The sequence below is a fragment of the Chelonia mydas genome, chromosome 2 (assembly GCF_015237465.2).
Source record: "Chelonia mydas isolate rCheMyd1 chromosome 2, rCheMyd1.pri.v2, whole genome shotgun sequence".
Taxonomy (NCBI): domain Eukaryota; kingdom Metazoa; phylum Chordata; order Testudines; family Cheloniidae; genus Chelonia; species Chelonia mydas.
The window spans coordinates 61,412,947-61,477,137 of NC_057850.1; the positions used below are offsets into that span (position 1 = coordinate 61,412,947).

Below are 64,191 nucleotides of genomic sequence, written 5' to 3' on the forward strand. Positions count from 1 at the left end.
CCCACCTACATGAATCAGGATTGGTGCCTAAGAAAATATGACTCATTATTACTATCCCTTTTTGTGAAATTAAAAAAACCCACACCAAATCTTAATGGTCTCCCATGAAAAACATTAAGTTTTTAAACCACAGCTGGTGATTGGAGACTACTGCTTTGAATGGCAACAAGTGTTTTAGAAATGGAATATTAAATAAATATATGAACAATAATCTGTCACATTGGCTGGTCAAATATTGAGCTGTTGTAAGGCTCCTCAACTGCCCTTGGTTCTACTAGGAGCCAGAATGCTGCTGCTGAGCTAGGCTGTAGCCAACCCAGCTTTCACTGACTGACAAGTTCCTTACCCTACTGGGGAGCAATTTCCCTGCTTTGGCTGAGGCTGCATAGACAGGGTGTGGTTTGTAGGCAAGGTAGAGGCAGCTCACCTGGAGCAGCTGCTAGCTTTGTTGAGAGGAACAGACTGTCCTTGCAGTGCTTCTGTATGTGTTCAGGAAGCAGGTGTTTGTTGTGGGGGGAGAGAAACTGAAAGGTGAGTTAGTTTGTATTGCTGCACCTTAGCTGCTCTTCATTGTTCTCTGGTTCCTGTCTGTGCCCTGGAAGGTCCCATGTGAGTATGTGCATTGCTCATAGTTAATGTGATGATTCTCTGATTTATTCATTCCTGAGTTCTGTGTTTTCTTGTATTATTTTAGTAGCTACATCCATCCATATCTCTAAGCACCTGAGTTATGCTCTGTCAGTTCCATGAATTCTTCAAAATACAATCTCTTTGCAGGGACAGCTGACTTCTACAAGTCCAAGCTTCTCTGATTTGTTTAGTCTGTTTCTGTGCACTTAACAAGGACCCATTCCTTGCACACCTCAAACTCCCATTTATGCCAAGCTGACTCGGGCTTAACGGGAGACAGCAGGAGAAACCAGGGCATCCAGCCCTACTGTGCTGGGTAGTGTGGAAGGGTTGCTCTAATGTTAATTCTTCCTTCCAGTGGGGTCCCATGGAAGCACCTCTTTTAAATTTGACTCAGCTACAGGTTCTATAGATCTGCTCCTGGAGGCTACTGATACCTTTACATATACAGGTAAGTGAGAATTTGGCTTGGTATTGAGTGCATTTGGGTTTAATGACAGGTTTCAGAGTAGCAGCCGTGTTAGTCTGTATCGGCAAAAAGAAAAGGAGTACTTGTGGCACCTTAGAGACTACAAATTTATTTGAGTATAAGCTTTCGTGAGCTACAGCTCACTTCATCGGATTAATTCGATGAAGCTCACGAAAGCTTATGCTCAAATAAATTTGTAGTCTCTAAGGTGCCACAAGTACTCCTGTTCTTTTTGGGTTTAATGTGAATCATGTCCATTGTGCCATGACTATCAGTTCAGGCATCTACTGATGCCTCACTGAAATTATATACAGGCTTGGTAAGAGATGAATGTTATTTTTTATTAATTTTGATATATGAAAATGCTTACTTCAAGTATCTTCTAAAAACAATTGTACTCTTATTGATTTCTGCTTCTGGCAGGAAACAAAGCAAAAAACCAGAGCTGCCTCAAATATCTAATGACCATGGTTCATTATAGTGTGATAAATAAGGGGACCAATCCTGTGTTCTTTGACTTCAAAGAGAGCAGAATCTGGCCCCAAATCATATAACTGAGCGAATTTCATAGCATTGCTTACAAGATAGACCCAACAGCAAACATGCTACAGGTGCCTCTCCCCTTTCTCTCTCTCTCACTCTCTCTCTCTGTTTTTAAATGTTAATGATGGACTTTATATTTAAATTAACCAGCAGGGGCTGCTTCGGCCTTACCTGCCTTACACCTTGTATACCCCTGTTCAAAGTGTGTGTAAAATGCTGCCAAGTAAGAAAGATTAAAAAAGGTTCGCAAAAAGAAAAGGAGGACTTGTGGCACCTTAGAGACTAACCAATTTATTTGAGCATAAGCTTTCGTGAGCTACAGCTCACTTCATCGGATGCATATTGAGAATCACTTATAGTCCCTTGGCACTGTAGGTGGCAGGTGCAGCTTGGTCTTAAGTCGTAATGCTGCTCTGCATTGTGCTTTCTGACCAACCTGGAACGTGGTTTGGAGGAATTGCAGAAGTGGGTAGATCAATATGCAACAAGACTCACGCCCCAACTGTTCTTAGACTTGTGCTTTCCCCCACTCGGCACTGTTGCTGTGAAATGTTATTTTTAGGTGTGTGTGTAGGGGGCAACTATTGAAAGGTTTGTTTATTTATTTTTAAAGTGTAGCAGGATGAATCAATGGATGGAGAACAGGACTGAGCATTGGGTTGCCTGGATTTCTGTTGCTTGCTTGTTGTTCTTGCTTGCACAGTGGAGATAATGATTCCTAACTACTTTTGGTAAAGTGATCTGAGATCTCCTTATATATCACTTTTGATCAAACTAAGTCTATATTGCTATTTTTGTACCTCCACACAAAGCCTGGCTTAGTATTGGCAATCTTTAGTATTAAGCCATGAGACAAGTCCTAAAATATCATGAGATTGGCTTGAAATTTTTTTATAATAATCTCTGGGTTCTGTTTTTGAACCATTAGGCCCATGATTTCAGTCTCCACAACTATAAGGGCTAAAAAATTATTTAACACTTCCCTCCCCCCCCCCGAAGTTCTCATGTGATAACATGATTCCAAGAGCTGGGGCTTTAAGAAAAACACCAAATCTTACAGGAGTCAGGGTAAAGCTGTGAGAGTTGACAACACTGCTGGCTAATATGTTTCTTTAATTCTTAGAAATTCCAGAAATAAAAGTATAGTTGCATATTAGTGTTTTATAAATGACATTAATCTGAAAGAAAGCTTTGTCACAAACTTGAATATCCTTGACATAACATAAAAGGACTCAATAATGTTCTTAAGAATGCTTCATGCTGGGTGGTGAAAGATGTGTGAGGTCTGACAAAGATTAAATACTCCCACTTTAAACTCTTAATTATTTATCAGTAATAAATTATGAAATAGAATGGTGACATCATGATTCTAAATGGGAAACATTTCCATGTGGCCTTTTTTAAGCCGGTATTTTTCAAACTGCAATTTGTGGAGAACTTTATGTTGGGTTGTGGAGAGTTTTCTGGTCACTAGAGCTGGTCAAAAAATAAGTGAGGTTTTTGTGAAAAATTCTGAAACTTTGCAGGTTTTGTTGTGAAGTGTTAGAAATGGGCCCAATTTACTTTTAATGACTGTTTGATTCATGCTTTTTTCAAAAATTGTGATTTTTCTTTTTCATGAAAAATTTTGAGGGTTGACAATTTCAAAAAGAACCCAGCAACAACAAAACAAAAACAATTTTTGAAAGGCCATTTTTTGACCAAAAATCTCCAAACTTCTTCTTGGAAATTTTTGACCAGCTCTACCTGTCACATATTATCTTTTCTTGTTTCCAGCTGCAACATTGCCTTAAAGAGAGTTAAGAACACATGACTCCTTTCCTAGCGTTACTCTGCAATGTACATAAATTGCTGTAGTTTCTACACACGTATAGTTACGTATCACATGTGAGTCAGTATTCCATGCAATTGCAAATGGAAAAAGAGGTATTCCATGGAAAAAAATTCCCTTTAAGGTGTCGATCACACTGTGGAAATGTTTGACTCTCTACACAAGTTTTTTACAACTTTCATTTAATTCTTCACAACTGTAGTTAATTATTCTTCCCAGTTTGGCTATAGTCTAATACACAGAATAAGTAACTCATCCAAGACCACAGACAGAATTGGTGACAGTCAGCATTATTACTCTGTAATACCTGGCTCCCAGTCTTGTACTCCAACCTCTGAACTGTATCAGTCTTACCAGTTTGCTTGTACTAGTGTTTATTGTGGGGAAAGTTTTTGTAACAAAGCACCAGGAGGTAAGAGGGATCTCTGCAGAAGAGCTACGTGATCTGACTAAACCCTTAAATAGTACTGTTCTGTCATCCGCTGTGAGATGTGAGACAAGGCAGGTGAGATAATATCTTTTACTGGACCAACTTCTGTTGGTGAGAGGAACAAGCTTCTGAGCTACACAGAGCTCGTCTTCAGGTCTGTGTAGCTCAGAAGCTTGTTCCTCTCACCAACAGAAGTTGGTCCAGTAAAAGATATTACCCCACCCGCCTCTCTAATATCCTGGGACCAACATGGCTACAACAACACTGCATATATCTTAAGTGTTGTTTCCTTCTAAGTTCTAGTCCTTGTTTGTATTTTTTCTTTTTGTTGAAGTGAATCAATAAGCTTTTTTGTTTTAACTGTAGGGGACATGCTGCAACATGGCTTCCACTAGGAACAAAAGTTCATTTTGACAAAAATGCTCAAGTCATTAGGATTTGGGTAGAGAAATAAACAAGCATAGTGGAAAGGGATGAAATTTTCTCACAAAGGGCACTGGTCTGCAGTGCAGCTTTCTGCTGCTGCCGTCCCAGCTTGGGACTTGACTAATGGTGCCTGCTTTTCTTCCACCCTCTGTCTCTGCACCCTCTTGCACAAGAGGACACTGATCTCTTTAGAAATGGATCCTATTGCTTCTTCCTTGGTCAGCCACTGGCCCAATACGTTAACGATTGGCAAACTTGCAAATAGTATCAAAGTGTCGTCTTCTCCACCACACACATGCACAAGTGATACAGTAATTTTTATGTCACATCCCCACTGCCCTCCCGACCAAATGACTTGGCTTTACCCCAGATACTATGCTCATTTGCAATGATGTGTCTGTGTGCACAGTCATAGGCAACTATTTGTTTAGGGATGGCCTTAAAAAATAAAATAGCTGTCGAATATCGCTTCAGTGAGTAGTTTTGTCTGATAACGAAATTTGTCCATTTTTAATAAAGTGAGAAGAACTTCTGTTTCAAACTTTCTTTTATTAATGCAATTCCTAATTATCTGGGGACAGGGGCTACTTCTCTTCTCTCTCTCTTCCCCCCTTCCCCCCGAAGACCCCAGTTGGCTAGGCTTATAGTGTGGAATAAGAATTTTAAGAGAGATTGCTGTCGTGAAAGTGAGAGTTACACTTATTAAATTGTAATGGTTGTAGGAACTGGGTGACTCAGGGGTTAAGTAATGGAGCGTTTCATTTCTCTGTTGCCAATGAAAGCCAGTTCATGTGAGATGTCGAGAGTGCACTACCATCAGAATGGTGATTTGGCCTTTGTGCGGTGAGTTGTTGGTGTTAGTTTAATTCCCAGTGGACTAGTGTCCACATCACTGTTAGCTCCCTTCTTGCCTGTCTTGGAAGCAAGGACTGAATGAAAGTATCAGTTGAACAGCCTCTTTGCCTTGAATGGGTTTGAGAGACACTTGAAGGGCAGTATGAGGAAGGCTTGACTGTATCTGTTCATTGGATAAATAGATGGCTTCACAGTCTCGGTAGCTGTCAACTGGGAACCTTTCCCAGCACTAAAATTAACATTTTTAATTTAATTAAAAATGTTAATAAAACTCTGGTTCAGGAGGCAGAACTGATTCATGTTAAACATATTCTTAAGCAACTACTGAGGTTTTAAAGCCTATTAAAATCAGTGAATTATTTTCTTCGTTCTTTTTTTGTTTTAAGGATGATGGTGTGTGTATATATTGGAGGCAGAGCTGTTGGAATCCCAGCTAAGGGCCCAGTCCTGCAGCCCTTTCTTGGGCAAGTAGTCCCATTGAAATTGGTGATACATTTTGCTTGAGTTAGTGTTATTCAGTTGAGTAAGAGTTGCAGGGCTGTGAGAATTTTGAAGGAAACTTCTTTATTTTTATATCTATTTCCCATATTTGAAATGAAAATGGCATTTCTGGGCTAAATTATGGAAAATCAACCCCTTTTTCTGTTTCACCATTTAAAACACTGGTCCATGCTCTACTCATCTACTCTCTGGCATTCCCAAGAGACACATGACCCCTCTCCAGACCATCCAAAATGCACCTTTTAAAATGTTCTTCCCTGATCATCACTGTAACCATGTTATTCTTCCTTTCCTTCCATCCCCACTGAGTCCCTCCCCTGGCTACATATCACCTAGTGCTTCATTAATGTGTTTTGGGCACAACCTGTGTGTTGCTCAACACTTTCTCTCCCTCAGCTGTGGTCAATTCAGTGGGAGCTGAGTACTGCCTATACTTCACCACATTATGAAGAGACTTTTCTGTGCAGGTGTTGAGCAAATATTGTGTGCTCTGGCTCTCTGAACTTTCAACATCCTCCAGGACAGAGCCCAATGTTCCTATTGAAACTTACCTAAAATCAATATTTAAGTGAAAAGCTTTTCCCACTGAAATGATTAGGTATCAGTTTTTGCCTGTTACAATTCACTTCATGAAAATGGGAGCCTCTCTAATAAGTTTCAGCTTTTTAATATTAATATTCAAAAAAGAGCAAATCCTGTTTGTGTTTGAGGCAAATCAAACATAATGATTTGGATACAAACCAAAACAAAAAAAATTCCTTAAAGCAATTTCTTTTGCTTATAAATTTTAGTCTTTAAATTTATAATGGGCCCACTAATGCTCTGAGGTGATATTGGAAAAAAATGTTCAATGACAGAAAATTTGTGTTCTTTACTCTTGAAACAGCTCCCCATCCAATAAATGGCAAATAGAAGATGTGGTGTTTAACAGAGACGGGTGCCTTGGCACAACACTGCTGCTAGAAACAGCATGGTCAAGTGACGGCCACCTCGCTGATGGTGGCCCAGAGAATGTAGTCCTGCCAACCTGATGCTGAAGCTGCAAGTCTTTGGACATGATTCTGATCTCAGTTACACTGGTGCAAAATGGAAGCTACTTGTAAAGATATGTTGGTAAACTATATAGTAGAGGACAATAAGCCCAAATCCCACCAACAATAGCACAGCTGTGTAGTGTAGCGAAAAAATGGAAGTGTGCAGTGCTACCTGCTGCCACCAGAAGGCCCCTTGTAGATTTGGATCTGCTCCAAGCCTTGGAGATTGGCACTCACCTTGTCACTGGAAGTTCCTGTTGGGGCCGCATGTTGCAGAGGGAAGAGGTGCTGGGAATATAGAGTTATGCAGGGTTAATTGAGAACTACCTAACAGAGGCAGAGTAAAAGGCTATCTGTACATTCTCCCTGCAACTTCGAACCCTTGAAGTCCATGGGCTACAGCCAGTAGAGGGAATATAACCTGCTGTGAGGTTAATTCTGAGTATAGGTCTCTTTGCTCCTGCTTCTAGAGGGGGTTTCTAAGATGGAAGGAGAAGGATAGGGCTTCCATTATTGCTAGTGGTGACTGAAGGTGAGAGAGTTGGGTTTTGAGCCTGGGGATGAGTTTTCTGAGACCAGAGGTGCATGAGTGATTTGGAAGAGATGTTCTGAGCGTTGATGTGTCAGGGTGTAGAGCCAGGGGGAGGTGGCAGTTTTGAGTTGTTAAGAGGTTAGGCAGCAAGTGGAGTTTCTTGGCATAAAGGATAGGAGAGTATGCATGGTTGTCCATGTGTATGCACAGTGGCGTATTAAGTAGATTGATTAGATTGTGGAACTGAGAGCTAGTGGACCTGAGTCTGACTTTGCCATTGACTTATTATATGATCCTTGGATAATTCACTTAACCTCCCTGTGCCTCTGTTTTCCCATCTGTAAAATGTGGTTGATAATACTTTTAAAAGTCCTTAGATAAAAGGTGCATAGTATTATTATGCCCACACTAATATGGATTTTATTTAGATATTCCAGAACAAAATAATTAAATAGCTAATTTGAAAGTCTTTTCATAAATCTGAATACCACTGACATATTAAGAATGAGGTGATTTTCTGAGGATTCATCACATTAGCTGAAGAAAGATGTCTACTGTCTGATATGGGAATTAGTTTAGAGGCATAGTAATACTAAGTAATTCTGGTGTAGTTATTGAACAGAAAGGTAAAGCATTTATATTTGTATTCTCCTAATGTATTTTCTCTAGAATGTGAAAAGTACATTCGTGTTGTGGCTTTGGAGATGTAGGTGACTCAAATATGATTTTTGTTGGTCAAAGTTGATGAGCTAAGAGAATGGGATTTGTCATCGAGGAAAGTAAAAAGATTTGCCACTGTAAGAGTTATTGTCATGAATGTAAAATGGAATAATATCAGGGACATGAATGAGATGTCCTTGGTCGGTTTCCTCTTCTTTCTCAGATTAAACAGAGTGAAGAGAAAAACACTTCCCTTTTAAAATATCTTGCATTAATTTTAGTATAACCTGTATTAAATCTACACAGTAGTTGTTAATTTTCAACTACACTTCTCCACTTGATTCTGCTATTACCAGTGTATCACAGAGCAACCCTTTTGGATTTAAGGGGAAAAGTGCAAAGCATGCCTTTCGTGAATATGCTATTTAGGAATCACATAGAAAAACAACTCTAGGATTGATTCTAAAGGAAAGATGAATTGTGATTCCAATTTCAGTGTTTAGATATAAACCTATACATTTTAATGTGTACATTGTGTTTCAGTCAATATGATAATGTAGAGCCATAACAATTATATAAGTAGAATTAACACATTTTGAATGGTATTTGGATGTATGGCTGTTGACCTGTATGCTGATACTTTCATTGCTGCCATATACATGCAATCTACTTATGGTTAAGGTTGCAAGGCAAGTAATTGCCAGAATGGAGTGCTAAGCAAGCAGTCCCTGTATCAAAGAATCTGACCTTGTGAAGATAATGAGACAAGGAGAATTCAGAACAGATGAAAGCCAAGAGCACCTACTTTATCTACTGACAGCCAGGGAACACCTTCATGCTCAATCAGTTCCTGCTAATGAGACAAGATGGGGCAAGATGGTAAAACAGCAGTAACGGGCAAACTTTTTTTTCAGCTTAATGATCTATAACTTAGTTAGATAAAAATTGTCTTTTAAACCAGGCAGTAACATAAGTATGAACAGAGAAACACAAAGAGTGTACCTAAGATATTCTGGTTTTGTTTTGTTTTAAGAGGATTAATGGTGTAGATTCTTATGAGCAGATTATGAAGATCCATCATATTTTCTAGATTACATCTTCTGACCATGATTCTTGCTTAGGCAGTTTTTAACGTGTTTGCAATGTAGCCAGTAAATTATTCAAGTCACTTTGTTTAAGAAATTTTGTCACCTACCATTTTAAAACTATCCAGGAATTATAACACGTACAGGTCAGTTTCAGGCAGTCATATCCTTATTCTTTCTATTCTATATTAAAAGTTACTGCATTCATAAAATTATATAAAAATGTTACATTTATTCTGCAGATGGCACAGGTACATGGATTAGTGCTATTAAACCTCTGTCCACAGTGTTAAATCTGTGCCCAAAACCTCAGACTAACTGCATGTTTTGTCCAAAATGGCAGCTAGTGAAGGTGTCTGTAGGTGGTGGGTTGTGTTACCAGGTAGGGAAACTCCATGTCCAAGTCTTTCTTACGGCCGGTGCCTCAGAGCACAGTTTATTGTTATAACAAAGAACACATCAACCAACTCACCTGAGAAATGCTGGTTACAATCCCCAGAGGCTTTTTCCTGCTTCAGTCAGCAAGGAGGAAAGAGGACACCAGCTTCCCTGAGAAGCTCCTGGACCCAGCTTCCTTTTCCCTATGTAATGCACCCAATAATGTGATAGGCAGGGACCCCCTAAACCGTTTCCAGGTTGCTGCTTTATCCTATCATAGTGACCCTTGTATAGCTATCATTGGTCTTCAGAGCCAACACCCAAATAATACTTCAGAGCCAACAGGCAGCTAATCCCTCTGGGCAAAAATTCTGTTCTCTGTTTCAGTTTCTTCACCAGTGTAAGTAACCCCATAGATTTGAAGGGCAGAAGGAGCCACTGTAATCAAATTGCCTATCCTACGACTGAGCTAGAGCATATCTTTTTAGATATCTTTTTTTATTTAATGACTGATTGCTAGAGCCTACATGGGCTTGGTTCTTTCTTAACTGGAGGGGGAAATGGTGGTTTCTCCCAAATGTAACCTATTTCTGGTGCCAAAATAAAGTCACTTGCAGTAGATTTGTGCAGATCTGTGATCCATGCTCTCCTTTCTTGCATGGCTTAATGAGCAATGAAATTGGCAATGTTGATACTTATAATTGGTCATGGAGATTAACTTAACACCTTACTGAGATATATGGGCCGATCATACCTCTTGAAGCTATCATTCTAGAAAAAAAGAATTGAATTTTTTCAATTCAGCCAGTTGAAAAACTTTTGAATTTTGAAAGTTTTGGGTGGGAAAGTAGACAGATTTTATGAATATTTTTGGGGAAAAATTAAATCCTGTTTTTTTTTTAATCAGCTTTATTCCAGATTCACTAAACATTGCTGCATTGGTTAAAATATTCAAAGTTTTCTTTGTGTCTCTAACAGCAAGAGACTTATTTAAAATTAAAGGTGAGTGTGATGCATTGCCCTCTTTAAGATGCCACCTGATGTGCTGAGATACCACTGAGCCCGCCTGTTCTGCCAGCATGGGACTCGTTTTTGCGTGTCTTGCTGAACGCGGCTCTTAAGTTTCCTCCAGCATGCACACAGGCAGGGCCACACCTAACCTTTCTTCTAGGACACATTTTCCTATGCGTTCTAGAGTGAGTTCTGTTTTTTGCTTAACTGCGACTTCCTGGCATCCAGCAACCTGGACAGACTCCCTATCATCAGGCAAAACACTTCCATCCCCTGAGAGGATAGCCACCGGACAGGAGCTGCTTTTAGCCACCCGCCCCCTTTGGTAGCAAACTGCTTTGCAGGGCTGTAGAGGAATTAAAAAGACACTCTCTCCCATTTCCTCAGCAGTTTCTGTAGCTTTGCTCCTTCCCCCTGGGGCTTCAGCACAAGATTTCTTCTTGTTGCTGAGAGACCCCATGGACAACCCTAGCCACATTTAAAAAAGTCATTCCCCAGAAGAATTTGTGTTCTGAGGGACAGCTGCTACAGTCAACTCAGCTTGCAAATCCCCAGCTTCCATGTGCACTTTAGCCAAAGGCACAAAGATTTTGTGACCCCCTACTAACAAAAGCTCTGCCATCTGTCCTGTCAGTATGTCTTTCTCCTGAACTAGGTCTCTCCTGACCACAGAAATTTCTGCACCAATATCTCTCCAGTCAGGGAGCTCCTTGCCATTTATTCTGACAGCCTTCATGTGCTTACTGCCTGGTTGTGCAGTGGCAACTTTACAAATCCTGTGTGATATATGGCAACTGCCTGAGGTGCCTCTGTTCTTTGGGTAGAAGCATTTCCATGCTTCCATGCCTGTTCCCACTCAGCACAGGGCATTTATTCCTCAGGTGCTCAGTGGAATTACAATAATAGCACCTTCTGGGCTCTTCTGCTTTTACAGGAGATTTGGGATGAGAACTGGAGGAGTGAATTTGGGGAGGTGAGTGTCCTGGCTCCCATCTGCTCTCCTTCTTCCCCGGGGTAAAAGAGGGACCTTGCTTCCCACCAAAATGTAACTCCTCTGCCAGTGATTTATTCCTAGTAGGTTCTTGGGATTGGTCAAATTTATCTGCAAAAGCTGCAAGTTTATTAACTGTTTCCATCTCTTTATCCCATAAACACTGTTTTACATCATCACTAGACATATTCAGGAACTGTTCCTGAGCAACCAAATCACACATTCCTTCAAAGCTTGTAATACCTTTCCTCCTCACCCGCTTATCCAGTAAATCTCTCATTTGGTTCACATAAGCCACATTACTTAACCCAGCCCCATGCTTAAGGCTTCTAAAATTTATGCTATAAGTTTCAGGTGTAATATGAAACTGTTTCAAAAACAGTCCTTAAATTTACCATAATTGGAAGCATCACCCATTGGCATCTTACTGAATATGTCCAGAGCTTTCCCAGTCAATTTTGCAACCACTGTGGCCATTTTTTATCGTCGGGAATCACATGGAGCATGTACAGCCTCCCAAAGATGATGAAGTATTCAGCAATGTCCCCAGATTCGCTATATGGTGGACACAACTGCCCCCACTTGTGGATTTTTGGACAGGTGGGGCCCCCTGGTGTGGGGTTTTGGTTCCACTTCCCTATTAAGGCCAGTTCATGTTGTCTCACTTTTTCTCTCTCCTCCATTTCTTTGGCTTGTAGCTTCAGAGAAGCTTTTTGTCTGGCTGCTTCTTCTTTGGTTTGTAGCTCCATAGTTTACTTCTGGGCTTCCATGGCTCTCTCATGGGCTGCTTTTTGTCTGGCTTCTTCTGCTTTCTGTTCTTTTGTCTGCAGTTGTCTTAACTCCACCTGTCTCTGGTGCATTTTTTCATTTTCCTCTATCTGCAACCTGTAGAGCTCCAACTTCTTGGTAGCTTCACTTTCACTCATTTTCCTACTTTTCTTGTCCCTACTTTCCTTGCCCAGAATAAGCAAACAGAAAATAACAAATGAGTAACCACTCTGTTTTCTAGCCAACCCACTTAAAACACACTCAAAATCACCACCAGTGTCTAAGGGCAGTAAGCTGTGCACGTTATCCTGCTCGACTATGCCACTGTGACTGTTGCCTCCTTTAAGATGCCACCTGATGTGCTGAGATACCACTGAGCCCACCTGTTCTGCCAGCATGGGCCCCCTTTTCACGTGTCTTGCTGAACCAGGCCATTAAGCCTCCTCCAGCACGCACACAGATAGGGCCACACTCAACTGCAGAATGACACAGACACTGAGATCAGCTCTGGGAAGACTCAGCTTAAGGGACTTGTCCCAGCACTCAGGTGTCCACCTCCCTTGGAGTGCAGACCCAAAGATATATTATGAAATCTGCCTCCTTCCTCAAGGTGGAGGAAGGTATGGACAGCCCCTAGCGCCACCCCCCCCATTATGATTTGCACAAACTGGGTTATATCATAAACAAGAAATACATTTATTAAGTATAAAAGGTAGATTTTAAGTAGTTAAAGGGATACCAAACAGAACAAAGCAGATTACTGAGCAAATAAAACAAAACACACAAACTAAGTTTGATTCACTAAAGAAACAGGTTACAAAATGTAATTTATCACCCTAAATGTTGAATTAGGCAGGGTGCAGAGTTTCTGTAGCTCAGAGTTCCAGCTATTTCTTCTTACAGACTGGGCCCCTGTCTCAGTCTGGACTCTCCCCTGCCTTTCCCTTCAGGTTAGTTCCTTTGTCCCTTCAGGTTCTTTCATCAGTCCTTCTTGGGTAGGTCATGGAGGAGAGAGTACTGTTTTGCCTTCCTCCCCACCCTTAAATAAGATTTACATAAGGTGGGAATTCCTTGTTTCCCAAACTTGACCCCCCTTTCCTTTTAGTGGAAAGTTACATGAAGTCCAAGATAACGTTTAGTGTCAGGTGACAAGACCACCTGACCTAGTAGTGCCACAAAAACAAAAGGAGTACTTGTGGCACCTTAGAGACTAACAAATTTATTTGAGCATAAGCTTTCGTGAGCTACAGCTCACTTCATCGGATGCATTCAGTGGAAAATACAGTGGGAAGATTTATATACACAGAGAACATGAAACAATGGGTGTTACCATACACACTGTAAGGAGAGTGATCACTTAAGATGAGCTAATACCAGCAGGAGAGCGGGGAGGGGGAGGGGGAGAAAACCTTTTGTAGTGATAATCAAGGTGGGCCATTTCCAGCAGTTGACCAGAATGTCTGAGGAACGGGGGGGAGGGGGAATGAACAGGGGGAAATAGTTTTACTTTGTGTAATGACCCATCCACTCCTAGTCTCTATTCAAGCCTAAGTTAGTTGTATCTAGTTTGCAAATTAATTCCAATTCAGCAGTCCCTTGTATTTGCTTCAGGTTGGGGGGCTGTCTGTAAGCAAGGACTGGCCTGTCTCCCAAGATCTGTGAGAGTGATGGGTCGTCCTTCAGGATAGGTTGTAGATCCTTGATGATGCGTTGGAGAGCTTTTAGTTGGGGGCTGAAAGTGATGGCTAGTGGCGTTCTGTTATTTTCTTTGTTGGGCCTGTCCTGTAGTAGGTGACTTCTGGGTACTCTTCTGGCTCTGTCAATCTGTTTCTTCACTTCAGCAGGTGGGTATTGTAGTTGTAAGAATGCTTGATAGAGACAAACACCTACAAGATCTCTGTCTGAGGGGTGGAGCAAATGCGGTTGTATCGTAGAGCTTGGCTGTAGACAATGGATCTTGTGGTGTGGTCTGGATGAAAGCTGGAGGCATGTAGGTAGGAATAGCGGTCAGTAGGTTTCCGGTATAGGGTGGTGTTTATGTGACCATCGCTTATTAGCACCATAGGGTCCAGAAGTGGATCTCTTGTGTGGACTGGTCCAGGCTGAGGTAGATGGTGGAATGGAAATTGTTGAAATCATGGTGGAATTCCTCAAGCGCTTCTTTTCCATGGGTCCAGATGATGAAGATGTCATTAATGTAGCACGAGTAGAGTAGGGGCATTCGAGGATGAGAGCTGAGGAAGCGTTGTTCTAAGTCAGCCATAAAAATGTTGGCATATTGTGGGGCCATGCGGGTACCCATAGCAGTGCTGCTGATTTGAAGGTATACAAATAGTTATGGGTGAGGACAAAGTCACAAAGTTCAGCCACCAGGTTTGCCGTGACATTATCGGGGATACTCAAATACTCACCAGCAACCACACACCACACAACAGAACCATTAACCCAGGAACCTATCCTTGCAACAAAGCCCGCTGCCAACTGTGTCCACATATCTATTCAGGGGACACCATCAAAGGGCTAATCACATCAGTCACACTATCAGAGGCTCGTTCACCTGCACATCCACCAATGTGATATATGCCATCATGTGCCAGCAACGCCCCTCTGCCATGTACATTGGTCAAACTGGACAGTCTCTACGTAAAAGAATAAATGGACACAAATCAGACGTCAAGAATTATAACATTCAAAAACCAGTCGGAGAACACTTCAATCTCTCTGGTCACTCGATTACAGACCTAAAAGTGGCAATTCTTCAACAAAAAAACTTCAGAAACAGACTCCAATGAGAGACTGCTGAATTGGAATTAATTTGCAAACTGGATACAATTAATTTAGGCTTGAATAGAGACTGGGAGTGGATGTGTCATTACACAAAGTAAAACTATTTCCCCATGTTTATTCCCCCCACCCTCCACCCCCCACTGTTCCTCAGGCATTCTTGTCAACTGCTGGAAATGGTCCACCTTGATTATCACTACAAAAGGTTCCCCGCCCCCCTGCTCTCCTGCTAGTAGTAGCTCATCTTAAGTGATCACTCTCCTTACACTGTGTATGGTAACACCCATTGTTTCATGTTCTCTGTGTATATAAATCTCCCCACTGTATTTTCCACTGAATGCATCCGATGAAGTGAGCTGTAGCTCACGAAAGCTTATGCTCAAATAAATTGGTTAGTCTCTAAGGTGCCCCAAGTACTCCTTTTCTTTTTGCGAATACAGACTAACACGGCTGTTACTCTGAAAGTAGTGTCACAGTTACCTCCCAGGACGCCTCCCAGGAGGGAAAGAGATGGGTATCTTCACATCAGATCTGATGGCCTGTCGTCTGGTGAGTGTCTTCCCAAAACACACCCAATTATAATTGTTACATAGTCCATATCTCTAACTTTAGATACAGAAATTATACATGCATACCAATTGGATAATCACATTCAGTAAATCATCTCAGTTATGTCCTATCCATATCATAAGCATATTTTCATAAAGAATATGGAGTGTAATGTCATAGTGAAATTCTGGAGAACAATATGACTGTTAGAGAGAGGTGCTGGTACACCATACTGCATTATAATGGCCCAGTGTGATTCCTGTTTACAGATTATAAGCAAGTCTCCTCTTAAAGTTTGGTTTGACAAATGAAACAGATTGCACTCCCTAAGTCTCATTATAAGGCATGTTTTTCAGACTGTGAATTGTTCTTGTAGTTTTTTTTCCAAATCTTCTGCAGTTTTTGGCATATTTTCTGAAGTGCAGACCCCAGAACTGGTTACAGTATTCCTGTAATGGTCTCCTCAATGCTATATACCTAGGTGTTATCACCTCCTTACTCCTATATGTTATTTTGCATTTACTCATCCAAGCATTGTGTTAGGTGTGTGTGTGGTTTTTCTTTTGCCACAGCATTGGATTGGGAGCTCCTCTTCAGTTGGTTACATACAATGACCTTAAGTTTACAGTCCCCCATCCTGTAAATTCAGCCTACATTCTTTGTTCCTAGATGTATTAAAAGGGTATTGTTTAATTGTACTCCCTCTACCAGAAAATCCGGATCAGTCTGTATTAGTGACTTGCCCTCACAATATTTGCAGATGACACAAAGGTAAGTGGGGCAGTACATTGTATAAGGAATTATTTTTATATTCCAGATTACTGATAAAAATATTGAGGAGTGTTGGTCTGAGAACTGATCCCTATTCAATCCCCTCTTGTTGATGATTTCCTATTAACGGCTGCATTTTGAGCTCTGTCAGTTAGCCAGTGTAGTATGTGTCATAATGATTTTATATTATGCTTATTTTTTAATCGGAGTGCTGTGTGGTATGAAGTAAAACACCTTACAGAAGTCTAAGAATATTATGCCAGAACAGACATTTTTATCACCCAGATTTATAATCTTGTCAAAGAATGATATTAATTTTTGTGACAAATTTCTATTTTTCATGAAACCATGTTGATTTGTATTAATTATATGCCCATCCTTTAATTCTTTGTTATGCTGTTCCATGTTAGCTGTTCCATTATTTTGCCCAGAATTGATATCAGAGTAGCCAACCCCTAATTAGCTGGGTCATTGCATTAATCCTTTAAAACATTTAAGTAGTTTAAAATATTCCATTGATTTCAATAGTTACTTAGGATTTACATCAGTGTACTCGAGACCAGAATTTGATTCATTGCTTAGTCTTCCCCCAGACTCAGTAGACCTTTATGAGCTAGGAAAGTAACATTTTTGGCAATGGGTAATGAAATGCTGCCTTCCTACCTTCAAATTGGGATTGAATTCTATTTAATTTGGTGAGGTATTTTGGCTGGTGGATGGGCACTGGACTGGAAGTCAGAAGACATGGGTTCTACTCCCAGCTCTGCCACTGGCTTGCTGGGTGACCTTGAGCCAGTCATTTTAGTTCTACGGCTCAGTTTCCCCATCTGTAATATGGGGATAATGATATTTACCTAATTTGTAACACACATTGAGATCTAGTGATGAAAAGAGCTATGTAAAAGGGTGGTAGTGGTATCTACACAAGCCATTAAGCCATTTCCAAACCAGGGGTGGAGTGGGGCAGGATGTGAAGAGATGTACTCTTGACATGCATTGACAGCCGTGGGTTGTTTGCCTAAAACAGCATTGGTTCACATTTGGAATACTTACTTTGCACTCATAAGGGTTGGAGAGCTGGTTGCAATTTTCTTTACTTCTGTGAAAAATTTTGGGGGAAAAACCAAAACACTTTTTTTTTTTTAACACTATTTGGAAGTTCTGAGAAGTTTACAAATCCTCACCATGTAAATATCAGGAACAAAACAATCATTACAACAGTTGTCTTTTTTGTTTAAAAAAGACATCTATACAGGAATATAGTCATGAGATCTTTCCAATTAACAGGGTATTGTCTTCTTAGAGTGAGAATCATTAGGACACCTATCTTGTTTCTAGTGATCTTATTAAATGGAGTGAAATCTCCTTATGTATATATTTAACAGACCAGCTATGTCTATCAAGTGTCAATATTTAAAAAACGAACAAACAAAAACAAAAAACCCCACCACCCTGAACAAGTACGCTGGTTTTTTGCAGGTGAATGTACTTTCTGAGTATTGAATAAAAGGTGACCAAGTATGTAATTGGTGTGTTAATTTTTCCATAACCACAACCTCCCATATTTTTTTGAACCATTCCTCAATGGTTGGGCCATTTTTCTTTTCCCAGTGAGAGGCTGCCAACAGCTGAGCAGCTAGCAGCAGATGAGAGATGAGTTCTTCATTTCCTTTTGGGTGACCATTTCCACTAGAAAGCCCCAGGAGGATTACCAAAGGATCATTTGGTAATAAATATCCAATAATTTGTGATATGTGGTTACAGATAGCAAGCATTCCAATGCTCTCTAATGACTGGACATGTCCACCATATATGCATAAAATCTCCCTTTTCACGACAATTTCTCCAGCATTTACCCCCATTCATTCCATATATATTTTTGAGTATGGGGTGTGGTATCATTGAAACAGTATCTAAAAGAAATTTTCTTTTATTGTGCTACAGACAGAGTTGCTGGTCTTCTTTTCCAGACCAAACCCCTCTGGGGTAATTTGTCTATCCACATTCTTTTCCCAGCATGTCCGATGTGGACACTGTTTTGTTAGGAAAGCTGTCTGAAAAGATTGAGATAAATTAGTTATGTTTTAGTTTCCTAATTCAGGAGTTCCCAAAGGTGTGCCGTGACACAATCCTGGGTGATACGCTGGCACAGCTGCATTCTCCAGTCAAACTCTTAGTAAAACTTTAATTCCTCATGACTTGTGCAATCTAAGTAAAAGCTATATAAATATCATGTTCTGAGCTGTATATTTTGGACAGAGTATAGAAAAACACTTTATTTTATTGATTTAAAAAAAAAGCTGCAATATGTCAAGTTTAATTCTTGCAAGTACAACGATGCATTTGACTGCAAGGTAACCTAGCAACGTACGCCATTTACAACTGTAAAAAATGGCAAGCAGTATTTCAATCTGATATGGATCGATTTATTTTTTGAAAGTGAGAAGGGTGCACTGCTGGAGACGATAATGAAAGTCCAGGATCATCTACTGCTACACAAAATGAGCCAGCCACAAAAATAAAGAAACTGGTAAGAAAATACGATGACATATACTTGAAGTTTGGAGTCTCCTTTACCAGATCGGATGAGTACCTGTTGCCTCAGTGTATCATGATATAATGTATTATTATTTTTTTTTTTACAATATTTGATTCTTTTCTAATTAGTAGAGTGGGGTTGAATCTTTGCTTACACCGCACAGAAATTCAGATTTCACACTTAAAAAAACCCTGAGAATGAAATATAATGTTCAAAGTTTTAAAATCAACAAATAACACAATTTTTTAAAACAATTTTATTCACATTTTTGTGTTGTTGTTTGTTCTATTTTATACAGTGTACTTTGTGTTTTCCCTGTTTAAATGCCACATTTTTTTAAAGGGTAGTTTTACTAAAACGGTTTGGTTTCAAAGATCTTGAAGCATTTCTTTGAGTGCATATTGCTAGGGATTTCTATCATTCCAGTTGTTTACATGAAAATGAAAAGGAAACATGTACATTATTTACAGTGTTATAGTTTATATGGATATCATTAACATTTTTCCTCAAGAAGTGTTAATGGTGAGTTGCAGTCCCTATTGCAGCGGCACAGGTGGGCCCCAGAGAAAAAGGTTTGGGAACCCCTGTCCTAATGGACCAGATGCCATTGCTTCTATTAAAGTTACCTTTCTGTATACAACAGGTTTTCTAGAAAGTTGAGAAACATAGTGTCTGACTTGAAAGTACTGGTACCAGGGGAGAGTGGTCCAGTTAAAGTTAGTTTTGGTCTCTAAATAAATTAGAAATCTTTCTTCACTAAGAACATAAGAAAGGCCATTCTGGGTCAAACCAAAGGTCCATCCAGCCCAGGATCCTGTCTGCTGACAGTGGCCAATGCCAGGTGCCCCACAGGGAGTGAACCTGACAGGTAATGATCTAGTGATCTCTCTCCTGCCATCCATCTCCACCGTCTGACAAACAGAGGCTAGGGACACCATTCTTACCCAACCTGGCTAATAGTCATTAATGGACTTAACCTCCATGAATTTATCTAGTTCTCTTTTTTAAACCCTGTTATAGTCCTAGCCTTCACAACCTCCCCAGGCAAGGAGTTCCACAGGTTGGCTGTGCGCTGAGTGAAGAAGAACTTCCTTTTATTTGTTTTAAACCTGCTGCCCATTAATTTCATTTGGTGGCCCCTAGTTCTTATATTATAGGAACAAGTAAATAACTTTTCCTTATTCACTTTCTCCACACCAATCATAATTTTATATACTTCTATCATATCCCCCCTTAGTCTCCTTTTTTCCAAGCTGAAAAGTCCTAGCCTCTTTAATCTCTCCTCGTATGGGACCCGTTCCAACCCCCTAATCATTTTAATTGCCCTTCTCTGAATCTTTTCTAATGCCAGTACTGTATATCTTTTTTGAGATGAGGAGACCACATCTGTATGCAGTATTCAAGATGTGGGTGTACCATGGATTTATATAAGGGCAATAAGATATTCTCCATCTTATTCTCTATCCCTTTTTAAATGATTCCTAACATCCTGTTCACTTTTTTGACTGCCGCTGTGCACTGCGTGGACGTCTTCAGAGAACTATCCACGATGACTCCAAGATCTCTTTCTCTTACTGAATAGCTGTCCAATTGTGTGTATTCCTTAGCTCTCCCAATCTTTGAAGCTCTCTGATTTGTGATTTGGATTAAGATCTGGATTATTTGCAGTGGGTGTCATTGGTGATGGAAAAGAACTGATCTTATCTCTTCTCTGTATGTTTGGGATAGAACTAGTCTTTGATAAAGGTTGTTTGATAACGTATATTTCTAGTGAGTGTGTTGTTTTTTTTTATAAATCCATGGTAGCCTAGTGATGTTTACACTGCCACAATTTTCTTCTTCAATAAAGACCCAGTGTTTGATTGGATGAGAGTGTTCCCAATCGCTACTGCTTTGAGCTGGCTGGCTGGATAGTACCATAGAATATTTGGAACAGCTACTCCACCCTGCTTAATGGGTCTGTACAAAGTAACTGGTCTCTCTCTCGATCTTGTCTTGTTCCATATAAACTCTAACAACATCCTCTGTATTCCTGCTAGGGTTTTATTTCAAAATCCTTCTGTGATTATCCCAGATAAGGAAGGTATCCTTGGCAGAATATTCATTTTGACTGTGGTTATTCTTCCCCACCAAGAGATTGCATATTTCTCCAGGTCCTTCTTCATTTGCTGAAGTAGTGGTTTGAGAATTAAATCACAGAACTCTTCTAGGGTAGTTTGAGATTTGAATTCCTGTGTATCTTATGGGTTTCAGAGTAGCAGCCATGTTAGTCTGTATTTGCAAAAAGAAAAGGAATACTTGTGGCACCTTAGAGACTAACAAATTTATTTGAGCATGAGCTTTCGTGAGCTACAGCTCACTTCATCGGATAGAATTTGTTGTCCATTTGTACCCGAATGTTTTCTGGATCAGTGACTTTTGCGAGTCTGGCAAATATATAGCGAACATTTCAGAATTGGCATAATTTACTTAAAATCCAGATGCTTTCCCAAAGTCCTGGATGTCTTTAGAAACTGCTTTTAGGTAAATGTTTGGTTTAGATAAAAATATTACATCCTCTGCATATAGTGCTGTTTTCTCATGTGTTCCTACAAGTTTTATTTCTATGATGGATCCACTGGTCCTTATCCTCTGTGTAGGAGACCATGGACATCCCTGGTTAGTCCCTCTATGTAATTCAAAAAGGGGAGATTTAACCCCATTAATCACACAGCTTTTTTTTGGATCATGTAAAGGGCAGTTATCCATTTAAGGAACTGGGAGCCAAAGTCTATATGGTACAGGACTTGAAACAGAAGGTTCTACTCTGTTCTGTTAAAGGTTTCCTCTGCACCTAGTGATAACAAGAGAACTGGATCTTTTTTTGAACTTGCATTATGCATGATTCCAAGTACTCTCCAAATATTATCTGACATTTGTCTATCCTTAATGAATCCAGTTTGATCTGGATTCATATAAGCCGAGAGCATAGACTGCAATCGGCTACCTAGTATTTTTGCTAAAATCTTAGTCATCATTCAACAAAGATCGGCCTTTGGGAATGGCAAAATATAAGGCCACTTCCATCTTTTGGGAGAACAAGCACAGTAGCTTCCTTCATAGGTTGTGGAAGTTCCTTCCCTAACAGCATGGCATTAGGGTGACCACCCATCTTTAATTGGGTGGGACAGTCCCAAAATATACATTTCAAGTCCCGGTCCCGGGCTGAATGACTCCGGGATAGCATTTGTCCTGGAATCTCTGCAGTCCAAGGCACAGGGGTGGTACCAGCCTCTTCCCAGTGGTGGTGGGGGTGGGGGGTCCCTTAGCCCCCACTTGCCACAAGGGCCTGCCCCCTGCTCCTCCTCTTCCCCCTGAAGCCCTGCCCCTGGCTACGCCAGAAGCTGGAGATGGGCAGTATTAAGAGCCACCCAGGGAGCCCAGGCTGCTGTGGGGATACCCAGAGTCGTGGACCCTCCACTTGCCCGGAGCAGTGTGCCCCAGGGGTGGGGACATGGGTTGGGGGCTACTTTTGGGCAGTGCAGGTGGAAGGTCTGGGGCTCTTTGAGAGGCTCAGGTTCCCTGAGAGGCTCTTACTACTGCCTGGCTCCAGCCTCTGGCCTGGCCAGGGGGTAGGGCCTCAGGGAGAAGAGGAGGAGCAGGGACCTCATGTGTGGGACCATACATGTTGGGCGGGACTCCTGCATGTTGTCCCTTTTTGCATTTTGGAAAAGGTGGTCACCCTAAATGGCATTGAAGGTACCTCTCAAAGGACCCACTAATATCTTCTTAAATAGTTCATAAAATTCAGCTGGAGTTTTAACCACTTTTCATACTTGCCTCTTGGATTTATTCTTGTGTTTTTGTTTCTTTATCAATTTTGCTTATCTTTGGCAAGCCTGCTACTTCCAGATATTTGTGAATAATTTCAGTGTTTGGAGTATCTGAGGTATAGAGATTTTTATAAGTAGCAGCACATATTTAATATTTTGCTGATTGTTCTTAATTGGTGGACTAATACATTGATCTTGAATCCCTTTTAGCTTTGAGCCCATAGCCTATCACTTTTATTTCCTTTTTTCACAAAACACCTGCTTTGTATACCGAAGGGCTTTTTTAGTGACATCACTCATCAACATACTTAACTTCTCCTCTAATATTAGTTAGTTGTTGTAATGATATTTCTGAACCTGTGTTTTTTGTTAATGTCTTGTAACCTTTTTAGCTCCTGTTCTAATTTCTATTTTTTTTCTTGAGCTCTTTCTTATTTCAGTTGAGAGGCTCTGCTAATCATCTCACCCCTAAATACTGCTTTATCTGCCGCCCAGAGATGGCCTCTTTTTGTTTTGTCTGTATCATTTAATTGGAAATATTGAACAACATTCCCTTTAATTGCTGCAACCTGATCTTTGTCTTGGAGAAGGAAGCAGTTAATTTTCCAATAAAGTGATCTTCGGGACCCAGCCCAGCTATCAGATATTACTTCCACTGGTACATGATCTGACCATGTAATGTTCTAGTTTCTGCCGAACTTGTGCAGAAATGTGTAATCTCTTTCCCCTGGGTGCAATTCACTCCAGCAATGTGAAGGATTGAATAATTGGCACTGAGAAGTCAATGCTGTACCTGCTTTCATATCCCCAATGTCTTTTTTATTAGATCTGTCCCAGTGAGGAGTCGGTGTGCAATTGAAGTCTCCTTCAAGTATAATTTTCCCCTTCCTCAAAGTGTTGCAGTGTTTTAAAGAAGTCTGTAGTGAGGGGGCATGGCCTCCGTCCCAGCCGGATGGAGGGACAGCTGCGATCGCCCCGTGGTGGGCAAAGCCAGGAGACCCACACCCGCCCCGCTGGAAGCAGAGGGGTGGGACAGGAACCAGAAGTATAAAAGGCTGGCCCTCCAGCTCAGTTGGAGAGGAGCTGCTGGAGGAGGAGGAAGTATCTCACCTGCTGCTGGAGCTCGAACCCGAGAGCAACCGCTGCAGTGCCTGAGATCTGGAAGAACTGCCAGAGCTACCAGTCACCGTAAACACCAAGGAGTTGCTGGAGCTGCCGTTAGCTGTTTATCCCAATGAGGTGGATGATGAACCAGGGACCCAGGTAACCCCCCTTGAACGGGAGTGTAGGAAGTAGCCCAGGGGAGCTGAATATAGTTTGGCTGTGTTGCTGACAGCCAGCCAGCGTGTTGCAGCCAGATTTCCCCACTGACCCATGCAGTGGAGTTGGATAAGCCCTCATCCCCCTACCCCGTCACTCCACCCCTGGGGTGGCAGTGGCAGCCACCCCACCATAGGCCAAGGGGACTGCGTTTGTTGGTGGTCTACCAGAGCCGGGACCCCCGACTGTTTGCTGTGCTGTCCTGTCTAAGGGCCTGGGCTTATAGACTTTGCTGTCCTGCCCTGTTTGAGGACCCAGGTGTATGGACTCCAGGCCAGAGCCTCCTGACTTTGCTGCCTGGCCTGCTTGAGGGCCTGGGCTTGAAGACTTTACTGCTTTCCTGGCTACAGGCCAGAGCCTCTTAACTGCATGCTGCCTCGCTCTGCCTGAGGGCTGGGACTTATAGACATTACTTCTCTACCCTGCTGAGTGGCAGAGACCCCTATGCTAAATCCCCCTGAACTGTGCCCTCCCTGAGGCCTTGTAGTGAGGGGATGTGGACTCTCTTCCAGAAGGATGGAGGGACAGCTGCGACCACCTTACGAAGTCCTTATATAAAGTTTTTTGGTTTGGAGATACACTGAGCCCACTGTTGTTAATAACCCAGTGGTTGTGACCTTTAACAATATAAATTATCCCTCCTTGTCCTTAGATTGATCTTTAATCTGAAGAAGGACATATTTAGCAAATATTTTGCCCACTCCTCTTTTCTTTTCTTTAACTGAAGCAGAATATGTCTGTTAACGAGTTATCTTTCATGCCCATAATTTGTCCTGTGTGGAAAAGAGTTTCTTGAAGTAGAATAACTGAGAGTGTTTTTTTTTAAATTCTACCAGGGCTTTTTTCCTTTTGGTGACCTCATTTAGCCCTTTGACGGTCAAAGATGTTATTTAAAAAGAAGAGACACTGAGAGTAACTATTTATTTAGCTTATTGGAAAAACCTGAAATGATTGTGATTCTTTAGCTGTTTGACATATACTCTTGTGTTGCCAATTTCTCTCATTTCTAATTACATTGCATTCACTGTTCTGTGCCTGAATATACCTTGGTTTCTGTTTTTGTAAACTTCCATATCCACTTCTTGATTAATCCCCCGCCACCTCCCCAGTTTCCTCCCCTTTTCTGCATTCCCCTTACTCTAAATCCACAAATGAAATACCAACATAACTTGTAAAACAGTCCCCAAACGACTTTGCTTTGCTGAATCTTAAACCCCTGTTCTCTCCCCATAAGCACTTGGACTGTTTCTCTTGCACTTCAAAGAAGGTACATTTTCCACCTATGGGTCTGTGACCCTCGCCCCTTAGGGATAGATTGCCATCTGATCATTTGAGTTATTGGTGAGGGGTGGGAATTACCCACAACTCCTAAAGGTTCCTTCCCTTCCCCTCTCTATTTTCTCCAGTCTCCTCCAGCCTTGAAATACCCCCTCTTATTATTCTTTATTTACTGTATGTTTTAAAATACAGGGCACGTTGATCACTCCAATTAATTGATCACCCCAGTTGATCATCCCAATTAAAGTAAACTTCATACTATTTTCTGTATAACATTACAGTTACTGTTCAGCTGTTCATTCCTGGTGACTCCAAGAAGTCCCCTCTTATTAGTTTTTGGATTACTGGTCAGGTTTCTGAGTTCTCTAGTTCAGCTTCAACTTCTGCCATTGCCAGTATGGTGTTTAGAGTCTTTTGTCTTTTCTTTTCCTGTCTTTTTTCCCCCCTGGGTATCACCATTTGCCAAGAGTTTTTCAACAGCTTTTCTATAGTTGCTATCTCTGGAGAGTTGTAATACGTAGTCCTGCATTGAGTGCAGGGGACTGGACTAGGAGACTTCTCGAGGTCCCTTCCAGTCCTATGATTCTATGATTTCTATGATTCTTATGTTCTATTTTGAATTCTGTCCTCCACAGTACTTGCAACTCTTCCCATGTGCTTGTCACCTGCAAACTTTACAAACATATTCTCCACTCCATTATCCAAGTCATTAATGAAAATATTAAATATTACCTGCAGGTAGTAATCTCATCTAGACCACATTTCCCTAGTTTGTTTATGAGGATATCATGTGGGACTGTGTCAAAAACCTTACTGAAATCAAGGTGAATCATATCTATTACTTCTCCTCCTATGCCCCAAGCTAGTAACCCGGTCAAAGAAGGAAATTAAATTGACTTGGCATGATTTGTTCCTGACAGTTACTTATAACTTTAGTGTCCTCTATGTGCTTGCAAATTGTTTGATAATTTGTTCCAGTATCTTTTCAGGAATTGAAGTTTGGCTGACTGGTGTATAATTTCTAGGCACCCCTTTCTCCCACTTTTTTAAAGAGAGACAAACATAGTACCTTTCTCCAGTCCTTGGGCACCTCACCTGTTCCCCATGAGTTCTTGAAGGTAATTGCTAATGGTTCCAAGATTGCTTCAGCTAGTTTCTTAAGTACCCTGGGGTGAATTTCATGAGGCCTTGCTGACTTGAATACATGTAAATTATTGAAATATTATTGATCCTGGTCTTTCCCTATTCTGGCTTGTTTTCCTTATCCCTTATTTTTGATATTGTGTTAAACATCAAGTCACAATTAATTTTTTTTTTAGTGAAGACTGAAGCAAAATAGGCATTAAACACCTTAGCCTTCTTGATGTCATCTGTTATCTCTCCTTCCCTGCTAAGTAGTAGACCTACACTTTCCTTCATCTTTCTCTTGCTCCTATTGTATTTATAGACCCTCTTCTTATTCCTTTTTATGTTTGCGGCATTTTCCCCCTGCTTTATTTATTAGTATCTATCATCCCGTGCATTTATAGGGAACTAATCACCATGATACCTTAGCACAATTAATATTGGGCCAACTAAACTTTTCAAACAAAAGAAGAAGATACACCATAAAAAGCATGAAGAAAGATTTGACAAGTCAGCTAAGAGCCTGGAATTTATATTTCACATTCCTTTGAAATACTGGGCAAAGAAATGCATCTTGCATCTCTCATTCTAAATATGGATAGCTTCAATCTTATATGTGTTCCATCTGGGAGAAAATGCCAGCAGCCTGGTCCTGTTAACACTGACGCTCACTTCATTGTTTAGGGCCCAATGCTTGAAAAAGGGAGAGTGATAACTCTCCTTTGGCCCTGGAGCTCTTGCTGTTACACCCCAGATAGGGGAGCAGAGTTTGAAGATTGGTATTGGTATTTTTGCATTGTTGTTTTGTTAAATCCAACCCATAGTTTACATTTAAAAATAATTCAGAGTGGTAGGTTACAGGATTTTAACCTTTCATTAGTGTAGAAGGATTTTCCTTTCCTTTTTTTTTCTAATGTCCTTTTAAGTGTCACACAAAACAGTCGCACAAAACACAGGTTTCAGAGTAACAGCCGTGTTAGTCTGTATTCGCAAAAAAGAAAAGGAGGACTTGTGGCACCTTAGAGACTAACCAATTTATTTGAGCACACAGTATTTCTAGTGTGCTTTGATTTCACTCCTCCACCATCAGAGGAATATTAAATGTGTCTCAGAAAAAACATTAGGATTATTACCTTCAGCTCACTTTGGGTAGATTCAAAGGTCAGAATGGACCACTGCAATCATCTGACCTGCTGTATAACAAAGCTAAATTTCTGCCATCTTGTGGTACCAAAGTTTACTGCAGCTAGGCAGCACGGTCCCTAGTGGTCGTGATGATTAGCCTGCATTTACATCAGGCAGTAAAATGTACACATAGTAGGATGACCAGTCCAAATAATTCTCTTTGAGCTAGAGCATCCTTTTTTTTTATAAACCATGTTTGATTTAAAAATTGCTAGAGATGGAGAATTATTTTGGGGAAGTTCTGTGGCCTGCATTGTACAGGAGGCCAGACTAGATGATCACAGTGGTCCCTTCTGGCCTTAGAATCTATGAATATAGGGGTATCTGGATAATATTTAATGGCCTGCAATACATGGGAGGTCAGACTAGATGATCTAATGGTCCCTTCTGGCTTTAGGTTCTCTGAAACTGAGTCCTCCACAACTATTGGAAGTTTTTTTCCCCCAGTGATTAATTACACTCACATTTAAAAACGTATGCTTTATTTCCAGTCTGAATTTGTCTATCTTCAACTTCCAACCACTGTGTCTGCTAGATAGAAGAGCCCATTGTCAAATACAGAAGAACCTCACAATCACAAACACCTCTGGAATGAAGGTTGATTGTAACTCTGAACAAAACACTCTGGTTGTTCTTTCAAAAGTTTACAACTGAACATTGACAATACAGTTTTGAAACGTCACTATGCAGAAGAAAAATGCTGCTTTTAACCATCTTAATTTAAATGAAACAAGCACAGAAACAGTTTCCTCACTTCGTCAAATCTTTTTTAAAAACGTTCCCTTTATTTTTTGAGTAGTTTACATTTAACACAGTACTGTACAGTATTTGCTTTTTGGGGGGGGTGGGGGTGGGGGTCTCTGCTGCTGCCTGTTTTAGCACTTCCAGTTCCAGGGATGTGTGATTGACAAGTCAGTTTGTAACTCTGGTGTTTGTAACTCTGAGGTTCTACAGTACGTGTTTAAGGGTAACCAATATACAGCATGGCATTTGTGACCGTTTGAGTGGCAGAAGTTTTCATTGTGTACACTGCTCCTGGATACCTAGAATAAGCACCAAACACAACTGGTATGTTTGGTTTGCTCTCTTCTGCCAATACACAAATGCTCTGAGGCCTAGAGATAGCGAGCAGCTAGATGCTAGTATACCAAGGCAGCGATATTTGGAGGTATCAAAGCAAATACATCCGAAATTACAGAAGAACCAGTGTTCAAAGGTGCCAAAGCTCAGAGGTGGCAAAGTGCTGGCTGAAACAGTCGCTCCTGTGCGTAAGCATCAGCATCTCTGAGCTTCAAGCCCCCTCCCTGTTCTGAGGAAGTGTCATGTCATTTCCTCTGACTTGTATTGAACAGGAGAAATGTCCATGTCTCTCTACCTTGTTTTTTTGTGGTTGCAGAGTTGCTATCTATTGCCCAGGTACTGTCGGTTAAGATATTTGTAAGGCAGCATCTGAATATAGCCTGCAGTTTGGCCAGCAAAGAAGCCCTGTAAGGAGGAGACAGGGACCACGTACTGGAGATCTGAGACTAGATAAAGGACCATTGTTGCTGGTGCCCACTCCTGTGATGATGATCTGCATTGCTGCTCTCCTCTTCTGTTGGCAAAAAGCTGGAAGCTTTGGGACCCAATGTTTCCCATTGCCTTGGGATGTGAGGGGAAATGTGCCTTAAAACACCTCAGGGGTGAAATCACTCAGTGATCTGGAGGCAGAAAATTCCTGGCAGGGTTCTGTGCCAGTCACATACGTGCATCAGAGGAAGCCTGTCAATCGTAGGGCTTTGCAGGCAGGCACCGAGGGAGCAGAGTTCAGACTCATGACAGTTTGATCCTGAACTGACAGCTCTGAAAGAGACACACGGAGTAATTGTTGGGTTCAAATATCAATAGAAGTAAGTAGGAAAAAATGACCTAAGGCTGAGTGTGACACCAACTGCCATATAGAGCACAGCATCAACTTTCCTAAAAACTTTTTTAAATTGACAGAATTTGAGGCAGATAAATATGATTCCTGAGGGTAAACCCCAGGGAAATCTGAGTTCATCAGCTCTAGGCTGATCTGAAATGACAGCCGAAGGAGCAGCAGTCACTGGGTGCTCTGCTACAGGGAGGGTGGAAAAGAAATTGACAGCCAGAGGGCTGCTGCCACCCATTCAGCAGGGGCACAGCTACCTGCTTGGGTGTGTACATGGGAGGAGGGACAGAAGTCCACTCTTGGAACTTGTTAGATGTGGGAGTTCTGGTCATGTGCTGGAAGCAGGAGTCCAAGTGTGGGCATCTATTACACTGGATTTTTTATATCGATAAATAGGCATGTGTGAGTGTGAAATAATTAACGCTTTATATAGGTAATTGTGTTTTAAAATACTTTTTACATATGTCTAATAACAAGCAATCTTATCTTAATTGTAATCCTGATTCTTCCTTTTCTCTGCCCTCCCTCTGAGCCACATGTTTGCAACATTGGCCCAGATCCTCCACTGGGTAAATCAGCGTAGCTCAATTGACTTGAATAGAACTACACCACTGAACATCTTGACTTAGATGCTGGCTCTGCAATGAGCCAATCCCAGCGCTATCAAGGAGCCCCACTTGCCATCAGTGGAGCTCGGTTCAGGGGCCTGTCCTCATGGAGCTCATTACAGGATGTGGGTTTTACATTGAAAGCCCTTTAGGACCAAGGCCATTTCTCTCTGACATTTCTATAAATTCCCTATCACACTTCAGGCACTACCCAAGTAATAACAGCAACCCACAAGTCCAAACTGTGGATTTTGATCCCAACTTTTCCAAGCTTTGTGTTCAGGTTTGGGATTCCAGTTTTAGGTTCGTTTTAGTACGAGAGTGAAGACTCATCCAGATCTGGATCTTAACTTTACTTTTCAGATTTGGAGTTCTGGCTCAGGCAGCCATGCTACTATGTACGTTAGAATTCTCTTTCCTTGACTTGTTATATAGAATAAAAAGCACAGCAATACTGTTTGTTAGGAATGAGTTAAACCTCATGGGCAGCTGATCATTTGAATTTTACTGACATCTAAAAATAGAAATAGGCATAATGATGATGTGGTGATACACATACGCAGAGCTGCAGTTTTCAAAACTTTAAGTGAGAAGTAGATGTAGAAATCCCCTCCAGAAATGACATGGCTTGTACGCAGATCTCCCGTGTCCTCCTCTGACAACTTACTCTCACCACTACTCCACAATTGCAACTGTATTTATCTTGCTGTTAAGAATGTGATGTGATCCAGAACTTTGGAAGTGGTAGCATTTTGTATTCAAGAAATCTGCATGCCTCTTACCAGACAAAAAGCATTTAACCCCTACATCTGGTTGTCACCGGGTACATTGTCCCAGGGACTAAAGACCCACAGCATGGCTGGCCTGGGTCAGCTGATTTGGGCTCTGGCTGTGGGGCTAAAAATCACTGAGTAGATGTTCGGGCTCAGGTTAGAGCCCAAATGTCTACACAATGATTTTTTTTCAGCCCCAAAGCTCAAATCCCATGAGCCCAACTCAGCTGACCTGGGCCAGCTATGTGTTTTTTATCCCTGTGTAGACATACCCACAGACTTTTCAATACTTGGGTCTCCAGCACTTGCCTGCATGATGCAGTCAGCAGCTCTGTAGTGCACTCAAAATGGAGACTCAGTTGTAAGGTTCTGGAATGAGACAACACTAAGTTCTGAGGTATGTCTTTTTAAAAAAAAAATTAGTCAGAATAGCTCTGTCTACAAGGGACTGTTTCTCTCTCTAAGAGGTGTTCTGAGAAGATACAGCCTGACAGAGTGGTTTAGCTCTGAAAAATGGCAATAGAAGCTTCAATTTTCATTGTGTCTCAGTGACTTTCATATATAATTTGCTCATCTTACAAGAAAAAAGGGAGACTTTTCTCACTGCCATTCCTGAAAATTCAACTTGGCATCTGTGGCCCATCATTGGCCTGCTTTTTGCGATAAGATCCGAGTGCCTCCATAACATTTTAATATATTTATCCTCACAACACCCCTGTGAGATAGGGAAATATTGTTATCCCCATTTTGCAAGTGGGGACCTTAGGCCTAAAGGGTTAAGTGACTTGCCTAAAGTGACACAGGGAGCCTGTGGCAAGAGCAGGAATTGAACCCAGGTTCCCCAAGCTACTGCCCTAATCATCTGCCTTTGGGTAAACCTATGTTCTGTTTCACATTAGTAACAAAGATTCTGCAAATGAAATGTAGTTAACTATTATGTTAACAATGCATGTGAAAGAACGGAATCCAGCTCACTCTTCCATCTCTGTATTAATTCTACTGATATCTCTAAGGCCATGTCTACACTCCAAAATTGTCGACCTAAATTACCTTGGCATACAGCCACCGCAGTTATTAGATCGCTTGCGTGTGTGCACACTTGGCTCCTTGTGTCAGTGGTGGGAGTCCTCATCAGGACCACTTGTATCAATTGTATTGTCAATGATGGGCATTGTGAGATGGTCCTGATAGCTGGTAACGGTCAACATAAGCAACGCAGTGCTTACATTACATCAACCGCGACTCTACGCCACTTGGGGAGGTGGTGTTACTAATCAGTGTAGAAAGGCACTCATGTCGGTGAGAGTAAAATTTAAATGAAGACACTTGAACAGCTAGATCAATGCAAGGCAACTGATGTCAACCTAATTCTGCTTACTAATATACTTCATTACAGGGCTGGTATTAGGGCTATGGCTCAAAAGGTGATTTTTGAGATGAGGTAACTTCATGTCATCAAACAGATTCTCTCCCCCTACCCCTTTCCTATGTGACTCTTGTTAATCATTTACCATTGTTCCACCATATTTTTGTGTGTGTTTTAGAGCCATAAAGCAGACAAAGGTACCCAGCAAGGTAGGCTTGGATGTTTAAAATCCATGGTTTCACACCTTCTTATATCAATACATCATAGAACTGTTGCTAGAGTCTATTAAAACATTTGATCATATGTCACCCATATGAGTCAAGCAGAAACCTTATTTTCTGGGGATCAATTAACAAAAATTGAATGCTTCTAGATGCTAAATTTGTTGTTTTCAGAATCCTGCTGATTTTACCAATGAGAAATCTAACCCCATAATTAGATCATTGTTCCCTCTTTTTCAACTTGTGGAGAGATCTGTCGATAAAATTCTGGTGCCAGGCTCAAATCAACACTGCTGGTAGCTCTTGACTGATGTGGGAAGTATAGCATGAGCACATAAATACAAAGACCCCTGCTTTAAGCAGCAACTGGAGAACTTCTTAACCAGGAAGTTCCTACATTTGGTAAGCTCTTCACTGCAACCCATCCTGGTCCTCTCAGGTAACTGTGGTGGACCAGAACTCTATAACCATTCCAGAGCTCCCTTTCTTTATTATAAAAGACTAAAACTTAAATTTATAAACCAAAGAATGTGCATACAATAATTCAAAATAAACTTAAATGGCTTAAAACTATTTATACTATTATGTCTCCTTATCAATTGTGTAGTCCTTCCACACCATTCTGAAGATTAAGTCTTGGAAGGGGGCTGATCGGTTTTCCAAACTATGTTCTCACTTCTCTTGAGTTTGTGTGTGGAGTTTCATATGGAGAGGGCACACTTCCTGACACAGTAACTGCAGCTTCCAGATCCTTTCTTCATTGTGTTGGGAAATATTGTAGATGAACTTGATTCCTCTGGAGAAGTCCTTGTGGAGTCTCCACTAGGGGGGATCTGGGAGTTTCTGCCAAGTTCGGAACAGTTCCAAATGTCTGGGTGTTTTTGAGACAAATTTTGTTCCCTGGTCTCAGTTCAGATAGTGCTTTTGTTCTGTGCTGAACACTGAAGTTTAGTGGCTGCCGTATTTTTTTAAGCACCCAATTATCAAAATTCCTCCAGGTTGGGCCACTTGGGCTTAAGTGTATCTGTGCCACAGATACAGGCATCCTTACTCATCTTCCCATCAGAAGTTCGGTTGGAGATGCTTCGTACACAAGAGATATTGGCTGACATGCCAGGACTGCTTTAAATGGGTGCACTGATTTTCGCAGGTGTCTTTTTAAAATCTGCACAGCACTCTTCATCTCCCCATTGCTCGAGGAGTAATGTGGACTACTACTGTGATGTTCAAAATCAAAGTCCTGTGCAAATACTAGGAGTGTTTTAGAGGTCCATTATCAGATCCGAGGACTTTAGGAACTCCATGTCTTCCAAATATTTATTTTAATTTCTGGCTGACTTTTATGGATGAAGTCTGTGTAAGTATAGCCAAGTCAATATATCTGGAAAAGCAATTGAATACATTATTGTATGTGTGTTCTTTCCAGAAAAACAAATCTGTGGTTACCTGCTGCCAAGTCTGTCAGGTAGCATTGTAGAGAGTAATTGTTTTGGTGATTTCTTTCTTCCTTTCTTCCTTTCTTCCTTCCTTCCTTCCTTCTCCTTGTTCCATACCTTGCGGCCTTCCAGTAAGGTCTGAATTTGCCTACTAGGACCAGGCTCCCATACAGAGTGTTGTGCTCGTGCCCTGCACTAGTTTATACCTTGGTGTCCCTCAAGGATTTTGGAGAGCATCTCTTTCTGAAGTACCGTAGTAAAGTATGGGTCATCCTTTCAGAAGCAGGCCACCAGCCATGTGAAGGTCATTTGGACCTGTCAATATGGTGGTAGGTCTGCTGGAAGCCAATTCCTTTGACTTCACACTCTTTGTCAGAATTGAATCAATTTCTGGCAAGTGTCATCTTTTAATCCTTCATCTCTAATTTGCTCAGATTGGCTGGCAAATGCTGGAATTGTTGCCAGAACAAGGTCAATGTAGACTTTTTGACATGTTTTCATAAAGCTTCTTCCTCTTCTGTTGGTGGCTGCTTAATCAAGGCTCTAGATAGTGCTTACTGCTATGAGTTCTTTCCCTGGTATGTAGTCAATGTTGAAAGAAAATTGCATCAGCTATAGTTGAAACCTTTAAATCCTAGGTGTACGGTCATCCAGTGTCTCTGAACCCAATAATGCCAATGTGGTCTGTTTTGTGTGTTAAAATTCAATCTAAACAGACAGGCACTGAACCATTCACAGGCCCAAGTGACTGCTAGTGTGTTCTTTTCCATTTGAGCAATACTGCTGATTGGTTTCTGTGAAGCTTCTTGACATAAATGCAACAGGTCACTGGTCACGAACCTTCTGACTGCTTTTGTGTGAGCTCTGCTCCTGAACCAGTGAAGATGCATCTGTTGCTACAGTTTACAGAATATTGTGCCAAAAGATGGAGATGTCTGTAGTTTTTATTTTATTAAATGAGTTTTGTTGTGGGCTATCCTGGGTCCACATGTTGTGACCATTAAGGAGCTCTCTTAAGGGTTTTGTTAGATGAGACAAACTTGGTAGGAATTTCCCAAACTTATTTGTCATACCTAGGAATCTTCTTACTACAGAAACATCTTTGGGTTTGTGTAAAATGAGTAATGCCTTCAGTTTGCCTGAGTCCAGCTGAATTCCCAGTTTGCCAATTATGTGTCCTACAAATTTTATCTGCTCCTTTCCAAATTCACTTTTCTCATTCAGAATGAGGCTGGCTTGTTGGACACATCTCAGAACTGCATGTAGTTGCTCATTATGTTCATTTTTATGTCTGCCACATGCCAACAAATCATCTGCATGACAAAGGATGCCAGGCAAACCTGACACAATCTGAGAGATTCTCTTTTGGAAACATTCTGATGCTGAAGGCATGCCAAATGGAAGATAACTGAAACATTCAAATGGGGTGATGAATGTAGTTAATAGTATAGATTCTTTAGCAAGGGGGATTTACCAGAAGACTGCTGTAGTGTGTAACTGAAAAGAGCTTGGCTTCTGAAAACTGAGGTAATATCTGACAAACTGTGGGGAGCATGTACTTTTTTTCTCTGCACACACTTTAATTAAGTTGTGTACGGTCCACACAAATATGGATTTTGCAATTGGCTTTGGTACTAAAGCCATCCCCGCACACCAGTCAGTGGGTTCTTCTATCTGGGAAATAACCCCCATATTTTCTATTCTCTTTAATTTTTCTTTGACTTCTCCTAACAAGGGTATAGGGATGCAATGTGGGGCTGTGAGACCAAAGGGAGTTGCTGATGGCACCAGTTTTATTTTGTACTCTCCTGACTGCTTTCCTAGCCCTGAGAACACATATGGATACATCTCCTGTATTGTTTGGTTTTTGTCATTAATACATCCCAGTTTCTCTACAAGGCATAGTCCTTGTATTACTGGCAAACATAGTAGGGGAGTTGCAAGTCCTTGTGTTACGTATTATTTGATGAAGAACTTTCTGTCATTTCTCCAGTTTCCCAAGGAACTGGCCACAGACATCCAGTATAATGGTTATAGTCCCTATGTAAAATTGTATTTTGGTCTTTGCAGATCTTCATCCCAGGACTGAGTATAATCTTTATTTTATTTTGAATTATAATGATGTTGCCCCAGTATTCATTTTAAATTTAAGGTTTCAACTGTTTAGATTCACGCTTGTGTACCAAGGTGTTATCAGTTGTATTGTGGATATAGTCCCTAGAAGTATGGACTCGTTGTCATATGCTGATTACAGTCCCTGTTGGGTAGTTTCCACGTCTCTTGGGGGCCTACATGCTATTACAAAATGTCCCATTTTGTGGCATCTCCTACATTCTGCCTCTTTTGCTAGACACTATTGCCAGTTGTAGCTTGGTGTCTTGCTACATCTTCCACAACCTTTCCAACCTTTCTCCTATTAGGGCTCTTTGGTCTCCCACTCTCTAGCTGGGCACTGTCCTTACATTGTAAATTTGGTCTGACTGCTCCTTTCACGTGTCTTTTCTCTTTACTGTGTCAATATTGTCTGATGCAGTCTCCCCTATGCTACTAGTATGTAAGTCACGTGGCTATTTCTTTATGGTTTCTTGAATTCTCATTTTTGCTATAGCTTTTGCTCGTATGAGATCTGGGTCTAACTGAAGCCATGCTGATAAATGGTGTCTCTGATGCCAACAGCTATCCTGTCTCTTATTAGTTCTTCTTTTAATAGTCCATATTTGCAGTGTTCAGCAACACTATCAACTGCTGTAATAAGTCTCAGTTGTTTGCCTTTGTTCCTGACAGGTCCTACTGAATTTGGTCCTTTCAAAAATAATATGCTGGCTGCCTATGAAATGGATATCAAAAGACTTTCATTTGTGCTGTATTCTTTCTTTTTCTCAGCCTTAAGAGGTAGGGCACATAGGATGTCATCAGCAGAATCCCTGTGGCAAGTTCAGGGCATTTACCTGGTATTCTTGTGCTTTCTCTGTTAATCCGATAGCCATCTAGAATAACTCAGGAATGGTGTCTATAACAATTCAGTAACGTGTTATGTTGGTTCTGTATGACACTGAGTAATAAGAGTTTCCAATATGAGTAAAATTCCTATCATTTGAGTTTATTTGGGGAAGTTGGCTGACATGACATCCATGAACATTCATCTTGACAGAACATGACCTACTAATAGTTCTATCATGATTCAACATCTCTAGTACTGAAGTTACTTTTATTAAGTGGATAGAGATTAGTTGTGACCTCAATGCTCATCTTGTTTTTAGCTTGAGTCAAAAGGAGAAGAGGATAGAAATTACTTGTACTAACAGACGAAGCAATAGATTGTATTAACTCTTTGGCTAGAACAGAGGTAGGCAAACTGCAGCCCGTGGGCCGCATCCAGCCCGCGGGACTGTCCTGCCCGGCCCTTGAGCTCCTGGCCAGGGAGGCTAGCCCCCAGCCCCTCCCCTGCTGTCCTCCCTCCCCTGCAGCCTCAGCTTGACATGCTGCCAGCGCTCTGGGCTGCGAGAGCCACCGGCCTGCCCTGGTGCTCTAGACTGCGCGGTGGCGTGGCTGGCTCCGGACGGGCCGCGCACCTGCCAGTCCTAGCGCTCTGAGCGGCATGGTAAGAGCGTGGGGGGAAGGGGGGATTTGAATAAGGGGCAGGGGGTCCTGGGGAACAGTCAGGGGACAGGGGAAGGGTTGGATAGGCGTGGGAGTCCCGGGGAGGGGGGGCCAGATCCTCCTCCGCCCAGGGTTATCCTGCCCCGGGCCCCGGGCTTAAGTCCCTTCCGGCCATCAGGTCAACCTGGAGCACCCTCCCCCCCCCAAGCGGGCGAACATGACCTAATGGCCAAAGACAATGTTAGCCCCTATTAGCAGGGCAGTAAGGCCTAGTGGCCAGAATCAATAGATTTGTCCCTGTTAGCAGGGCAGGAAGTCCTAGTGACAGTGACCTCAGACGGGGAAGGGACAAAAAATGGAGTGGTGGTGGCCCGGGCAGGGGGTCCCAGGCCCTCTCTCTCCACTGGGCCCCAGCCCAGGACCCTGGTAGTGGCAAGAGGATGTGCCAATGAGTTAGCACTCTGGTTCCCGCTACTGCAGTCTGGGTGTCTCCACTGTCCCCAGCAACTCTGGACTCTGCAGGGCCTCCATGGATATCCTGGCATCTGTCTGGGCTGCGGCATCTCCAGCTCCCACAGCCTTGGGCTTCGGCTGCTCCTTGGCTGGAGCCTGCAATGTGCACCCTTCCCCTCCAGCGGTCAGCCCCAAGTGAGCTGAGCTGCTCCCTTTGGAGCATGCCCAGTAGAATTGAGGGGGCGTGGCTTCCTCAGCCCACAATGTAGGGTTAACCCTTCCCCATCCAATGCTGGGCGAGTGCGCCCCATCACACCCCCGCAACATGCTATAAATACTCCATGGCCCAGCTGTGCCACAACAACTGTTTTTCTGCAGATGAAAGCCAGGGCTGGTGTTAGGGGGTAGCAGGCAGGGCAATTGTCTGGGGCCACATGCTACAGGGGGCGCCGCAAAGCTAAGTTGCTCAGGCTTTGGCTTCAGCCCTAGGTGGTGGTGCTTGGGGCTGTGGGCTGCAGTCCTGCATGGTGGAGCTTTGGCTTTCTGCCCTGGGCCCTTGTGAGTCTAATGCTGGCCATGCTTGGTAGAACCCCTAAAACCTGCTCACAGCCCCCACAGGGGCCCCGGACCCCTTTTGAGAACTGCTGATCTAGGCCATAATATGCATCATAAATAACTTCACAAATTTGTCAAAAATATTGAGATTTAAAACCTGGACTTTGTTTTTGGTAGCCAAAAACATCATCTTTCTGATGACACAAGCAAGTATGTGAAAATTCTGGGTAGTGGCTTCACTATGTAAATTAATTCTTACTTCAATTTTTGGCTTATAATTGCCACTCTTCTGTTAGAGCTGGGCAAATCTCAAAAGGTTCAGATAGGTATCCAAAAGATTACCCAGATTGGAGCTGATCAAATCATTCACTGCCCAGTAATATTTGTTGAAACTTTGGCCCTTTTCTCTATTCATGAGCTGTGTGCAAATTGATCTTGATTCCTACCAATGTATTTGCTATTCATAAATAGTCATTGGATAGTTTGTACACATTTCAGTGTCTTTCCAAACTGATTATTTATGTGGTATGATTGATCACCTCAACCACATGGTATTGTTTGTGCTCCCTGATTGGTTTACTGTAATTTTCAAGCAGGAGAATAACAAATTAGGTACATGGCCATGGCAAACATTCAAAATGGTTGTTCAAATTGTAATTAATGTCAGGGATTCTCAGAAAATATTTGTCTAGCTTTAACTTCCAGCCATTGGATTGTTATACCTTACTCTGCTAGACTGAAGAGCCCATTATCCCCAATGAAACAGATATTTGATAATAGGCTCTTCAATGTAGCAGGCAAAGGTATAACATGATCCAATGGCTGGAAGTGGAAGCTAAATGAATTCAGACTGGAAATAAAGTGTACATTTTTAACAGTGAGGGTAATTAACCATTGGAACGATTACCAAGAGTTGTGGTGGAGTCTCCATTACTGGCAATTTTAAAATCAAGATTGGATGTTTTTCTAAAAGATAAGTTCCAGGAAAAAATATGCTCTAGGGAAAGGTCTATGGCCTGTGTCGTACAGGACACAAGCACTGACTTTCCAAAGGGCTGAGGGGTGCTCGACCCCTGGCTCTGACCCAGGCCCCACCCCCACTCCACCCTTTCCTCCAAAGCCCCACCCCCACCCCATCATTGCCCGCCCCTGCTCCACCCCTGTCCCGCCTCTTCCTGCCTAGTTCTACCCCCTCCCCCGAGCGCACTGCATCCTGACTCCTCCATCCCTCTCAGCCTCCTTCACACTGCAAAACAGCTGTTCACAGGAGGCACTGGGAGGGAGGGGGAGGTGCTGATCCGCGGGGCCTGCCAGTGGGTGGGAGGTGCTGGGGAGGGAGCTGATGGGGGGCTGCTGGTGGGTGCTCCGGCCCTGGAGCACCCACGGAGTTGGCGCCTATGGTACCAGAGGTCAGACAAGATGATCACAATGGCACTGAAATCTATGAAAATCACACATAGCAGATGTCAGAATATCTTAAACTTTCAAATAATACATTCCAGCTAATAATTACGGAGAAAACTTGCAGTGATTAGTTACAGAATATTTGTGAATTACTTTTCCATATTATTTGACCAACTTTAATCCAGATTTTTTAGGTTCGCTGCTTTGGGTTGGGAGTTTCATGCAATCAGGCTCCTTTTTGATATTGTGATGCTAGGTGTTGAATGAAATCTCCTTGAGTCTGGTGAGTGTAACAGCTGCCCTTCATTCAGGATAAAGGTAAGAAACAACTAAGCTTCTTTATGGAATGAGATAATTGAAACAATAGGAGCCACGACCCAAACACAGGCCACATGCAATGCTGATCAGGAATCCAAGCTATGTGGATGGAGGCATTTCACTGGGGGCAGAATGCACATGCAGGCGCCTTGGTATTGTTGTGTTGTGCTTTTGTTTTTTGGTGGAGGAGTGTGAGTGTGTGTGTGAAGAGCAGCAGCAGAAAGCCCAGGAACATTAGAACATAAGAGGAGACAGTTAAAACAAGCACTGGAAATATGGTCCTGAGAAAAAGCCCAGAGCTAAGTGTTGTCTGAAAGTGTCTTGGATCTGTGAGCAAAGAAACTGCCTCTCACTGTGTGATTCTCACTGTTATCAGGGAAATGGGACTTGATGTACATTCCTTGTAAATAGGCAGGATTGTATCAGAATTGAAACTATCATCAAATTTCCACTCATAATGGAAGCAACCCACAAGACCCTGAATACTGGCTAACTGCTTCGGTCAAAGGGATAAAAATATTTTAATATTCTGCTTATGGGCCTGGCTAGAATCAAGAAATGCAGAAGAACCCAAACGTGACAACTAAGTTAACTAAATGGTTTCTGAATCTCCCAAAAGCTTTGGTTTAAGTTCTTGGCAAAGGTTCCCCTTATTTGATCTCACCCAGTTTACCCATCTTTCTGTAACACAATCAAAGTGACTTAAATCCTGAGTTCTATTTAAAACAGGTATATAACAACTTTAAAATGATCTAAAATTGTTCTTCGCGTTTCGGGCACTCTAACCATTTTCCTTTGTTTTTATCATTTTTTTTAAAAAGCCTTGTTCCATGCTCATTGAGGGTGTGAGTGTGGGGGGTGGGGGGAAAGGAAGGGGGGTGTCTCCTGATTAAGCTATTAGAAGTCGGTAGCAATCCATAGAGAACTTGAGAAAAATCTGTAGAGATTTTGTTTTACAAATTCTCCAGAACATTGATTTCACATCCTGTTCTTTAAAATGTGTTCTCTTTTGTGGTGGTAATTATTGAGGATGTGAGCGAAACAGAGTTTGAATCATTTAAGACCTCTGCATCCATGAATAATGCTCATCCAATGACTATTCCTAAGCTACAGATTTATGCAGTAATTCAAATAATGAAGTCCTGTTGTGCTTCAAGAAAATAAACATTAAAGTTAACAGCTTGTACTGTGTTTAGATGATTAGGGAGGGTAGTCAATGAAGACTAGACTTCTCTCAGTCCAGTTAGGAGACTGTTATTGCAACAATTTTGGTTAATAGTGTTATTTAAATAGATTTAGGCTGTTCAGGTTTCACTGAATTTAAGTGGGAGTTCAGGCCAATCATTACCATTGTAACAAAAGTTATCTGCAGAATCAGAAAGACAAAAGTCTCTTCTGCAGGGCCGCCTTGCTCATGACAGATTTAGGGCTTCCCTAGAATGTAGAGCATCTTTTGAGCTTTAAATCTTGTGCACTTTAGGGCTTCCACTGCAGAATTGACACAATGTAGCAGTGGAGACTTTAGACAGGCTATGTGATCATAGCAAGAGAGAACTTGCCGAGTATTCACGATCATATTTTGAACCTCTGTAAAAGGTACTGTGAATGGCATTTGATTTCAGCAGACTTTGGCTTGTGGGTGGAGCTTGGTTTATGAGTGGAGTTTGGGAGAATACCACTAGACCCCCAACTTAGTTTGCGTACTGCTGGTTCCTAATCCATGCCAATGTGGTGTGTGGGCCTCAGCTGTCCTCCTGCTTCCATATGGCATGCTCCCCTTCCCCTCCTTGTAGAGAATGCTGGAATCCTTCTCTGCTTCAGGTTTGACCATAGGAAGGGAATGTCATTGGGTTTCTCTCTCTCTCTTTTGTGTCAGAAGAAAGTCTGGAAGATGCTCCCACTGCCCCAGGTCTTTAGACTGAGTGACAAGTCTCAGCAGTCAGCCTTTCGTACAGACAGATCTAAGCACTGGTCACTACGTAAGACAGAGCACCAGAATCATGGCAGAAAATCTGCTGCTCCCTACTTAGAATGTCCCCATTGCTATAAGTTGAGAACCTCACAAACGTTCAATATTTTGTCGTCCCAAGAACCCTGTAAGGATGTAAGCCTAGTGGATGGACTGTTTGTACAAAAAAGCTTTAAGGCTCATAGCATAAGCTTGGAGCCCTGCCAAGAAGCTGAATCTTGATGCAGGCAGAAGTGTCAATATGTAGCGTACTTACTGAAGCTTGGAACTCTGGCTGATTATCACCAGAAACCCAGCACTATTGATGGGTAGCAGGCCCTTAATGCTCAAAACTCAAGGTGAGTGATGCTGATGCAGAGCTAAACCCTAAAGATAAGGTATCAACACAATGAGGCAAATATTACTGATTTCAAATGCAAGCACGGAGCTATAGCGTGGAACCAAAAACATCATATGTTGCAGACGCCACGTTGGGGAGTCAATGAAGCATTGACTCAATATGCAGATTGAAGTCTTAACACACACAAATAGAGACCATGGATGTTCTGAGAACTTCCTCTTAGGTAATTTGTCTCTTGGAGCTTCAGGATTGAAATAGCATATCACCAGTTAGTTTGGGACTGGGTAGAGAGCTCTTTCCCCTTCTCTTTTCCCCTCTCCCTGCTACTCTGCACAAACCTGATTGCCTCGGGGGAGAGAGGAAGTCACTCCAGAACAAGGACAAAGAATTAACTACAGACAACATTGGAGGGTTGGAGCCAGTGAACAGATGGGGGTAGGATGGGGATCAAACTCAGGAAGAGCAAAGAAAGAACTGAGCAGTAGCAAAAGCAGCAGCCCTGAGCTGAGGAGAGAGAGAGTCTGAACTAGGAGCTGCTTGGAGGAGAGCCAGCTGCTGCACTGGTGCTTGCAAAAAGGGACTCTTACTGATGCACAGCTTGGAGCTGATGGGACAACTGAGACCACACAGCAAGACCTACCACTCTGAGCTCATAATGCATACCAGCCTCAGATTGCACTCAACGGGGTGGACTGACCCAAGTCTACTGAGGCTTTGCCCATAGCCTCCAAGTGATCTTCTGCTCCATCAAAAAGATGAGACCCTCTCTGACCCAGGATCTAGAACAGGACTTGGTGCAATGATTGTCAGAAGAGGCTTAGGACCCTGTTGCTTGGCAGGTTTTGCAACTGTGGGTCCAATACCCAATATGGACTTTGAGGAGAAGGCTGTGGATGCAGTTGTGTTGCAAACACCTGAGAGCCAGTGCTAGACTGATACCCACATGCTGGGCTTGGATTATCTGTACTCGACAGTCAAGGCCTGACCAGAGATGAAGTGAAGCTTTCCAGTCTGCATGTAGACCCACAACCTTGACACCCCCACTCCCCGAGACACAGAGGCAGCCTGGCAGCAAGCAGCCAAGCTTTGCAGACAAGGACCAGGCACCCACACCTCTACCCTGCCAGGACCTAGGCTAAGGGACCTCCTGGATGAGTTGTCCATACACATGGAGGAGCTGAGCATGTACAGACACAGATGGAGAAGCTGTCCCGTAACCTGATGCAAGTCAAGTAGGGAGGGAGAGGGCCCGGGCAGAGGGCCAATGATCAGTTCGACCAGAATGGCTAACCCATCTGCTGGGAACGTGGGGAAGCTGGCCACATCGCAAGGTGGTGCTCTGAGTGGGCAGTCGCTTTAAATAGAGGGTCCTTAGTGCATGGGACCAAACCCTGAAGGGACAACTACTAGGTCCAACACCTGGCTGGGAATGATCCCAATTAATCAGCAAGTGTCTGATTGTTACCGTCATCCTCAGTGGTGTGCAGATGGATGCCCTGCTGGACACTGGTTCCCAGGTGACACCTATCCAGAAAAGGACATTTGTCCAGAACCGGTGGCCATAGGACTTACTGAACCCTCCCAACAATTGGAATCAGCTAGTTGCTGGGCATGGGCTCAGCATCCCTTATGTGGAGTACGTGCTTGCTGACGTACAGCTGGGCTCCAAGGAACTTCATCAACAGGGGATCATCGTGACACTGCTAACCCTGCCTGAGTCCCCGTTCTGGGCATGAACCTACACTACTATGACAAAGTGCTAGAGGCACTGTGGGCTCATAAGCCTTGGTTTCCCTTGCAGGGGAGAAGGGGTGTGGCAGAATGCCCTCAGACAAATATAGATGCATCAGTGCTTTGCGAGGTTGGCCCGGCTAAGTCATCTGTGGATAGAACTGAACACTCAGATCACCCTCCAATGCAAGACAAAGATTGGCATAGGGAGGCAAGGATTGTACGTCCCATGTAGAGCCATACCCTGGCACTGGTGCAGATCCTATTATGGTGGCCAACACCCTGGTCACTTTCAGGAAAGGGGTTCTGCCACTGTGAATCCTGAACCATGCCATTTAGGGATGTCCCTGATGTCACACTCTCAATTAAGAAGCTTTAACACTTCTTTCAGAAAAATTGTGTCAATATATGCACCAGGATTTTCCACAATGCTGCTGCTACTACTACTACTCATATACAATAGCGTGCATCTCCCTCCGTGATGTCAGGGCACGTCTGTATCCTAGCCATGGGGATGTCATTGCAGAAGTCCTCAGATGCATGAACTGTCAAAGCTGATTCTACTGTAAATATGGCATTCATGCAAAGCTTTGCTATGTTGTTAGATCCTCTATATTGGAGTTACAAGCTTCAGGTCAACTTGGGGCTCAAAACATTCAGAGCTAGTTTTTGTTTAGTGTGAGGGCTCTATGGTTTAGTGCTATCGGCACTGAGGTCTGACTCTTGGATCTTGACACGCTAATGGATCTGACCTTTCTTACTAAGGTGTTGAAGCTCACAAGCCCGAGACACCCAGCTTTTGTTGGGATCTACGTATATTTTTCACTATCCCAGATCTATGAGTGGGTAACCTATGCAACCAATGAAGGTGCTAATGAATTGCTGACTAGCCATGCTCTTAACTTGAGACTGAGCAGTGGTGTTGAAATGCAGGATTCCTCTTTAAGTAACAAGAGTTTCTGGAACTGATTTTCTTGAATCCTTTCTGTAGTTCTATTAGGCGAGCATCTCCTTTCATTGCACACTTTTAGCACCTCCGACTTTGCAGTATTCTTTTATAAGAATGGTTAGCCGTTGTTGATATAGCACGTCATGTCCATTGTGAATAGACCTGCTAATCATATTGATGATCTCAGCAATCCCAGTGTGAAAGATGGTAACCCTTTTCACTTCTACCATGCACAGTAATCTATCAGGATACATTTCTCAAATGCAAATAAAAAGGAATATCTGGATAAAGGGTAACAGACCCTCTCTTACCTCTATTGGTCAAACCAGATGAATCAGATTTAATGATAAATTGCTCAGGGAAGAGGATATTATAGGAGCTACTGAGTGTCAGGTCTGATTATTGTCTGAGATCTTGATTATATATATATTTTTTCAGAACGGATTTTGTCTTCAAAGAAAGAATTTTAGGCACAAAGACCTAGGTACTAGTTGAGTATATGTTTTGATACTGCCAGTCAGACCTATTGAAGATTGCTTTCAGTGGGTGCCCTTTAAAAACTGGACTTTCAACATCCACAACAGTTGAATTTCCCACTGTGGTTTCTGTATTTCCTATTCAATGTACAAGGAATGCTGCAAATGCACACTCCTGCACTATAGTACTTACTATTAAATGCCCCTTTTAAACTAGCACTCTACCATCCCACTATTAGCGGCTGCTTTCAGTGGAGGATGACTGCAGTGGCAATGAGAAAAACGCTAGCTGAGTGGGGAAAAGTACAGCTTCCTCCGAGTATCACTGCTATCAGGATTGTAAGGTGTTCTCCTTCTGTTTTTGTGCAGAATATATTTCAGTACAGTTTCCTGTATTGCTGCCTGATGAACCAGTCTGACCGCTGAGAACATAATTGATGGACATCCTTAAAGGTAAATATAGAAACATTGCTGTAAACCCTGATATAGTTTCTGATGCTGATGGTGATGAGTGATGTGTAATGTCAGTTCAAGACGAAAAGCCGTTGGTGAAATGGAATCCTTTCAACATGACTCCCATGATACCATAGCAGGTCTTAACAGCCTTGAGTTTCCTGACATGGAGGTGAGTGACTGAAGGGCTTGGAGTGCCATCAGTTATATTATTGATAAATTGTTAAACAATACATCTCTACCCCGATACAACACTGTCCTCGGGAGCCAAAAAATCTTACCGCGTTATAGGTGAAACTACATTATACCGAACTTGCTTTGATCCACTGGAGCGCACAGAAGAGACTGACGAGATTGGGACGTTTTAGAGGGAAGGGAAGAAGGGATCTGGTAAAGGTAGGCAAAAGAAGCAGTGGTAAAGAGAGTAAATGGAGTGCTCCTATTTACCCTTCTTGTAATGCAAGAACTAAAGGAACATGCTGTGAAGCTGAAAGGCAACCAGTTTAACACCAATAAAAGGAAATAATTCTACATTTGGTTAATAACCTGTGGACTTATTGCTACAAGATACCACTGAGTCCAAATCTCAATGGTATCTAAAAACGAATTAGACAGTTAAGTGGATAAGAACAGAAGAATGGCCATAATGGGTCAGACCAAGGTCCATCTATCCCAGTATCCTGTCTTCTGATAGTGACTGGTGCCAGATGCTTCAGAGGGAATGAACAGGACAGGCTAATTTATCAAGTGATCCATCCCCTGTTGTCCAGTCCCAACTTCTGGTAATCAGAGGTTTAGGGACACCTGGAGCATGGGGATGCATCCCTGACCATCTTGGCTAATAGCCATTGATGGACCTATTCTCCATGACCGTATCTAACGTATTCTGACCGTATTCTTTTCTGAACCCAGTTATTCTTTTGGCCTTCACAACATCCTCTGGCAGTGAGTTCTGTGTGTTGTATGAAGTACTTCCTGATGTTTGTTTTAAACCTGCTGCCTATCAATTTCTTTGGGTGACCCCCCAGTTCTTGTATTATGTGAAGGAGTAAATAACACGTCCTTATTCACTTTGTCCACACCATTCATGACTTTTTAGACCTCTATCAGATTACCATAGTCATCTATTTTCTAAGATGAACAGTCCCAGTCTTTTTAATCTCTCCTCATATGGAAGGTGTTCCATACCCCTCATCATTTTTGTTGCCCCTTTTAGTACTTTTTCCAGTTCTAAGGTATCTTTTTTGAGATGGGATGACCAGAACTATGTGCAGTATTCAAGGTGGAGGTGTATGGATTTATATAGAGGCAATATGATATTTTCTTATTGTCTATCCCTTTCCTAATGGTTCCTAACATTCTGTTAGCTTTTTTTTTTTTTTTACTGCTGCTGCACATTGAGCAGATGCTCTCGGAGAACTATCCATGGTGACTCCAAGATCTTTCTTGAGTGGTAGCAACTAATTTAGACCCCATCATTTTGTATGTATAGTTGGGATTATGTTTTCCATTTTGCATTACTTTGCATTTATCAACATTGAATTTCATCTGCCATTTTCCTGTCCAATAAGAACAGCCTCCTGCTTTAGGGCATAAGACAACCACCAAGTCACTGGGGAATAGGAAGAAACTTCCCACATGGGCAGGTTATCACATAGCTTCTAGGGTTTCTTGCACCTTCCTCTGAAGCTTCTGGCAATGGCCGTGCTCAGAGACAGGATACTGGAGTAACTGGTGCAGTGTGGCATTTATGTACCTATGCATTGCAGGCATCTCTCAGTAATGTAAACGAGTGCATGGATATCCTCACTACCACTTACATGGCAAGTGTACATATCTAATTCATTTCCATTTTAAAATTGTACCTGACTAAAAGCAATAAATATTATAAAGCAATTCATGTGTTAGATTAAAAATATAAGGAAAGTAGCTTCTGTCTTCTAGCTGCTAGAGTGTTGGGACCATAAAACACCCTGATAGGTATTGCTATGCTGAAAGGTGTTAATAGCTACCATTGCAGGGGAGGTTCTTAGATCCAAGGACAGTCACTGACCTCATTAAATCCAATGGATGTGTCAAGTACTCTCTTTCAGGATCAACAGGTTCAACCCGGTTGGTTCCTGCCCACCTCTACCTGTGAAAATAACCCTGAAAGGAAGCAAATAAGCAGAGCTTATTGGGTATAGAGCCTACTGGAGTGGGACTCTAGGGGTTTCTGGGCAAGGAAATCACTTCCTGTTGGTTATGTCAACTGTGTTCAGGGAAACAGGACTTTGAGTATGTTCTCTATACATAAACAAGATTACACCAAGAATACCCTCTTGGTTTCTAGAAGCCAATGGGATTTGACATCTCTCAGGAACTTGCAATATTGGGCCTTTGTATTAGAACCAAGGATATTCTTGGTAGATTAGATTTCACTGCCTACTATAAGGTAATTGGAACTGTGCCCTTCTGATTTCTCTTGGACTGATTTCAAGGTCTACATGGGTTTTTGTTGGTAATTCTTACTTTAATTATTCTCTTTTTTGAATTCTTCATTGATGTTTTTAAACTAAATTCCCTTTAAGTTTCTGGATGGTTTTAAAAATAGGGAGGAAAGAACTTACTTGCTAGTCACTTTTTCCCAGATTCCCAAATAAAGAGATCATAGCAAACCCTCATAGGGTTAAACATCACTGTGGAAAATATTATTTAATATAAAGAGCCAATATACAAAAATATGAAGGTAGTCACTGCCTTTAAGAGTTTATATGAAATAAAAGTGATTTTGATTTGCAATGATTAGTTCACATTAAATTAAAATACCTTGATTTCTTACATCTCAGTTCTATTACAGTTGATTGAAGCCCTAGTTTTTTCTTATTCCTGCTGTGTTGATTCTGTAGCTTTAGAAAATGACTAGAATGCATTTTAAAAGGGACAGTTCAATAAACTGGAAGTTCTTGTTTTGTTTTGTTTTGTTTTCCAAGTGTCTTTCTTTATTACTAGTGGCACCTTAGAGACTAACCAATTTATTTGAGCATAAGCTTTCGTGAGCTACAGCTCACTTCATCGGATGTAGCTCACGAAAGCTTATGCTCAAATAAATTGGTTAGTCTCTAAGGTGCCACTAGTACTCCTTTTCTTTTTACGAATACAGACTAACACAGTTGCTACTCTGAAACCTTTCTTTATTACTGTCGTCTCTGATCTAAAAACTGTAGTACCTAATTCCTACCACTAAGTGTCAGACACTGAATAGTCTTTTGAGATTCCTATCGTGCCTTTTCACTGGATCCTTTTTCCATTGCATAGTTGTTCGAAGAAAAAGTGATCAAATGAGGTACAGAAGGAATTTCCATAACACGTACGTGTGTGTGTGTATGTATGCAACAACTGAGAAGATCTCCAAAATCAAAAGATCAGTTTCACCACTACCACCCTAAAGCATGCTGTTAATTTGCTCTTGTCTTTTTTTAATTGATTTTGACATATTTTTAAAAATAAACATACAAGATAAAATCCTGATCCCACTGTGAAACCAATGGCAAAGCTCCCATTGACTTCATGGGGGGGCCAGGATTTCACCCATGCATACAAATTTGCTTGGGTGACTAGCTGAGTCTCTGCTGGAGCTGCAACATCACCACTGTTATTTTTAGAGCAACTAGCTCCAGCTCTGCTAATGTGAGCCTGTCACAGGCTGGGAGGCTCACTTGCCGCTGCAGTGTAGATCTATCCTGAAAGGCAACAAATCTGAACCTGATCAAAGGAATTTCTTTTCCCCCTTACTGCTCATACTATATAAGTGCTATATAAGCGGGAAGCGGTGTGGGCCAAGGGATGTGCTGGCCGCCTTTCCCACAGCCACCATTGGCCCGGAGTGGTGAACCGCAACCAGTGGGAGCCACGATCAGCCGAACCTGTGGACACGGCAGGTAAACTGGTCCGGCCCGGCAGGGGCTTTCCCTGAACAAACGGCAGACCGGATTTGGGAACCACTGCTCTAGAAGAAATTCAGGTCAGTGCAGAGGAGTGAAAAATAAAAAGAAGGATAATGTGTGGAACACAGTTTGTTCTTGAGCCTTGCTCTTTTCATTTAATCTTCAGCACAAAGTTGGTGAAACCTCTCCCCCGCGAGAATGAGATTTAATCTCTTTCCTTTGCTTCTTTCCATTTTATCACCATTAACAGCAGGTATGGGCCCAAACCGCAAAACCCCAGATCTAAGTATCTGGAATTTAGGGGAAGCTGAGTCTGTATCCCAGTCTCACAGCCCATTGTCTGAGAGGAGAAGATTTTCTGTTTCTGACAAAGGGCTTGGTTTGCCCTGGGCATTTAGTCTGCTTGTTATGGTGGCGCTCTCTGTATTTTTATGTTGAAATTTTAGAAATAATTAACTTTCCAGGGAGCCCTTGGGGTATAAAGTTCAAAGCCCTGGGATATCATTTTGCTAATATGCAGTGTGAGTAAGGTACAGAGATTTACCTGTGTCTCATGTCTCAAGTGGTTTATAATTAAAGATTCCCATAGAACAGCCTATAGCTTCTTGCTTCAGAAACAGTCCAATTTTGTGTCTGTCTTTATTTTACCTTCCAGACAGTGTCAAGTGGTTTGATTCCCCCTGCCCCCCCTCCTTTTTTAAAGGAGTCATGGCCAATGGGTATTTTTCATTTTCTTTTCTTTTAAAGTGTTTAACCCTGGAACAGGGTTTGCTGACTGGTTAATATTCAGTGGGTTGTAGGCCTTGTAATAATAGTCTGATGTAAAAAACAGCAAAACCCAGACTTTATGTGCTGACCCCAATCACGTGATCTGGGTAATTGTAACAAGGGGTCAGTCACGTGGCAGGGGCCAGTCATACTAATCACTGACTGCAGTGTAACATTACAAAACAGAACTGGCTCAATCTCTCACTCAGAACTCTGGAAAAACTAACACCACATCTGGGCACATCTCCAGGGCAATACTTCCCCAGTCTGTGTATAACAGTAGAATACTTTGATTAAAAGGGAGAAGGAACTTAGCACTAATTTGGGAAAACACCACAGCAATCATTCAAAAGTATACAAACCGTAAGTAAACATCCACCCCACAGTATCTTGGGCACTATGCTTTGCCTCAGTTTCCCACTTTGCAGTGTGACAGTCCAATGGGAGAAAGTCCCTTTAACTTTCCAATCCCCTTTCCCTCTGCTGCACCCCATTCACAGTTGGCTGTCCAAAGTCAGCAAAGTCCCAGAAGTCAGGGGTGTGTTCACCTCCCACCCCGAATGGGCGTTTGTGTCAAGCAATGCCTTTGCTGCTCACCGCTGTTGTCTCCGCTTACTTCTGCCTTTTCTGTTGCTCACCACCACCTCTGCCTCTAGCTGCAACCAGGTAGTGGAGAATCTTGCTGCTACTGTATTCTCTGTGTTGTCTTTTACCACACTACTGTCCCCATGTCTGATCTAAAGATTCATCCCTCCAGATCAGCCTGTCAGTGATTTCAGTTTTAGTGATTAGTGAACAGAAGCCCGGACTCTGAATCAAGTCTGAGTGATCTGTTTTAATCACTGGTAAAGAGCATAAAATGGTATTTAAGACTGTGTTCAAAGAGTTTACACAACCAGATAGGAACATCTGTCACCATTCCCTCTGACTTTCGCTTGGTTGGCATCACTACCTCCTACTTAGTGAGTGAGGTTTAAATTTAGGGTGACCCCCTCAATTAGGGCAGGTTGAGTATGGTTCTGCTGCCCTTTAGTTATACAATAAGGATATTAACATTTCATTACCCCTGCATCCAAGCCTCAAGTGAATTTTAACACAAAACAGCCAAAATTGATTACTTTGGCAAGGCAGGTCTGTCTGTCCAATCACCTAGACAAAGTAGGTGTCTATGCAAATACAGTCTGCTCCTGTGGTCTTACTTCCTCAATATAGAGGAGGGAGAAATCATTCAGACCCCACTTCACAGTTTACACCAATTTGACACTGACTGTAAGGCTTAAAGCAAAGAAACCAATGGCTGAATGGGCTGGGAGACTGATTTAGCTTTTAGCTCTAGAATTAATCCTTCAAAATTGGGGTTGAGACATGATGTAAGATGCCACAATACCTTGCAGTGCTATTAACCTATGCTGCATTCTGGACTTCACTCGCCAAGGCTACCATTTTTCATCTTTCACAAGCATTAAATGCACATGATTTTATATAAGGAAAAATATATCGGATGACATTTTCAAAGCAGTCCTGTGGATTTAAGTTAATGGAAGATATGTATCTAAAGCCTCTAGATTGCTTTGAAATTTTCAACCAGAGTCTAATTACATGATCTCACATTATTTTTCAAATAATAAATATCATAGTTTTTTTTCTAGAGAAAAATGTTAGATATTCATGTTGAATCTTTGTTTATTTTTAAATTTTTGTCTACTTACATTGTCACAGTCATGGTACAGAATATTTGTACTGACAGATTTTTATATTTAATAAGGTCTCTTTTTCTCTTTGGTATGTATTTTAATTATTTAGGGCTAAATTCTGCTCATGTGGTGGTGTTCCTTTTTCTGGGCCAGACTGATACCGGTACTCAAACTGAATAGTAATTTATTCTACAGATTAGTTCCATTAATACAATGGGACTAGTTGTGGTATTAGTTACTGCTTAAATTAATGAATGGTTCTTCTTCTGAGTGCTAGTCCCTATGTGTATTCCCCAGGTGGGTACACATATGCTGCCTGTGCCTGAGACTGGGGATTTGTAGCAAGTGGTGTCTACTGGCCAGCGCTTGTGCAGTTGCTGTCTTTGTGTTCTGAACTAAGGGCACCAAGGGCAGTGTGGACTGGCATCTTTCCAGTTCCTTCTGACTGCCACCTGGCCTGAGCTAGAATTCTGTGTCTGTTGTGATCTTCCTCCATTTTCAATACCTGCAAATATGTATTGTAAATGGTTTTTAGTAAATTTGGACTTTGTGCTTTAGGGGTTTTTTTTTTATAGGTAATATAGTTAGTTCTTACTGCCTTGGGGAGCTTCTCCATGTGGAGAACGACTATGCCAAGAGTCCTGGCTTTAAGTACTGTAGCTCCTGCCCACATTGCTTCTCAATCAGCGATGAACACCAGCACTGCCTTTACCGCCTTAGAGAGGCTCCCATCACTGCCAAGTGCAGCATCTGATGCTCCTTCTTTCCTTGAATCCACGGGAGACGAGACTTCCATCCTCAGAAGCACTTCGTGGAGAAGTCCATGAGACCATAGTATGATCAATGCAAGCACTGCTCCTCTGAACATGAGCTCCAGAGCAGAGGCCAAAACAGTTAAGCCTGAGAAATCCTCTCACAAGACTAGGGACATGACTGTAGGCATAAGGACAGATCCCAGTCCAGATCTGCCTCAAAGAAAAAGGCTCTCTCCCCCTCAAGTTGGGAGAGTACTCAAGTACAGGTCTTAAGGAATTTGGATGCAGAGTTTAGGCAGACCTAAAAGGAAAGGCATGAAGGAAGAATGATCCAATCGTATTGGCTTCAGCTCCATCCCACAGGTCAAAAGATCATCACCCACCAGTCCTGTCTGGAAGCTTCATATTGGACCCCCATTCAATGGTTCTGGCACACTCTGACTGGGATCCTCCAATTACCAGACCATCGGATGCCCTGGAGCCATCTGTCCCCACCTCAGGGACTCCTTGAATGCCAGGAAGGACTGAAACTTTGCCTCTCTGGAGGATATTTTCTCTCTGCCCTATCCACAATCCCTTCTTCTATTGGGCCTGATCTTCTTTAGATCATTTCAACACCAGAAACACTTTGAGGTGAAGAGGATCCTCCCCTACCGCATTCACAAGTCATAGCATTTTTCCACTGGTACTGACAGAAGAATAGGAGCCTTCCTTTTCATTGGAAGAACCTGATGCTCCAGATGAGCCTTCCCCACTGAGGGGAACGAGCTCAGACAAAACCCACAGGAGGTCATGGAGCCATTCTCCTCTTCCTGGTTATGACTACCCAGCAGACCATTGGTACCCTATATGCTGGGGGCTCCCCCTGGCTGGTCAATCCTACTTACTGACCTTACTCAGTCCTGTGCGATCTGTATAACAGACAACCTGGATTAATGCAAGAATCTCACTGATCCTCTTTTCCCAGCTGACGCTAACTGGCTCTGTCAGAGTTCATGTAGGAAGTTGAACTGGATTTGCCAGTCCTGATGAGTGTGTCATCATCCTCACCTGATGAGGTAGTTGCTCCATCATCTCCTTCCCCACAGGAAGTACCAGGTATTGTTTCAGAGGATGGCAGTTCAGCTGCATATACCCTTTGAGGAGGTCCAGGACACTCAACATGATCTATTGGACATCCTGCAACTCTCTGGCCCTACTGGCCCTTCCAGTCAACAAGGTCATTTTGGAACCCACCCAGTCTGTGTGGCATACCCCCATTTTCTATGCTCCTACCCTGAAAAGGGCTGGAAAATGTTATTTTGTGCCAGCTAAAGGGCCAGAGTTTTTATTTACTCACCCAGCCCTTAACTCCTTAATGGAGCAGGTGGCTACAGAGAGGTCTAAGATATAGCACCCCAAGACTACTCCAACTGAAAGGGCACTAAACACCTTGATCTGGTGGGGAGAAAGGTATTTTCATCAGCCAGTTTCCAATTCAGAGTTGCTGATTTCCAGGTATTCTTAGCAAAATACAATTTCCTAAATTTCTGGAATTCAGAGACAAACTTCCCAAGGAAGAGAGGACTCAGGTCCAAGCCATCATGATGAAGGCAGGTTGGTGTTTCCAAGTGGCAGTGAACACAGCTGACACTGCATCTAGAGACATCGCCACAGCCATAGTCATGAGACATGAGTCATGGCTTCAATCTTCAGGGTTCCCTAGGGAGGTCCAGAACACAACTGAGGACTCGCCCTTTAGATTCATCAATCTCTTCAATGAGAATACTGAGTCACTACACTCTCTTAAAGACTCTAAGACAATCCTCCACTCCCTGGGCATTTACATCCCCAGCCCCAAAGAGAAAACACCACAAGCAAAGCTACAGACCCAGACCTTCACTCCCAGCATTTTATCACCAGTGCCCTTACAAACTGTCACGCAAATGACAAAGGGTTCAAAGACCCAGATGTGCTTCTTCCTCTATGACTACTGCCCAGCCCCACTGCCATCCAAGGGTTTTCTTTTGGTGGGACACTTGAGGACTGCATACCAATATTGATGCCTTGCCATATTGCCATCCAAACCTTTGGTGGCTGTCTTACCCCCTTTGCACACAATGGAGGGCAACAACAACAAAGTGGGTACTAGAGATCATCCACTCTGGTTACACAATCAATTTTCTCAACTCCCCAAGAAAAAACTCCCTTCCTGGTCCCTTCTCAGGGACCACTCTCATGGGGAGATCCTTCATCAGGAGGTGAAGTCTCTCTTCCAGCGAGGGGGCCATAGAGCAAGAGCCATCCCAACATCAAGAGAAGCGGTTCTACTCCCCATATTTCATGATTTTCAAAAAAATAAAAAAAAGAGGAAGGAGTCTTTATTTGCAAATTAAAATTTTGAATGGTAACACTGGTATCAATAATTCCCTCTTTGAAGGAGAATACATGGTTTGCAGCCCTTGACGTGAAAGACGCTTACTTTCATGTGGATATTCACCACTCCCACTGAAGGTTTCTCAGATTCATGGTTGGACAAGAGCACTACCACTTCAGAGTATTCCCATGTGGGCTGTCAACTGCACTCAGAGTCTTCACAAAAGTCCTCTCTGTAGTGCTGGCCCATACATGAGACAACGGTTACATCATCTTTCCATATCTGGATGACTGGCTACTAATGGGTAGATCAAGCCAGGAAGTCCAGTCAACGACACTATTTTTACTCCACTCTCTGACAGTCGGGGGGCGGGGGGGTGGGAGGGTCTGTGTAAACAAAGAAAAGTCCACATTGACTCCCACAAAGTATAGATTTCATAGGACAACCCTAGACATGTCCTCAGGAAAGGCAAGTCCCTATAGACAAATTTCAGACTATGGGCAGCCAGTTAAATTGAGTCACCCTCAGACCTTGCACCACAATCAGGGTCTGTCTTTCCCTACTAGGTCACATGGCTACAGGAACATATGTAATGCTATTTGCCAGTCTGGCTTCGACCTGTTTATTTCTGGACAAGGACAACATGAATACAGGGTAACAATCCCATAAAAGGTCAGAGCCACTCTCATATGCTCCAGGTGAAAGCAGGAGGCCCCTTTCTTCCACCACATCCAATGCAACCATAATTAAGGATGCATCCCTCAAAGGGTGGGGAGCCCAGATGGACAATCATCCTGCACAAGGCCCCCATGGGGGACTAGAATTCATGTCTGTAGAATTTTCTGTAGTATCTGGCTGATGAATCTTGCCCATATGCTCAGGGTTTAGCTGATCGCCATATTTGGGGTCGGGAAGGAATTTTCCTCCAGGGCAGATTGGAAGGCCCTGGAGGTTTTTCGCCTTCCTCTGTAGCATGGGGCACGGATCACTTGCTGGAGGATTCTCTGCTCCTTGAGGTCTTTAAACTACAATTTGAGGACTTCAATAGCACAGATATAGGTGTGAGGTTTTTTTGTGGGAGTGGTGGGTGAAATTCTGTGGCCTGCGTTGTGCAGGAGGTCAGACTAGATGATCATAATGGTCCCTTCTGACCTAAATATCTATGAATCTATGAATCTATGTCAATATGCTGGAGATGATGGCAGTTCCCCTAGCCTGCAATGCATTCCTCCCCCTCATATGATTCTGTCACATTCAGATTGTCAGATAACATGACGACCATCTTTTATATAGACAAACAGGGTGGAGCAAGATCTCTTCCTCCGTGTAGAGGCAGTGAATTTGTGGGATTGGTGCACTAGAAACTACATCACACTCTCAGCAACATACCTACCAGGTGTCCAGAATACTCTGACAATCTCAGCAGGCCAAGAGTGGGAAATTAACAATGCTGTCTTGACCAAATTCTTCATCCAGTGTGGAAAACTATCTTGGGACCTGTTCGCCTCCCAAATAGAAAAGAAATTCAATCTTTATTCCCCCAGCTCAGCATTAAACTGAGACTCCAGGGGCAATGCTGTTCTGTTCTACATTAGATGATTTGTCCAGGATACCGTTTTTCCCCCCAGGCTTCCCCTGCTACCCCAGGTTCTCCAGAAAATTCACCGCAACAGAGCCAGAGTTATCCTCATCACATCCAATTGATCCAGACAACTTTGGTTTCCAGACCTTCTATGAATGTCATCCCATCCTCCCATCTATATTCAACCTTTTTTGGATCTGTTAACCCAGGATAAGGGCAGGTTCAGGTACTCCAACCTACACCCGGCTTTGTCTCACAACCTGGTATTTGGATGGGTGTCACACCTGGAACCTTTGTGTTCAGAGGCGGTCTGAAATATTCTCTGACAGCACATAAAATCTCCATTAGAAAATGCTATCTAGCTAAATGGAGGCATTTGTCTACCTGCTATCTCCTGTCCCTCAAAATGTAATGACTTTGCATTAGCTCATTGAAGGGCCACCTGGTAGCAATCAGTATCTTCCATCCTTTAGTGGAAGGCCACTCTATCTTTACTCATCCTAACATAATTGAATTCCTGAATGGTCCTCTTTAGGACCTTCCCACTGGTGATGAAACCCATACCACAATGGGACCTCAACCTGGTTCTCTCAGCTCTTACCACACCACCCTTTGAAGCAATGGCTACATATTCATCATGAGGAGGATAGCGCACAACAGGCAAGCAGAGAAACTGTTCTCCCTGACAGCCAGGAACTGTTTATCACCCTGGAGCCAATATCCTCCCAAGGTGGGCTCCCGGACCATGAAGCTGGAGAAGGCACCTCTGGTGAGTGTATCACATCAGCCAGATCAGTGAGAGATCTGGGAGCACTCATGGCTGACTCATTGTACAACACATTTCATAGAGAAAGTCTCCATCTCCACTCAAAATTCATCCCCAAGCTAATTGCAAAGTTTCATGTGAACCAACCTATTTGCTTACTGATATTCATCTCAAAACCTCATGCTTCTAGTGGAGAAAAGAGACTGCACTCTCTCAACGTCAGACAGACCTTGGCTGCCTCTCTGCACAGAAGAAAACCAATGAGTAAGACACTAAGACTATTTTGTTGTTATAGCAGAGTGATCAAGAAGCCTAGCTTTATCAGCCCAGAAACTCTGTGAGTGGATCTTTGGATGCATCATTCAATTATATCAGTTGGCACATATTCCTCCCTCAGACAGGGTAAGGGCCCATTCTATAAGAGCACAAGCAATCTCAATGTTTTCTTTTTGAAATGTACAAATACTGGACATTTGTAAGGTGGCCACTTGGAGATTTGTCCAGACATTTACAAAGCCGATTGGAATCTTCTTCAGCAGATGTAGCTGTGGGGTCAAGAGCATTAGGCATCCATGCCAACTGCATCCTCAAACCCTGTTTTGAATACTACTCACCAGTCACCCATGTGTGGAATGCACACAAGGATCAGCACTCATGGAAGAAATGGAGGTTACTTAACTGTAGCTCAAGGTTCTTCCATGTGTTTGGTCCCTATTTCAGTACCTGCTCTCCTTGTCCTCTACTTTGGATCTGATTCATGGTAAGAGAAGGAACTGGAGAGTCATCGGTCTGTGCCACCTTTTATGCCCTCGGTTCAGAGCACGAGGAGAGCAACTGCACATGTGCAGACAAACAGACACTACTCGCTACAAGTCTTTGGTCTCAGGCATGTGGACTGCATGTGTATCCATGTGTGGAATATAGGTAGGGACCATGTATCTTAAAGAACGTCCAGTTACAGGTAAGTAACCTCCATTTTCTTAACCTGGTCAACTAAAATTAATGAGACCACTTGCAGAGTAAAGTGATACTCACTGTAAGTGACAGGTTCTGACTAATGACCAAAATCTTACACTATGTCCTATGTACATTTTCTTTTCAATCAGCAGTGTGGCCTTACGTGAAATCCAGAGGATGAGTTAGTGAACTATAAAGATAACTTAGTTGTGAATTTAGGTGGCCTATAGATGTCAGCAAACTTTCACTGTTACTCCAAACTGTTATACTTAATCTGTAACATGCTGTTTAAGTACTGTTAACTGTGTGCTTTTTGTACTCAAAAGCAGCTGAATTGTTATGCTCAAATGTTAGTAAAGAAATTGCATCTTTGGGTAGGGACAAGGATGGAAAATTTCACTTGAAAGGGAGAGTCTGAAGCGTTCGCAGTGAAAACAGAGTAGAATGAAAAATGGGTGATATGTAGCCTTAAGCATAGTGCTTGCTATCAGTATAATATAACACGTTTCCTGGTAAAAAAAAAATTAAATATGCATTTTGTAAAGACTAATAAATTAAACTAGATTACTTCCATAATTCTGAACTACTGTATTTCTGGTGGGAGAGCGTCTTAGACAAGAGCATCTCTAAAACACACATATATTTTGCCTGAAATAGATATTAGTGAGGCTAATCTTAAATTATTAGTGATTTCATCTAGTTGCTATGGAAAGAAACAGAGTGAGGTTCTATGGAATTCTATGGAAATCTTCTCCGGTTTTAAGCCTCAATTAAAAAAAACAAACAGAACACTCAAAATTAAAAGTGAGGGACCTTTAATTAATTATCTAAAGGTAGCAGATATCTTGAAGGAATAAGCTCTATCAAATGCCCATGTAACACTTTTTCAATTGAAATAATGTGTTCCCCATTAAAAGTAAAACCTTTATACCAGTGGGTGACATTTGTAACATCCATTATCTGGACTTACACATAAATACTAAAAGAATTACTCTTAACTGAGAAATTAATGACTTAGGTAAGTAGCTGCAAAACACTATCAGAATTGTAGCTGGAGTTACAATGATGGACAATATGCAGGAAAGGAAACTCCAGTAGTCTGGTGTCAGGAATTTGTCATGCTGGATCCCTATAGATTATGGGTGTACAGATGTATATACCAGGAGAGGATACATGATGGTATGGTTTAGACTGGAGGATGTATCGGCATGAGTCTGGGATGGCTGCGTTATTCACAAGTACTTGTTTCTTATGAAACAACTGATTTTTAAGATTCTGTTGGATAGGTATAGACCTTGATTATACTCTTGGTCATATCTTTGTCATCTCTTTTACATTGCATACCTTTGGATCTGTTTCAGAAGATTTATGTATTTCTCAAAATAAGATTTCTGTGTACTTGCATTTCTTGCTTAGTCTGATGGTTACCCATTTAAGGGACCTAGGTGTATAGAACTTGCTGGGATCAGGTAGTCCCTAGCTCCATCAATGACTTTATAAACAAAGGGAGCCTTTTGCTTCTACCATCTCTCTAACCTCTGAGACAAGAGACCGGGGTGGGGTGTAGCAACAGCAGGCACCAGTGTTCAGAGGTGCAATGGGAACAAGGACACTGGAATATTACCTCACCACACTGAAAGTACTCACTGCTTGGATTAACGTTGGAAGGGGAAAGAGAAGAGAGATGTCAGATGCTGCTGTAAGACCTACAGCATGATGGGGCATGAAGAAGGGTTCCCAGCCAGAAAGGTTTACAAGCCACGGACTTAAACTGTCCTTTGTTTCTGGAATACTCTTTCCTTTCAGATTTTTTTTTTTAAATGGGTTGTGTGGGTGTACATGAGGGCAGAACATTAGCTCACGATGTAGTTGTTATGGGATGTAACCACCATACTGGTTTTGAGAGCCCAATTAACCCACCTACTGGCACTCATTAAGTAGGTCAGTTAGCAGGCCCACCTGGAAAGCAGTCAGGTTTCCTCAGAAGGACTGAGAAAGTTCAGTTGGAGAGAGAGACTCAGGAGAGAGGAGGTTGAGAACAGAAGTCAGAAGAGAAGTGGGAAAACCCACAGGAAGGGAATTAGCTCCTGTTGTGGGTCTCAAAACAGGGCAAGACTCCAGGAAGGCAGCCCTGGGGTGTTGTCATGGCCAGTTGAACAGAGAAAGCTTGTGAAGAACTGAAGTTCAAGCCCAGGAAGGGCGCAAGCAGGGGTGAAAGTAATAATAAATTCTTACCAGTACAGGGGCTGGCTCTGGCTCCTGGAAGGGGCAGGGCCTCGGGCAGAAGGGGCGGCGTTGAGGGATCAGCCTCCCCCAGCCAGCCCATCCATGCTGCCTAGCCCCCTCCGCCCGGGGCTCCAGTGGCGATTTAAAAGGGTCCGGGGCACCAGCTGCAGTAGTGGCGGCCGGGAGCCCCGGGCCCTTTTAAATCACCGGCCCCAGGGCAGCTGCCCTTTTGCCCACGCCGTCAGCGGCCCGGGGGGCAAAAGGGGCAATGACATTAAAGCACTTTAATGTTGTTGCCCCTTTTGCCTCCCATGTTGGCGGCCCTGTCGATAGGGTCTCTACCGGCAGACCCTCCAATGGGGAAGGGGCAGCAACGTTAAAGCACTGTTGCGGCAGTGCTTTAAAGAGGGTCCTTTGCTGCGGCAATGCTTTAACGTGGGCTGCGTATTGGCCGGTACCGGCTTCTTACAGGTACGCCGTACCAGCTCGCTTTCATCCCTGGGCACGAGTGATATAAGTTTGCACTCTTGGTTTGGGACTTGTTGGAGAATTCCAGGGGGGAATCCTGTGAGTGAAGCCCTGAAGAAAGGGCAAAGCCTGAGACCTTGGGGAGCCTGAGAGGAACGTAGGTACACGGTGTGTCCAGGAAAGGGCTTGTGGGAAAGGCCTGTAGACAGGCTCAGATAGGAATAAGCTAAGAGAGGAAGCAGGGGGCCTAAATAGACAGGTTTTGCCTGCTTATTACAGGGTATGTGGGCTGGAACCCAGAGAAGCGGGAGGGCCTGAGTTCCCGGAGATCGGGGCAGAAGGACTACTGAGTCGGGACTCAGGCCATAGACTCAGCTGGAGGCAATGGGACTGCTGGTTCCTGGACTTTTGGTGTCCCTGGAATGGGGAGAGATTTTAAAGTGACCAGGCTGGAGGGCCAGAGTGAGTGTCAGTAGGGACTGGTGGACAATGAGAGGCTGTGGGGGAATGCAGACCAGTATGTCACTCTTCTACAGTACGTCTGTTGAGTGCAGCAATAGCAAAAAATTTGTACAGGTTAGAGAAGCTTCTACACATTAAATAGATGTGCCTATATACAATACCAATTAATAATCATGGTTTACAGATGGAGTAGGAAAAGGAAATAGAACCTGCATTCTCAGCTTTTTGTAGTGAGCCTCCTGTGAGCTGAGTTAAATTAACTTTCTTTGCAAGCTTAGCTAGAAGACTCTGGGCCTTTATCTCATTTACACTAAAGACCCCTTTATACTAGCAGACAGGTTTTAAATGGCCAATACTGTAAATGAGAATCAGGCCCTCTATTTGTATAGTCCCATAAGCTCCTTCAGCTCTGCTCTGATAAGTGGTGCAGTATCACTGTAAAGCAAGAATTTGGGGAAATGTGCCTTTGGAACTTTTGAGGAGAGGAGGAGAGACCATCTGCTTTACTTGTCACAATTCTTGTTTGTTTAAGACATGTATTGCCAGAAATGTGGAAAGATGGTGTACAACGACAAGTGAGAGAGTAATTTTCACACTGGACTTATCGGAAGCATGTGTTGCCCATCTGTGTAATTCTCATTTTATGCAGATTTAGGAAATAGAGTCTTATTGTCCCAGGGTAGTTCTGAACATAAGGTACTGGAGCGCACCTCATGCCATGTCACCAGAAGGCCGTCCTTTGGCTGTGTAATATGCCAGCGAAGAAATGCTGCTTGCCTGAAGTTACAAATCATAATAAATGTTTATATTTAGGACCAAAGTAAGATGCTGTTTCAGAGCACTACCGAACACTTCTAATAGATGCTTATGTATTACTGGAAGTGTAACAGGATGCCAGAGTTCTTCTGATCTACTCTAACAGGTGACATAACCCTGCATGCAGCTGCACACTGATTCCTATTAATTCATTGTGGTAGGTGGTTTGCTAATTTCACCCTAGATATAAAAGAAGTGAGAATGACTTTCTGTCCAGAGAATCCATCCTTTGGGGTGTACAAGTCTTTTAAGAAAATGGCCAAGTCTCTGGAGAAGGTTTGGGCTGGAATTCATGCTGTCTTTTACCTTGTTAATAAAGTCACGCTCCAGGGACGGGGTGAGTTTGGGCTTTTACGCAGTGTTTCCTCTTTTACACAGCAGGATGAAAATGCTACTGGTTTGTAGAAATTATACCTTGTGATGTCTGCTATCAATACTTTGGCTTAAGCACTAATTATTAGGGGTCAGTGTAAAGTTTCCAACAAATCGTTTTCGGTTAACTTTGTCATTTCCCTGTTCGTGACTTGTCTCTGTACTGCAAATAGATTAAAAAAATCCTTGCATCTATTATTTGTTCATAAATTTGCCCAACAAATAATTGTTAATCTGAAGATCATTTTCCAACAGGTAACCACAAATTCAGCATTCTAACTTAAAATGTCCTTTGAGTATTCAGGCTAGTGATGCTTAAGTGCTAGAATGTTTGCAGTAGGAAAGTCAAAAGTTTCAAATGCAATGGCATTGAGATTCACTTTGGAATTTGTAACAAACATTCACAGAAGATTTGTTGTGCTCTTTGCTCGGTTCCTAAAATGATAACTAGGACACCAGCAACTTCAAAGCATGGTCAGTATTGAAAAATGAGTTGAACATAGTGTCCTTTCCTGGAGCTCCCTGCCAAAATTCTGTGGCTTTACAATCACAGTTTTATATTTTGAAAAATGTGATGGCTTTACCTTGTTGTGTGAAAGACTTTAAGGGGAACTCCCCTTTGCACCTTTGAAAATCTCCCCCAATATACAAGGTGAACAGCAAAATGTGCTGTCAACTACACAGACTGAAAAAGAAGTAATATATTTTCCTCCTCTTTTACTTATAATGACCCTAAGCATTACCTGTCACAATAGGTTTAAAAAAAAAAAAAATCAGAGAGAACTGTAAGGGTTACTATGTTGATAATGACCATATGTGCTTTAGGGCATTTTAATGGTTTGGCTGGGACAGCCCTGGGGCATTGCTATCTCAGCTTATCCAGCACTGTTAACAGCAAGCCTTGATAAACCTTTATGGGTGAACAGGTGAGCAGAGTAGAAATGCTCTCTCTTGCTGTGGAGGAGAGTGGGG

At 42.4% G+C, this 64,191-nt stretch overlaps 1 long non-coding RNA gene across 1 annotated transcript; it reads left to right on the forward strand.

Moving 5' to 3' along the window:
• Positions 1–381: 381 nt before the first annotated feature.
• Positions 382–25,176, forward strand: LOC122464460. Its single transcript, XR_006288505.1, has 4 exons — positions 382–531; positions 989–1,081; positions 18,689–18,778; positions 23,426–25,176. It is a non-coding gene; the product is annotated as an uncharacterized LOC122464460 (long non-coding RNA).
• Positions 25,177–64,191: the final 39,015 nt, after the last annotated feature.